The 72,089-nt window shown below is 30.6% G+C and overlaps 2 protein-coding genes across 13 annotated transcripts; one reads left to right on the top strand and one right to left on the bottom strand.

The window, feature by feature from the left end:
• Nucleotides 1–340: 340 nt before the first annotated feature.
• LOC139523683 (brefeldin A-inhibited guanine nucleotide-exchange protein 1-like) lies at nucleotides 341–42,461 on the bottom strand. Of its 12 annotated transcripts, none has more exons than XM_071317902.1 (41): nucleotides 42,211–42,461; nucleotides 41,029–41,059; nucleotides 40,345–40,483; nucleotides 38,629–38,775; nucleotides 37,935–38,114; nucleotides 37,446–37,526; nucleotides 36,741–36,813; nucleotides 36,205–36,285; nucleotides 34,457–34,711; nucleotides 33,276–33,441; nucleotides 31,178–31,412; nucleotides 30,617–30,716; nucleotides 27,262–27,384; nucleotides 26,665–26,790; nucleotides 25,879–26,068; nucleotides 25,484–25,595; nucleotides 24,792–24,826; nucleotides 23,753–23,923; nucleotides 22,952–23,036; nucleotides 22,439–22,604; nucleotides 19,831–19,985; nucleotides 19,360–19,488; nucleotides 18,796–18,954; nucleotides 18,296–18,422; nucleotides 17,998–18,135; nucleotides 17,600–17,769; nucleotides 16,628–16,779; nucleotides 16,167–16,339; nucleotides 15,637–15,687; nucleotides 14,705–14,865; nucleotides 14,135–14,265; nucleotides 13,600–13,729; nucleotides 8,801–8,824; nucleotides 7,405–7,679; nucleotides 6,778–6,859; nucleotides 6,370–6,487; nucleotides 5,870–6,012; nucleotides 3,457–3,631; nucleotides 2,792–2,930; nucleotides 2,236–2,353; nucleotides 803–1,071 (listed from the first exon to the last, which is right to left on the bottom strand). In XM_071317902.1, the coding sequence occupies exons 1-41, from the start codon at nucleotides 42,332–42,334 to the stop codon at nucleotides 937–939; spliced, it is 5,505 nt and encodes a 1,834-aa protein (XP_071174003.1). In that variant the 5' UTR covers nucleotides 42,335–42,461; the 3' UTR covers nucleotides 803–936. The 12 variants fall into 12 exon arrangements, with proteins under 12 accessions (XP_071174046.1, XP_071174076.1, XP_071174006.1 ...); XM_071317892.1 differs by having other exon boundaries at nucleotides 13,585–13,729; XM_071317905.1 differs by lacking the exon at nucleotides 8,801–8,824 and having other exon boundaries at nucleotides 707–1,071; nucleotides 13,585–13,729.
• A 4,080-nt stretch (nucleotides 42,462–46,541) lies between these two features.
• Nucleotides 46,542–55,994, top strand: LOC139523739 (COP9 signalosome complex subunit 5). Its single transcript, XM_071317995.1, has 8 exons — nucleotides 46,542–46,786; nucleotides 50,849–51,083; nucleotides 51,738–51,866; nucleotides 52,573–52,638; nucleotides 53,219–53,304; nucleotides 54,015–54,126; nucleotides 54,537–54,685; nucleotides 55,661–55,994. The coding sequence occupies exons 1-8, from the start codon at nucleotides 46,653–46,655 to the stop codon at nucleotides 55,746–55,748; spliced, it is 999 nt and encodes a 332-aa protein (XP_071174096.1). The 5' UTR covers nucleotides 46,542–46,652; the 3' UTR covers nucleotides 55,749–55,994.
• The last annotated feature ends 16,095 nt before the right edge of the window (nucleotides 55,995–72,089 follow it).

Raw genomic sequence — 72,089 nt, forward strand, 5'->3', positions numbered from 1 at the left:
TTTTTCCTAGGCGATTAAAAGAATTCTTTCAAAAACTGCTATGGTTTATTTATTTGTTAGTCTGTTATTAAAAAAAATGTCACAGGTTTATTAAGAATTGACTTCATTAATTTTCAAAATAAGATTTACTCTCGACTTTCCATACAACTTTTAACAATGAATTTAAAAATTATGTGATACCATTTTCCTACAGAGATTAAAAACTCTTTAATCTTGTGAAATCAGTGGCTTAGTGTTTTTCAGTTAATGCTAAAGATCTTTTTCTATATACAAAACCCTGATAAAAATACCCCTCCTTGTGATGTTAATTGGTGCTGATATTTTTCCTTTCAACCAACAGTTTGTTTATCTTTTAATTTTGCCTAAACAAGTGAGAAAATGTGCAATTTTAGAAGCTATTAAGGAGACAAAAGTTTATATAAGTACTAGGTACTTGCTTCTGAATCCTATTTGTCACTTTGTTTATTTATATTGTATAAGATGTAATTTAAATTGTATACAGTGTAATTTATATTGTATACAATGTAATTTATATTTTATACAATGTAATTTATATTGTATACAATGTAATTTATATTGTATACAATGTAACTTATATTGTTTAAGATGTATTGTTGACATTTCATAATAAATATTGTTTACGCTAAGCCTTTGACTATAAAATGCATTTTATTGGTTCCAAGTTTACAACAGACTTAAACAACAAAAATGCATTTTATTGGTTCCAAGTTTACAACAGACTTAAACAACATTAGTACAATCACATTCACAAACAAGATACTTGTATACGACTCTCTCCTCTCGTCAATTCTTAATCATTTAATGTTTACAGAAATGAATGAAGCGATCACATTGACAGAAATATACATATATCCTCTACACGATAAATATCACATGATTTTAATATCACAACAGGTTGATAAAATTTATGTTTCACTAGCTGGAGACGATACTGAAGGTTGGTCCATAGCGTAAAAAGAATTTCTTCAGTGTTGTTTTCATCTCTAGTTTAAAGTCAAACATAAGTGTTTCACACATAAATGGAAAGTATGCTGAACCATGGATTCGAAACTGAAAACAAAATTACAAATAGTAATAGTTTAAACTTTTAAACAGAAAAATATACAAGGCATAACAATATATATTTTTGGAATTATACACAAAAAGAGCAACTGACATTGCTTTCTGAATCTTTCTGTATAAAAGTTTAAAGGAGTAGGTCCGGTAAGGCCTGATTTCGGCCTCAATTTTCAACTTCATCTAACGAAAGATTTTAGACACTTTTTAAACACTAAAGTGTCTATTTCAATTGATTCAAATAGTTTCTGGGAAAGATTTTAACTGATTATGTCATTAAAAACGCTCCGATTCAAGCTTAAATATGAAAAATCTATCAAATATGCCAAAAATCGTCACTTTTCAGATGATTTTTGTCAAAAATGAAAGTGGCCGCATCCGTGTTCATCCCCAACCTTTATATATATTATGCATTATCATCAAATACAACTTACATTTCAATATTATGGATGAACACGAATGCGGCCACTTTCATTTAAGACGGAAACAGTCTAAAATTAAACTAAAATGATCAAATTGTGAAGATTTCAGTAACTTAACACGACTTAATGATGCTAGTACTCAATATATGTACATTTTATTGTCAAAAACAGCCCATATTTATGTAGCAGAAGCATTCTACTTTTCAATAAACATCTTAACGATTACATATTCACAATTTTCTAAAACTGCTATATTTTGGGGCCAAAAAGGGGTCTTACTGAACCTACTCCTTTGTCAGGTAATTTAATTTCAAGGGTGAACAGTAAAATTGGAACTCATTGTCTCAATGTTTTTTTTGTGTTGTAATTTATGGAATTCCCAGTTGATGTCAGTCTGGTCAGTTACTTCACAATATTTTTTAGACATGTGCCATTTGGAGCGAGACATATTATATATATATACACTTGCCAATTGTTGACTTCAATATGTTGTTTTTTGTGTGATTATTGGTTGCTGTTTCATGCTGTTCCACACATCACTTTTTCACTCATCAAGAAAAACATTAAGTGATCGATCTACACAAAGTATGGCTACTGAACTTTTTTTTTTGTAGGAAAAAGGTTTAACCAAATGCATAAATTGAGTAGCAAAAGAATAATGCTCTAAGAATTAAAAACTATGAGATAAAGGGACATAACTCTAAATTTTAAAGGGTAATAACTCTAAAATACCTACCCTATCATCACTCATCTTTAAAAGACGGTTAAGTAATAACAACAACAAACTATTCCACGCGTCCCTGTGACTGTCTGACTCTAATGACAGGAAATATTCTAAAGACTCTTTACATACACTACAAAGAAATTAATTATGAATATTAAATGACTTAAAAACTTATTCTCTGCACTGTTTAATCAAATTGCTGAAAAACATGTTAACATATATATTACTTCAATTAAGTCTCTCAAACTTCCAATAATCAGTTAGGTAAAAATTATAAAAAATTAGAAGTTCTGTTTATTTCTCTACAACTTACTTTAACCAAGGTAAATTGTTCAGAGTGTAGTCTGACTGGTATTTGAAAAATAAGTCCTTCAACTTTGTCAGTTGAAACTCTCTCCTGTTTGACCTCTGAACTAATTGGCACATCAAGCACTTTTGATGTGTGAGGAGTCAACAATGTTGTCTATAATATTGGTCACAGATATGTAATATCTTATTACATTGTTTGACTATAAATATCTGACATAAAAAATGGTTTTGAACAATTAAAACAATCAATGCACTTTACCTTATAATTTTATTTTCTATCTGACTCCATTCTCCTCTCCTTGCATCATCATTATACATTCTAAATAATATTCTGAACACACACGCTAAACTTTGGGTTTCTTGCTTCAATAAATTGGGTTTTGCTTTACCTCGGAAACCTGAAAACAATAAAAATATGTACTTTTTTCAGGATGCATTGATTGCATAATATTTTTTATTTCAAAATTTTGAAATAATCAGCTAACAAGAATAAACTGATATCTTAAACTGAAACTCAAGGTAAATCTTGCTTTGTTGACTGGAATTACTAAGCTAGTCAGAAAACTTTTTCTATTTTCAAATATAATTAAGAAATAATTTATGCAGCAAAAAATTAGAAGTAACATTTGATTTTTATCCAGTTTAAATTGACCTGTTGATACAATTTTATTGCATTTTTGCTATTTAATCTTTACTTATTTTGAGATATATCTCATTCCACAAAGGGCACATCTTGAAAAACAAGTAAATTATGATTCAAAATATAAGTAAATAGAGTTATTTGATTTAAACATAGCTTATACCCTTGGCGGATAGTATCTGATTTGTGAAAGATGTTCACATGAATGGACGGACAAACTTATTACTTTATACTATCTATGATTAATCAGCGAGATTCTAATAAAAAATTTCACATTATCTTACCAGCCTTCCATAGAACGTTTCTTTGTTCGTGATTAGAATTAAAGTCTTTAGCAAACTTATGTGATTCAAGTAAACAGTCTGCCAACATGAGTAACTGTTGACTACTGAGAAACTGATACATCCCCTGGTCTTCCTGCTGGCTTGTATCCATCTCATAGGGGGCGTCTAAACTATGCTGAAATATTAAACAACAAGAGTGCACACACAGAAATGTCTCGCCTTCTTTACTAATCATTGATATTATGTTGATACTCCTAAATCTAAAGCTTTATTATGACTGTCACATAGACTTAACATGAATCATGAAAATGAGGTCAATGTCAGTTGAACCATATGCCAGGCAGACATGTACAGCTAACAATGCTTCCATACAACAAATATAGTTGACCTATTGCATATAGTTTAAGAAAATAGACCAAAACACAAAAACTTAACACTGAGCAATGAACCTTAAAAAACCAGGTCAAGGTCAAATAAAACCTGCACCACTGACATATAGATCATAAAATATTTCCATACACAAAATATAGTTGACCTATGACATATAGTATTAGATAAAAAGACCAAAACTCAAAAACTTAACTTTGACCACTGAACCATGAAAATGAGGTCAAGGTCAGATGACATCTGCCCGCTAGACATGTACACCTTACAATCATTCCATACAACAAATATAGTAAACCTATTGCATAAAGTATGAGAAAAACAGACCAAAACACAAAAACTTAACTATAACCACTGAACCATGAAAATGAGGCCAAGGTCAGATGACATCTGCCTGCTAGACATGTACATCTTACAATCATTCCATACAACAAATATAGTAGACCTATTGCATAAAGTATGAGAGAAACAGACCAAAACACAAAAACTTAACTATAACCACTGAACCATGAAAATGAGGTCAAGGTCAGATGACACTTGCCAGTTGGACATGTACACCTTACAGTCCTTCCATACACCAAATATACTAGACCTATTGCTTATAGTATCTGAGATTAGGACTTGACCACCAAAACTTAACCTTGTTCACTGATCCATGAAATGAGGTTGAGGTCAAGTGAAAACTGTCTGACGGGCATGAGGACCTTGCAAGGTACGCACATACTAAATATAGTTATCCTATTACTTACAGTAAGAGAGAATTTAACATTGCAAAAAATCTGAACTTTTTTTTCAAGTCGTCACTGAACCATGAAAATGAGGTCAAGGACAATGGACATGTGACTGACGGAAACTTCGTAACATGAGGCATCTATATACAAAATATGAAGCATCCAGGTCTTCCACCTTCTAAAATATATAGCTTTTAAGAAGTGAGCTAACACTGCCGCCGCCGCCGCCGGATCACTATCCCTATGTCGAGCTTTCTGCAACAAAAGTTGCAGGCTCGACAAAAATCTGTGTTAATATATCATGTACTATAATACCAAATGCAGTGCTCTAAAGATGCTAATTATTAAAACATTGTATTTTATACAAATTGAACTACAGAAAATGCTTATTGCGATAGCATGTTTGCATGAAGTTTGATAACAAATTGCAGGAAGCTCTAATAGGTAGTTCCTGGGGATAATGTATAAAAAATGTAATAGATTGGACAAACAGGGGTTATAATTTGTATACTCCCTCCTTTCAAGCAGGGTATAATGCCAGATGAGTATGAAGATATTTAAGTAAATGTTTTTAACATAATTTTACAATCATGGTTTATTTGTGTTTTTTGTTGTGTCTGTACTGATTATTTGTCATTGATGGATACTCCATAATGTCAATATCCTTTCTTTTCTATAATAAGGATAAAATGTAAAATAAGTTTAAATTGCGAGCTACTGCTCACTGATGATAACCCGACGCAAGTGGATAATATTAATTGTGTAAAAATATGCAAGTGTTCGGTAAACAGGAAGTTGTCGAGTGATGAATCTGAAAACGCATCACACGGTATAGCTGACTTATATTAACGAGAAAAATGTGACGAAAAATTTTCAACTTGGCTATCATGAATAAAATCAAACAAGTGTTCGGTAAACAGGAAGTTGTTGAGTGATGAATCTGAAAACGCATCACACGGTATAGCTGACTTATATCAAGCCTGAAACCAAATTTCAGAAATCCTGGTAGTGCAGATCCTGAGAAAAATGTGACGAAAAATATTCATGGGACGGACGGACTGACTGACAGACTGACGGACTGATGGACTGACGGAAGGACAGACAGAGGTAAAACAGTATACCCCCTTTTTTTCAAAGCAGGGGTATAATAAGTTTAAATTGCAAATAACAGATGGATTTGAGTAGGAAAAACAGTACTGTTCAAATGATTTTACTCCCTCAGTAAAACTGTATTTCCGACTGTCAAACTGACAAGGCAACTCTTTAAATACAGTTACTTGTATTCCTTAATTATATACCTGTGCAGCAGCTAGATATTCAGCATCTTCCTTCTTACTGGTTGTTGGGAAGAAAACAATATCATCTATGGTTTGTATCAGTTCTAACTGTACAACACACTTTATTAACAGTCCTTGGAATAACTTCTGATCTGGAGAAACTTCTACAAAATATGAAACAAAAAACTTCTAAAAAGTTGAACTTGGGTATTTCTCACACATGCTATAAGTATTTGGTAAACAGGAAGTTTATTAGAAATGAAAAAAAAAAAAAAAAAAAAGATTCACACAGTATGGCATGCACATATGGAAGTTGATTCCAGATTTAAGAAAGCCTTCATTTGTAGTTACATAGAAATATTTGATGAAAATTTCATACATTGAAATTATGTGTAAGAATGTATATGTTACATTATAAAACATTTGAACCAAACAATCAACCCCATGTGAAATGTTCCTATAAAGAAGGATATATCTCTGATACACCACCTATAATATTGTTGAAAGAGTATCATACTTACTTGACCTTGGGATCTTATGTTCCCTGGATTCCTGAGATACAGTACTATATACACTATGGTTACTATCAGCCCTTTTTAAAGATCTGTTTTCATGGGTATGGTCTGGTGACAATGAGTCCTAAATTAGTAAACATAGCAATTTCAGCTATAGATTGAAAACTCTTTTTATTAACAATCCTCTTTCTTAATTTTTGCCTTTTTCATTCGAACACCAAAAAAAAAAGGTTGATGTCTAATGTCTATTCACTTTTTCTATTTTATAAATGTTCATGCCATGATACATTTTTACGTTACCATACAATTCGATCACCAGTATCAATATTCTACATAAATACTGTTAGGTTATTTTATTTGAAGTTTCAAATAACAGTCAACATGCCAAACTATGAGTACATATTGAAAACTTACATTTAATTCTTCCATAGATTCCATCTTATTGAATGGATGATTTTCTGGAGAGTTATCATGTTCTGGACACCATGCTAACAAACTGAAGTAAATCATTGTAAATGTAATTAAAATAAGTAGCTGAAGTCTGTAAAATATGACAAAGTAACTTCCTTAAAAATTATAGTATTATCAAAATGACTTTTTGTTTTTTTAATTCTGTATTTTAAAGTTTGTTTATTCAATAAAACTCATCAATAGCTGGAATTGTTGTCATACATTGCTAACTCATTGACGACTCCCAGTGTTCATATTAACCACAATAAACCCCAAAACATAAAGCAATTATGATCCATATAGTCATTCTGAATATTACTCCTTTTGACAAGCACTATCTTCTCTACATTTTTAAACAGATTTAAATGTACAAAGAATAATGGCTAATACTGACTTTGTTTGATCCAATGGATTCAAAAGGACCTTCCACTTGTGCAATATAATCATTCATTTCTGCAGTAACTACAACTGTTAAGATGACCAATGCTTTTTTTTTCTTCTATATAATTGTTAAAAGGTTTAGATAAGAATTCAGCAATATTATTTTAAACCAATTTTAACATACAATTATTAAACCTTATGCCATCTTACCTTGTAGGAATAGTATCTTTGAATATATCTAACATAATCACACAGGTTTTATGCCATACATCTGGGGAGAACTTGGTTCCATTAGAAATAACTAGATTTTCTAAACAATTAATTCCAGATCTAGCTAATTGTTCATTATCTTGTTTGACACACCAGTGTAACTGGTTATAGAGTTCATCAAGTAACACGGTGTGTAGCACACTATAATATTGAGTGAATACATCCACAATGGCATATAGAGCATGGTTACAGGTGGTCGTCATCCATTCCGCTTTCTGAAAAACGTAAAAATAACAGAAAATGTACTTTTTATTTGAAATCTTACTTTCATTTTACATTTATTCCTGTAACTGTGTCTACACCTACTTGTGTTACTTCAATAAAAATATTACTGTTCATTACTCATAAATTAATATAACACTAAATTACAAATTGTACTCTATGTACAGGATCACTAAGTCACTAAGTCATTCAGGTTTCCTATAAAAGTATTACCAGGCTTAAGAAAAACATCAGGTTATTTCTTTAATTTTTTTTTATATCTGACAAAACTAGTAAAATCTTCTAAAAAGATTTCACAAATAAACAGTATTTTTTTTGTTTATCTCAAAACAACTGAAATAGTGGCAATTTACTTCAATAAAATCATTTTTTTTTTTACAAATATGCCATCTAAATTCAATGATAGAATTTGTTAACTTAAAAAAAATTAATTGCTTCTTGAAATTAGGTGCATGACCATAGCTTTATGATATCAAACAAGTGAAGGTAACAGCTTGATACCAAGCATATAATATTATGCCAGCCTGTAGAAAATGTGTTATCATTGAACATTTACATGAAATTCCATGAATTATAATGAATCCACAGTTATCCAACTCGAGACAACCTTGGTCTGAGGAATTCTTATCTAAATCCCAATTCTCTTAAGATTTTCTGTCTAACATTTTTTACTGGTGTATAATATTTCCATATATAATTCTGAATATATCAATTACCACTTATGTCAATATTATATATAGAGAATATGATAAGGAATACTGGTTCATCGATAATCAATCAAGATTCTATATTTGGTTAACAAAACTTCTACTGAGACACATTACTCTTTTTCAATTCCATTATTAAAAGTATTCAAATCACACCATATTCTGACAATTATCTTTATTTAGCAAGCTATCTAGATTATATTTATATCATAAGCATGCAACTGCTAAACTGCAATACACTATTTTTAACATGCTCTCATATTAGTTCATATTTACACTTTAAAGTAGCTTTAACAAAGCATAATGTTTCCACACTTAAGCATATAATAAAGTTTCCCTAGCGCAAGTGTATATTTGAAGAAGGAAAGGATTATATATATGTATACTGTATAGTTTGTAGTTCTTACAAATCTTTTGTGAGCCACAGTACACTGAAATACCACGAAAGTTATATTTTAGTCTACAAGCTTGGAACAATGTAAGGACTGGTCCATATAACCCTACATGGCATTCACTTAAAGGTAACCTTATGTAGCATACATGAATAACTGCTTAATGTTTAACTATTTAAGAGTGAAAATTCATGCTAAATAAAACAAAAAAGCATGTGTTGTCATGCTAAGCATACCCCACTTGTAATGAAAGTATTGGTAAACAGGAAATAGGTGTTTGACAGATCAGATTCATCACTGCCAAGCTGCTCACAAGGTATGAAGTTATTCTTATGAAAAATTTCTGAGAAAAGTTTGAAAAGTATAACTTGACGAAATGAAGGATATTGTGATTGCAACATAGCCCCCCTTTTTAGACAAATTGCTTCTTTCACTAAGATCCATATTTTTTCTAACGACACAATTTTAGGATTTAAAAAAAAAAATCTTTAAACTAAAACATTGAAACACATATCATCATAACAAATATTACTATGAATGACTGCATTTCAACTGCATGTTCAATGTATTATAAGGTCAAGGTCTCATTACAAGAAATGCTCAAACAACAAAACATGCAGATGTTGCATAACACAAAGAAGCATGTAAAAATTAGTTTAATTGTCCATTAGTACATGAAAAACCCTGAGAGAAAAAAACAAATTACATAAAAACCATTCCCATGACAACTACTTAAATTACCTCAACTTCCTGGTGATTTAACAAAATACCAATATAAAAATATTACGGGAATGTACCAAAATGTAAAGAGTGAGTAGTGGAATTCTGTTTAGTAATTACATTCCGTTTCTACAGGCAACCATTTCTAGTGAATACATTTATTAACTCACCCAAAACAAAGGCTACATTTTAATTGCAAAAATGAACCAAAATATACTATATTTCAATGTTACATCACACAGTCATGCCTCAGCAGCTCATAATTGAAGTAATTCTAATTCTCATCGGATAACTAATTATTTGTATTTCACATTGTGTTCAACAATTTGAAAACTGTAATTTATTCCTTTTATCCTTAAATATATACAACCACCAATAATTGTCAATATTTATAAAATTGAATTTCTAACGTCTTTGAAAAGAGCATACATTTTCAAAATAACAGCTTCTCTTCATTCTTTTGAATAATTAAGTTGCATGTTTTATTATCAATGCATATTCTTTTCTCTTCTTTAAATTGAGCTACTGAAGTGACACAATTAAAACAGTGTTTACTACATAAGAAAATAACATCTAAAGTACCAATATGAGTATAAGTTATATACTATATAATTAAAAGAATATGAAAGGAAAAATAGTAATTAAAAGCAAAATAGAAATGAAATAAAATAAAATGGCTACAATAATCAGATTTTTCTGAATGGAACATCAAAGAAAATCTAGCAACTGTATCACTGTGTCCTGATTAACATGTTCCTGACATCAATTTTCAACAATGACAAAAGTTATATATAAAATAAATGAAATAGGCCTTTTGATTTTACACATTTAAAGTATTCAAGTCATATATTTTGTCCAGTTTGCTAGATTTTCTGTGTAAAATTTGTCATGCCATCAATGCCTATTAGTATAATTGGGTAAGTATCATATTTGAATAAACTGTATACTAACTGTTATTTAATTTCATCATACAGGTTACAAAATTATGCAAATATAAATTGGGAATATGTCAAAAGTGGATATTCTCATTTATGAAAACTTTAACAAAGTAGGAAATTTGTCGAACTACCACAAAGTTGACTTAAGGTAACACGATACCGAATGATGTTACGACACGAGTTATCGTTCCTGACGTTATTGAATAACACTCACACATACAAGCCACTGCAGCAGAGTCTAGAGTCTGCAATCACAAAGTGATTAAGTAAAAACAATCCTCTTTGTTTGGTAATTATGTGACATTTTGAACGGTAAATTTCCCTAGATGCAGAGTGCCGAGAGTTTTGATGCAATACGTAACGGTTATTTGACATAGATTGTTTTATCGTTCTCCGGCAATTCTTCTACTCATTGTTAATCTTTAAAAAGTATTGCTTTACTTTTTAAATATTCTGTTTCTTTGATATTTAAGCATCTGCACGATTTATCTATATATGTTCTTTTGCATAACAGACTGAGTTTTATCACTTTATTTTATTCTTGGTTTATTTTCAACTGATTCAGTATTATCATTTACTTTAAAGTGACATTCAACTGATTCAATCACTCTTATTAATATGTGACATTTAAATCATTCGATCACTCTGATGTCTTGATCAATATGTAAATATTATTATTGTATAAAATTGTTTAATACATGCAAAATCTTCGATAATTTTACTCATATAAAGAATGCATATATGATCTCATGATTTATTTTGAAAACAATTTTTCACAAACGACAAAATGTTGAACTTTGTGAAATTTTGCATACAGTCTGCAAGGTTTGTCCGACTTGCTGAGAAAACAAGTCACACATTTACACGACGCAGAGTCCACTATACCAATGTATTTACCAAGTCAAGAAATATGACGGCTGTTTATCCTTCTTTTGATATTTTTGAGCTTATTATTTCGTCATTTGATAAGGGACTTCTTCGTTTTGAAGTTTTCTTAGAGTTTTGTTATTTTATTTTTTAGAATGTGTTCAGGATAATTTTTTCCCTCATAATTTTCACAAATAACAGAATGTTTAACCTTTTTTGACTGGTGCATCAAATGTGTCTTTTATAAACAACTATTTTCAAAATTGTATTATATCGTCCCGAAAATACATGAACTATATGCCACTGAACGTTAAACAACCATCAAACCGAGCAATTAAAAAACTGAATCAAATTTCTGAAGTACTCTTTTTCTGCATGCTGCGATGATACCACCATATTTTTGAAGTGCTCTATTTCTGGATTCAGCGATGATACCACCATTGTCTAATACGATGGAGTTAAAAATCAGTACTTCGGATGAATCTCACGTGAAATTTTTCATGTAATTTTCACGTAAACTTTACAAAAATCTGAAGGTATTTTTTATGATTTTAATTAAATTTTAGAATAAAGACATTATTTGAATAATTTTATTTTAAAAAAAAATACGTGAATTTAACGTGTACAAAATTACTTGATTTATGCATGAACTATTATCATATATAATATTCACGTGGAACCAACCAGTTTAAGCAAGTTTCAAGTATATGCTCGTTTGATGTGAAAATGAGACGAGATTAATGTTAATTCATGTGAATGAAATTCCATGTGCAGGACGAAATAAAATTATATCTGTAGAATCTTATATTGCAATACTCGGAAATTTACGACAGGGGTTATAAAAAAATGAAATATACTCATTCAGATACTGACACATATTTTGTTTATCATTTCTCTGAGAAAGGATAACGTTATATTCTGTATACTATAACGTCACACGTTTTTAGTCAAATTCTAGGCCTATTGATCAACTTTGAAGCCATTTATCTTAAAAACAAGGATGGTGACATATGAGTTTCTATACGTTTATGGATTCAGTATGCAATCCTGGATTTTATGTTAGTTTTTTGTTTTTCTCCGTATATAAGTAAATAGCCATCCACTGGAAAATCTTAAAAGGTAAGCCGAAAAAAAGGCATTTTCCCTATATACCTAAGTAAATTGTCGCCAAAATTGACGTTTTCCTATGAAAATTACAAAGAAAACAAAAATGGTGACCCCCATTTTTTATTACATATTCCGATGTAACTCGATTCAAAGAACACGTATGCCAAAAAGTTTGGAAATCGGGAGATATGCCATTCGGTATCGTGTTACCTTAAGGAGGCTCGAGGGTATAAAAATTTCAGAAAAAAATTAAACATTTGTTTTTCATTACAAATTTATTTATTACCTTTTGTAGTTGTTATTTTATCATATGATACAAAAATCATTCAAAACAATCAATTCGTGTTGGCCCAAGATGACTTTTAAAATGTATACATCATTCAAAAAGTTCCAAATTATCTCCCTTTGGTGGGAAAATGCCATTTTTTGGCTTTAAAATTGAAATATCTTTTTTAACTCATCGGTGACCTATATTTTTTAATATAATTTCCATATAAGCTGTACTTAAACTAAATTATTGTAAAATTTGAGCGAGTTCTGTAATAAATTTCCTTTTTTTATTTCGATATTAACTTTATTTCTCCTATTACTTCAACAGAAAAAAACCACCTTTACAAAAATGTATGCTTCTTTCGAAGGCAGATTGTGAGCGAAAATGAACGGTGACCCCACTTTTTTATTTAATTTTTCTATTAACTATAAGATAAAGTTCATTTATAGAAAAATATAGAGAAATCCTATATAAATGATTTAGACCCGTGAACCCCCTTAAAAGAGCTATACATGAAAAAAGTATCAGCTTAAATTATTTAGTTTGCAGTTCTCCAAAATAAATTCTATTCCTGTTCAATTAAAAATATTTGCAGAAATGACAAAAATTTCACATGCTGAACAGACATTTCTTAACAAACATAATACTTGAAAACTATAATTTCAAACACGGTACTGTAGCATCAAATTTGATATATTATCATATATCTTTCCATTCATGACATGACAAAAAGATGAAAATTAAACTTACCCAAAATAATAGAATGGTTAGTACCAATGTCTCTCTACATTGTGAGTATCACACAGATTATTAGTGTGCTGATAATACACAGCATCTATAAAATAGTGTGTAAGTAGAACACAGCACATCTAGAGTCTTACAAATTGCTCACTTACAGTAGTAACACCAACCTCATTTTGTTGTTCGGGTAACTTCATATTGTCAAAGATTCTGAAAACAACTTGGAATAAATCGGCCCACCAATGGCTGAGAAACGTGTCACCATACGTTTTCATTATCTCAAACATCACAGTTAGACCTCTGAAAACCAGGAATTAAAATATACGGTTAAAAACTCAAAATACTAGAATTATTAAGGTTAACAGACTAACTCTTTTTATCTGAGCATGTCTTCAACCAATTCAAAAACATTCCATTAATTTTTTTTCCCCATAAATAAAATGCATTGCTTATTAATAAACATAATTCAATCATTTAAAATTTGTCTGCTTTTACAGGTTATCAGAAATGTTCTTGATCAATTTTGATATAAGAAAACTATATAAACTGAAAATACATCCATATGTAAGCTATCAATCTTTATATTACAATTCATTATTATTCAACAATTAGTTTTTTTTCAACAACTAATGATTTCAAGCAACCTAACAGTCATCTTCTTTTTTTTATCCTTTTTTCATCACTGTTTAAATGATGATTGGTTACCTTGTCCTGACATCCAGTTTACATCTGTTTATTACACAGGACAGCTCAAACAGAACAGGGAACCATCCTCTCACCCAAACACGATCTTCTTCTGGTACGTTAATCTCATCACCACCATGGTCTCTGAACATCTAAAAATATTTAATAATAAAAATAAATTAATTGATTGTTATTTGTAATTTTATTTCTATCAAACTGTATATCTAACATCAAAACTACAAATATTTGTAAGGAAATAATATTGCTTTCCCTCAACAATACATTTGAAAACCTACTCTCTAATCCAAAGGCCAATAACATTTAGAATGGTAAAATGTACTCAATCACTCAAATATCATTTGCATTGTACCGGTTTTAAAAATGAAAATGATAACCTTGTATTTTTGACTCTTTATCTATTTCATAACATTTATAAAATCTAATTTGGAATATTTATATCATGAAACTTTTAGACTTATGAAAAATAGCAACCTTGTGGAGAGGTTTGGTTGCTGAAATCGTGATATTTTAACAACACAAAATTAAAACAGAATAAATATTTTTAATAGTGAATAAGAGTTTATAACTCACTGTTGGTTTCTCTGCTACATATTTAGCACAGTTTCTGATCAGTCTGATAGCCTCCATACTAGTGTCTGGGAAAGCTGCATTACATGCAAACTCAGATAGACACTTTACTGCATCTTGGAATGAATCGATAATGGCTGCAAAATGCTGCTCAAATATATTTACTGAAAAGGAAACATTTCGAACATTTATTAAAATATTCTAAACCAATTATTCCGACAATGAAACTAAACAGAATGAGTAAAATAAATATAAATATGGTATATAATAAAAAATAATGAAATAATAAAAAATAATAAAATTTGCATCCTAAAGCATATAACTTAAAAGCTAGAAATATACATATGGAAATAATAATATATATATATTAATGTAAAGCAAACTACCCACAAACAACTTATATCATAAATAAATTAAGGGTCATGATTAAACATGACATGTTGATGGTATAACTGTGGCATTATGATGGATATATTGTGAAACCACCTTGTCTAAAGACAAACTTATTGAAATTGTTTAGCACATGATAAACTAAAATCTACATTGAACTAGGTATGAAGGAAAATTGTAAAAAAAAATAAAAAAAAATAAATCTATAATATAATATATCAAGTTTAATATGTAAATTTAAACAAAACAAAAACTATAAGAATTCTTGCTCAATAAAGATGAAATGAAACAGTTAGATAAATGAAGTAAGTAAATTAAGACTAGGTATCAGTTATGTAGGATTCAAACACAAAACCACACCAAACTCCATATATACAATTCACACAGTGATACATAACCCGGAGGAGAGAAAGATTTATCTCCCCTTCCTAAATAGAAAATACTAATTACATTGTCTGGTATTAGTTCCAATGTAACCTAAATGAATGAAAGACATTCCTATAGAATATACTACAGCAATGCAAATACTGTGCTGAGCAGCTAACCTTTATCTACAGACCAGCTAAACAGACCTTGTCCGTGAGGTGTTGGAGTCACTGAAAGTGTACCAATTTCATTTATACTTTTTTTTAATTGAAAGACAATTTTGCTTTTCACAAGAGAAAAGGAAAAGTACAACTTAACAAAATTTACTTTTTTAAAGAACTTTTAAAAGTGATAAAGATTGCCTTTGATAATTCAAAAATATTTCTTTTTTCAAAGTATCAGTATGGTTCTTTCTTGTATTTTTCTTGTAACATCACATTCTATGCTGAAGGTACCTTTTTCATTTTAAAATATTCAATGTTGATTTGATATATTCCATATTTAATACTTAAATCATAAAACCTTTTTAATTTTTCAAATTTTTCTATCATGCCAAATATTATTTAAATGAACTTAAAGATCACATTCAAACACTGCTACTTGCTGTGTGAAACTTTTTATCAACAGCAAAAATATAATATTAGTAGCAGTCATCAGCATTGGTGAATCTAAAACATAATCACTTTAAAAATTCATTAGATATACTTACATATGATTTTCCCCGTTGTTTGGAATGCCAGTTCTACAATTGCTTCATCATGATCTGATGCAGCTAAATGAAACACACTGAATATATTCTTCCAACCTGACTTGATGTTAGCTGCCTGGGAATTAACCATCTGGGCTACACATCTCACAACCATGTCTCTTATTGTAGGAGATCTGTAATATAAACAAATGAATTAATTAAAAGTTATATGTGCTAAGGAATTTTTTTATATTTTTATTACAGCAAAATTAATTTGAGAAGCAAAAAAATCATTTCAGATAAATCCACAAGATATTATTCATTAATATATGCCCTACCAAAAAAAAACCTTGATAAACAGGTACCATGGTCTTAGTATATCTAATTTAACAAAAATATCTATCACTAATTTATCTTTTAAGTTACAATTGCTTCTGTAAAGAAAACTTTGTTAGCTTTAACAATAAAAGTAATATTCCTACCTATTTCTTTTCATGATATGTTCAAAGGGTCTAAGGAAATCTTTCTGGAATCTGAAGTTTGAAAATTCTCCTTTCTCCAAAAACTTCATAGACAGCTGTCTCAGAGAATCCACAGCAAAAAATGCAATGTCTTCATTGGGGTTACATCCAACCTTAAATAATATAAAATTCTTACATTCCAGGAATATAGGACAAGAATTGAACATCTATAATGTAAATAAACAGTAATATTCTTGCACAGCAGCAATATATGACAGAAATTAAAGAGCTATATATTTTTCTGTTAGTATTTCTATAACAGTTATAAATATAGAACATAACTTAATTTATGCCCCACCTACGATAGTAGAAGGGCATTATGTTTTCTGGTCTGCGCCTCCGTCTGTCCGTACATCCGTTCGCTTCAGGTTAAAGTTTTTGGTCAAGGTAGTTTTTGATGAAGTTAAAGTTACATCAACTTATAACTTAGTACACATGTTCCCTATGATATGATCTTTCTAATTTTAATTCCAAATTAAAGTTTTGACCCCAATTTCAAGATCCACTGAACATAGAAAATGATAGTGCGAATGGGGCATCCGTGTACTATGGACACATTCTTGTTTTTAACATGTTTGTAAATCATACTTTTTAAAGTATTTTCATACAAAACATGAAATAAATTGAAATAAAAATTTATCTAATGAGAGAGTAAGAGAGAGATTATCAGAGAAAGACAATAAAAGAGAGAAAAAACATTGAATGTACATCTGTGTGTTTGTCTGTGTTGCATTCTTAACAGCAAATATTGTTTTGCCCATCAACCCATACAACATGTACAATACATATAATTTTTTTTTTCACTTTGAAAAGCCATAGCTGTCGGAATATTTTGAGATGGAACATTTTATTACTGTAAATGCAGAACATAAACACCCGTAAGAGTTTGTGTGATAGAGCTTATAAACATGATTAATAAATTATTATTATTACCTTATTAAAGTGGTCACCAAGAATCTGCCATATTCTAGACCACTGCAACCTAATTCTACCCATGTTATAATAGGAAATCTCCACTATCTTGGTCAAACTGAACATTCTAGGATGACTGACATGTGCTAGCTCATCCATGGACACTTGGCATAAAGCTTTCACAAATTCAACTGAAATAAAGTTATGTTATTAGAATAAATATGCTGGATGATGTATTGTGTGAATGGTCACTAATTTCAAGGCTCTGGTTTTCACTTAAACTTAAATTTTGAATTTTCATTTTTATCATATATCATTAAATAATATATTTCTTTTAAACGTTTAATTGCAAATTCTAGTTCCCATTGTGACAAGGCTAACAGTGGGTAATCAAATAGCAATTTTAACAATAGACTAACCAATAGCTCCTCCATCTAATTTGACAGATCCTGTGAATATCCTGTCTACAGCTACAACCACACTTTGTGAACTGGTTTCCCCCATCTGTTCCTGTAGGTTAGCTAAACGTTTGGAATCTAATCCACCTCTCGCAATAACTGGAAGAGAGATAAAATCATTTTATATTGATGTGATAATCTTTTGAAAAATTGTGTGAGTTTTAAAAACACACTTTTTACTTATTTGTAGAAGTCAAGTATTTGATGACTCTCAGTTATTTCAACAAAAGCTATATACATATAAAAATATACGACATACCTTCAGGATCAAAGGCCTCTATTGGGTGTCCACCATGCATATCTCCTTTACCTGGAGACTGTCTGCTAGGTTTTACACCTGTACCTATCAACTGGGCTAACTCTAGCTGGGATATGCATCTCAAGATCTGAAATAGATGTGTCCTTCTAATTATTTCTGCTCTTTGTGAGGTTTTTTGATTAATTAATGAAAATGTCAGTACAAATCAATGTGTGAGTGTTCAAATTTTAATTATAACTGGAATTGATAATAAAAAAAAAATTATAACTGTTCCACAAGCAGAGAATATGTATGTACTTTCCTAGTTACCTTGACAGTCAGGGCATGATTATACATTTTTAAACTGAACAACAATTTATAAAGCCATAAAAGTGTATAAAAATATAATTGAACGAAAAAATACTCTCAGGCAATTTTAATCCAGTGAATAGTCCAATATCAACGTCAAAATAACTTGATTACAAAAATATTTAAGATAAATAATTAGGTTTGTTAATTACCTCCAGCCAAGATTTTCCCAGATAATTTCCGTCAGTATGAGCAACCGAGATAAGTGTTTTGATTGTATCTATGTTTTTACTCTTCATCTCTGTCAAGGGTGACGCTGCTGTCAACAGTGTAAATCTAGCTAAAGCCTGAACATAGGCATCTCTCTCAAGCTGGTAAAAGAAAAATTATATTTTATTTTCATGCATTGAAACAGAAACTGAAAGCTTAATAAAAATTTCATTGTTTTTCATTTGTACTAGAAGCTTGTACAAAACAAAACTCTATTGTAATTTTGGAAATTTATTTGAAAATTGTGACAGAATAGGTTTTCAAAATTCCTTTTACTCGCATTTCAAACTTTTATTGCATCATTTATATGAAGCCTGTTCTCGATTTGTAACAGATTATCTCACATTTTAGTCCATTGTTAAAAAATTGTGATAACCAATGCATGCACAGATTTCTGACTTTACAGTACATGCATAATTTTCTATTTAAACAGAAAGTTTGATAAAAAAAAATCATTTGTTTTAAACATCTGATATTGAAATTGAAAAGGCAATGTTTGCACTCACCTCCATACGAAAAATACATGAAATGCGTATGGCACATCTGATGCCATCCAAACAAAGTAAAGCAATGTTAGCATCATCACAATCCTGTAGACCTACACTGAAAGCAGCCAGGAATGGGGTCCAAGCCATCTACAACATAAATATTTTGCATTATTAAATGATATTGTATTCTGTAGTTTTGAATCCTTATAAAGGTGTTTCATTAAAACAAATTAATTCCTAGATTTAAAACTTATAATCTCTCAATACAGTAGGTATGAATTTTTACATATTCTATTTTATTTTTTCTACTGGCTAAAACAAAGAAATCAAGAAATGAAGCATATTCTATAAAAGAAGTACTTCTTTGCAAAATGTTCCATTTTACTTGAATTTTAATGCTTATAACTTACAAAACCAATATTCGATTTATTTTTTTATGAAATGCAATTCTAATTCTATTCATTCACTATGTAGCATACAATTAGTTACCTTAAACATTGGCCTGACATGTTCAAAATGTGTAGCACTTGTGAAAAAAGAATCAACATGACTAACAGACTCCATCAGTGCCTTAGCTGTGGCAGCCATGTTGTCCATTTCTACATTGTACAACATTCTTCTCTGCTTATCACTGGTTATGTCCTCTGAAAATACAAATTAAACATTCATTGATCCAATCATATTCTTTTGCATTTCATTGTAATTGATATTGTTGATTTGAGTTTTTTATGCCCCATTTCGGGGCATTATATTTTTGGTCTGTGCATCTGTTTGTCCATCCATCCATCTGTCTGTCCCGCTTCAGGTTTAAGTTTTTGGTCAAGGTTCAGGTAAAAGTTTATGATTAAGTTAGTTTTTGATAAAGTTGAAGTCCAATCAACTTGAAACTTAGTACATATTTTCCCTATGATATGATCTACATAATTTTAATGCCAAATTAGAGTTGTTTTTTTGTTCAATTTCAGGGTCCACTGAACATAGAAAATGATAGTGTGAGTGGGGCATCCGTGTACTATGGACACATTCTTGTTTACTCTGATTTGAACATACTTAGGATGGAATTCTCACATTATTAATTATCAAAGTTACTAAAATTCACTTTGCAATTAACGTTTTCTTGAGTCCAATTTTTTAATCAAAGTGCTGAAGAGCTCTGAGGGAAAAGACGGCCATTGTTTCAATTTTTAGGGGGGTACCTTTGATAGTCTACATACAAAGAATGAGCAAAAGAACAGCTAGAACATATAGAAAGGCTAACAATAATGAAACTAATTGTTGTTTATTGTTATTTCATTTCCTTAGTCAAAAATTCATCATAGAGACAATTTGGACCAATGAGATCTGCGCCTTCTAAATCAAAACATTTGATTAAAGTTGGGAGTTAATTATCTAAAATTCAATTAAATTTAACAACTACTACAATATATTTTAGAATTTTAATTATGTACTACTGAACGGCAGGCTAAGACCATTCTCAATTTTTTGTGACAGTATTCTCAAGAAAGTGAGGACTGAAAAATCTATTCAGTTTTAATTTTCCATTGATAAAGTTCCCAGTTACAACTCTCATCACAGGGATACATGTACTTATAAAATCAAATATGATTGATATAAGCTGTGTGAAGTTTGTTTCCTTCCAGATCCCACATTTTGATATATCTGTAAAATTCATAAATAAATAGCTTTAAACTACAAAAAGCAATATTTAAAAAAAAAAAAAAAAAAAAAAAAATGACCACTACAATAATTATGTTGGTACGCAAAATTATTTTTTAATTGATGACTACTTATCATATATACTTAATGTGACATTTTTAGTGTTCAGATACATTAACTTTCATTTTAGTGGGTAATTACTCATCAATTGAGGTGCTCCTTGATTGGAGAAAGATCTAAAAACATAACTTTACAGAAAAAATGAAAACTGCAGTTGCTCTCCCCAATCTCTATAGGTATAAACTACAAAAAGCAACATTTAATTTTTTTTTTATTTTTTTTAACCATTTCAATAATTATGTTGGTACACAAATTTTTTTTTATATAAAAGACTACTTATCATATACTAAATGTCACATTTTAAGTATTCAGAAACATTTACTTTGATTTTAGTGTATAATTACTCATCAATGGAGGTGCTCCTGAATTGGAGGAATATTCTAAAAACAGAACTTTACAGAAACAATGAAAACTGTCGTTTCTCTCCCCAATCTCATGTATCCCCATTGACATTGTTTACCGCGAAAGTTGACCTACAAATTATCTGATTATAGCCTCAGAATAAAGCATTGCATGTTGGTGTGTGAATGATCTACACTACAGCAAACATCATTAGGTTTACATTTAACAAATACGGATTTTAAATTAGTATACAAATACTGTGAATGATTTTTATAATAAATAAAGGATATCCCTGTGTGGCATTCCAACAATGACGTCACTAGGTTAGATATATTTAGAATATTTCGTAATACTGATTTTTCCTGACTGTAAAAGAAACGTATATAGTGTAAGGGAAAGCTCAAAATACGATAATTTCACGAGAAACAGAAGGGAAATGTGTAAAAAATGTATTTAAAATCAATCTGTTCTCCTTTTCATCAATTTCAGTATGACATTTTGAGGGGGTTTCCAAACTATCAAAACAAAATGATTGACGTGAGGGAATGATACTCTGGCCAACCCCATTAGGGAATTGACGGCTTGAAGCCGTCTTTCCCCCAAAACTACTGATGAAATTACCAGCAATATTACATAAAAAAATTCTATGGAATAGAAATGTTGAAGTTTCTTAATTAAGTATATATTTTTCAAACAAGTTAATTGCAACTTTATGATCAATTCTTATATATAAGACCAATACACATCATATATGGTGCTAGAAAATGATAAACAATAACTGCAAATTCAAAAATTATAGCCTGCTTTTATTATTGCGATTTTGAAGAATGAAAAAAATGTGATTTTTGGAAAACCTACATACCAATACATGTTTTAGATATAAGAATGCAAGTTCTTGTTATTGTGATACTCAAGGAGTCACATTATTTGTATTAATAAAAACCTGAATTTACAATTATTAATTTGGTATCTAACTTACTTCCTTGTTTATTTGGTTGTTTTACGACAGCTCCTACTTTCATTTTGATTTCATTTCCTGCAATCTCATCATAAATGGCAGACAAATATTCCTCTGGTAAATCTTTACTATCATTTATCCCACGATTCATTTTTATATACTGCTCTTTTGTCATTTTGTTTCGAACCTTCAGAAAAAACAATTAAATAATTGACCTTAAATATATCCACAGAACTTGTTTATTGATTGTATGGTATATCTTTTAGCATAAAGCTGCTGATATATAAGGAAATAGGTTATTATTGTCAGGTTCAAAAACAATTCTGCCCATACGAAAGAGCTTCAGGATGACTTCACCATTCCATATTAGCTATTTTGTTTTCAATTCGTGATATATTATTTACATAAATCTTCATAAAATCAAAATTTAATGTACTACTTCAAAGAAAATGATTAAATATGTACTCAGTTTTAAATTCAAAATTTAGGTAAAAAACTGAAGTTTCCAATATCAAACTGACAAGTAAGTTTTACCTGAGAACTGTGTAGATCAGTAGTCAACATGATGATGGAATAAGCCAATACATAAGCTGTGTCTGCACTAGCAAATACTTCATTACTGAAAATATAGAAAAATATCTCTTGAGTATTGGGGTAATTCAGTATCCTTTTTACTAAATCTTTTTAAAATACATTTGCTAATTGTGCAGATAAAAATTTATTAATACTAATTTTTTTAAGCCTGCTTGACTGCAAAAGTAAAATTTTAGAATGAGCTTACTCATATAATTTTCATGCCTATCATAACATCAATTCAGGTTGATTCAATTTTTTTCATTTGTACAAATTTTAGCAAATTTGAGAAAAAAAAATAATGTTGGTGGGTACTTGATTTTTGGTGGTTCGAAAATTCTGTAAAAAAGCTTAAAGAAATTTTTATTTTGATGAACACTTGAATTTGTGGGTTATCTTTACCCACAAAATTATTATATACTCTACCAATAATTATGAATCCACAAAAGGTTATAAACTGTAAGAGGAATTCAAACCAATAAACCATATACCCAATTATTTAGGAAAATTCCCCAAGATGGACTGATTTCAACAAATGGTACTTCTGTGAAAATAGATCTTCAACTGTTTTATAAACAAAAAAGATTCAATCTTTTGAACTGTAAGAGAAGCTTGTCAAACAATTATATATCCTTTGAAAGGACGGGCAGACTAATTGACAGGGGCAAATTAATATGCCCTCCTCCTCTGTGTTGTGGGTGGGGAAAAAAAGAAGCTAAAAAAATGTTTGAAGGTCAATTACAAATTTTCAAATATACTTACTTAATATTACAAGAGAAATATCTAGAAGCAAATTTTTCCATGAGCCTGTCTATTTTCTGAGATTCACCAGGCAGTCTGAACCCCTCTAGAAATCTTCGTAGAGCTGGGATGAACTCCATTTCTGTTAGGTCAAGCTTATCTACATATGCATACATTACTTCTTTGTTTATCCTAAGAATAACAAACATGGTAAATGGAAAGTATTCTAGGTGTGAGACCTATCAATCAATAATAACTATTATATATTTACAGCTTAAATCTGTTACAAAATGTCAATAAAGTAACTTAAAGTGGCACCAACAAGACTAAAACCAGGCCATATAGATTTCTTACAAATCTGCTGGTTTATTTTTAATATATTGCCTAGTAACAGACCATATGGGACTGATAATCAAAAAGGATATAATTGTTTAATGTTTTGGAATACTTGGCCTTTATCAAAATCATATTACAGCAATACTTAATAATATTTAACATTGCTACAAATGTCGTTGTTTGAAGAAAAATTATATTCAGGTAACAATGACACAAAATATTTGTTCTAACATTTATTAAATGTCAATCTTTTTATCTGACAGCATTAAGGATGTTGTTTCTTTTTGGTGCATTTTAGATTCTAAATTTTCTCCAATTATTTTTGTATGTAGAATATCTTTATGTTCCTGATTAATGACAACAGTTATGATATTGTTTCCAATAACAAGGATTCCCTATCCATATCCTGTGGATTCATTTATTTTCGTAGGTACCAATTTTTGTGGAATGAGGAAAACTATTCGTGGATATTTAATTTTGTGGTTTTGGCAATGTCTGTATACATTCCTTGAGAACATTTGTAATTATTTGAATATTTAAATTTGTGGTTCCCCTGTACCCACGAAATCCACTAAAATTAGTATCCAACGAATATTAATGAATCCACAGTATTAAGAACTTTCCACTATTTATCTATATCTTTAAATGATAATCATTTTGTGGAATAGAAGTCAGTTGTTCAATTCACTTATAATGATGTATTCTATACTTATGAAAGACTTACTTCTCATTCTCACCAAGAAAATCTCCAACAACTGCCTGTAAATAAACGAATATGATTTACTTAAGAACTTGTGACCTTGTTTACAGTTTTCTACCAATTTAAACAGAAGATCCATTAATAAATACATTGACAATCAGTCACACATTATCTAATTATCTTTCTCAACATTTTCATTTTTAGGTTAATACAATTTTCTAAATTCTTATACATATTTTTTAAAGTAATTTACCATTGCAGTTATGCACAAACTGACAAAAAGGTCTTATTGATCTTGCTCCAGATAAGTTGTATAACTCTATGATGTGTATTCAATGTACACATCATCCATAATATTTGTAAAGAACTTTGTGACATGTACATATGAGCTGGGTCGGATAGAAATCGACCTTATGCAAACGAAAATCAATACCTCTATTAACCTATTTTGGGTTGAAATAATTTCTACAGAAAGTCTGTAATTGTTCCAAAAGTAGGTTTTCATAAGAAGACAACACTTTAAAATGGACCAAAATGTATCTTTTATATCTTAATTATTCCAAAATCGATTAAAGTCTTATATATGTATCTGTGTACATACACTTGCATAAAATCGATTTCTATCTGATGCAGATTTCTTCCATATTCGCCTTATTATATAGAAACATAACTATATCTATAGCTTTTCCAATCATCAACAAAATAGTTTTTTTTACCGTGTCCATTCTGTCATCACTATGGAACCATTCAGCTAGATCATCTGGTGTATTACCCAGAAGTCCTTGTTCCTGTAAGTAGGCTATACCTTTCTTTGGTTTCTTATTGAATCTGTTAGAAAAAAAATCAATTGTGCTAAGAGAATTCTAAGTATGATTTCTCACAGAAAACCTTGCTGTAACTTTTAGAATTAAGAAACCCTTTCTGTTAGTTAATGTCTAGAGTATATTATCTTTAAATTCATGTTGAGTGTAGCCCTTTATCTTTCTCTTCACTAATTAGTATTTCTATGCTCTATTTTTGTATCAGTTTAAGCTATACTGCTGGTTCAAAAAAATCATGACTGATACAGATAATGGATTTTTTTCTTTTAACTATGTTTCTGTAAACTTACAATTCAATGCCATGTTCCCAAATTTCCTTTTGTTGTTTCAATGTCTCAAACTGCTCTGGATTATCTAAAGGCTGACTGCTAGTGAGTTGTGAGCTATTGTTAGAGCTGAGTGAGTTAACACTACCATAACTTGTCATTGTACCCTTCCCAGAGTCACTATCAGTTTCTGTAGACGGCTTATTCTCTTGACCTACAATGCATACATAGAATCGATTGATTGATTGTTTGTGTTTTAACGTTACTTTTAAGTGCCACTTTTGGGCTATTTCGTGGCGGTCAGTTTTTATGGGTAGAGGAAGTCAGAATGCCCGGATTAAACCACCGACCTTCGATAGGAAAACTGACAATCCTAGTCAATTAAGATTGAAGTCGAGTGCACCTGCACGAGCGGGGTTCGAACTCACAACCTACATTAGAAGAGAACTTTCTGTTTGAAAAACACCCCAATAAATTGATTTTCAAAAATAAGACAACATGGCAACTTTAAGACTCATTATTTCCATCAATTCAACACATTTTTTCAATGTTGTATGGTTTAAATATCAGTTTAAGTTTTGGTAAATAACATATCAGATGTGAAAATCAATGGTATACAATCTGTTATAAATTAATTGAACTGTTTCTTATAAACTAAAGCATAAACATGAAGTACTTCTAAGAAATGTATGCGATGTAAAATTACAAATTTTGTTAAAATAATTTAAAGGTTATCCAGCAATCAATGTTTTTTTTCACCTGAAGATACAATGCATTATCTGCAAAGTTTTATTTCATAAAAGAACATACCTAGATTAGACTGTGAATGAGGATTAACATACAAATCTTTACTCCATTCTACCAAGCATTTCATTATAGAAACTAAGCATTCTAATCCCTTTATTCTCATACTTCTTTCCTGGTTGGGAGTAGCACCTGAAACAGAAAACGTATCATGATCCAACCGTAAACAAAAATATCTGTCACTTTTTAACAACATTTACAAAATTCTTCATTCTACATTAATTTTCGCCAAAGTATCCAACTGTGCCTGATAATTACCAATTTATGAAAATTAGGCAGTCAGGTATTCATAACCAATTCTACAACTTTACAGACATGCTCAGGAGTTCCAAATATCTTTTATTTTTATCTGGTTTTTAAAGCTGGTTCTACAGTTCTCAACAGACATGTTCTTCAAAGTCTCTTTTGCCTTTAATTTTTATTTTTGTTTACTCTAATTATAATTTCTTTTGAAGATCTTGTGCAACAACAAATTAACAGAAAATCTTGGGATGTATCTTTCAGTCAAGATCAATCATATGGGTTATACAATTACAGGAAACTAAAATGAAGCATGACAACAATGTGCAAGTATCCAGATTATTCATAGGTTTGTATACTTACCAAGAGCTAAAGCATGACGACCTTGTGCAAGTTTAGAAAGGTCATTTACAAGTCTTTCAAATATATTTGCTAATGCTAAATCACAGTCGTAATTCAAATAGATGTCAACCACACACTGTGCATCTACAAAACAAAATAAAACGTCATAAAATTTGATCCTATCCATATGGGCTATTTAAAAAAAAATGATGCCAAAGTGTGACAAACATGGTAAAAAATTAAGTCATTGCTAATCTTTTTTCTATCATTTTTCTTTAATGCAGAGACATTCAAGTTTACAAAACTACCAAGGGTTAATGCAAAATAATAAAAACAAAAATTTTAACAACATTTTACTCATAAGAATTCATCCACTTTTCAAAAGAAACAACAAAATAATAATATTAACGTACAAACATAAATAAGAATATAAATATCAATGTAATTTTTTTGTTTGTTGCAATAAAGGTACTAAATGATTTTCCTGCAATTTTTTTTTTACTTATAAACAGTTTTTTTTTTTAAATATGTAAATTTCACCAATTTTTAGTGTATTCTTTAATATCTTATTTCAAAAGTTTGTATATCTCTTTGCAAAAGCTTTAATTTTATATAAAAAGTACAAGGAAGCAAACATATATGATCTAATTACATCCTCTGAAAATTTCAGAACAATTGCTTCAGTCAATTCTAAGTTTTCTTCATTTAAAAAATACAAACATGTGTTTTTTATCCTTTTGTTACACTCCTGACATATTTTTTCAGTAACTCTAAGACTGATTTTTAATGGAATGTTTAGAAAATCAGTAATGATATCTATTTTAAATTTACAATCTCACAAATAAATAAATCTATTAGATATTTGATTACATATTTTTTTAATTTCTGAGCGAAGAGCAAGCTTTTAACATGTTTAATGAGAATTACACTTTAATTTTTAAGAATCTTTGGTGAATAGTGTGCAGAAAAATCACTTTTACAAGACAGATCGGCTTTCTCATTACATTGTAAAGATGTTACAATTATTTTAATAAAGAATCATGTTGAATTTTGTTATAGATAAGCTACATCAGAAACTTGTCAGGAGTGTAACAAATGTTACACTCCTGACCATAATTTATTGCTACCATATTTTAACCTGAAATCATGTAGAGTCTTTATATTTCACATATTATTTTAGTGCAAATTAAGAACAGGTTAAAAAAAATTATATACTTCTTACATATTTACAAATTTTGCTAATAGTCTATTTAAAAAAAAAGATGGCTTTCCTTTAAACCTTGTTCAGTCTCTTGTTTGATACAATATATATGCTGTTTTTATGTCAGATAATGTATTATGATAAGTTTGTTCGTACTACCAAAGATGGTAGCAGTATGTGCTCTGTATATTAAAAATAGTCCAAAAATGTACCCAAAAATGTCAGGAGTGTAACGCTTTAAAATGTTTAAGTGTAACATTCATGTTATTTTTTATAGAAACAATGTTGTTATTATTGGTTTTCTTTTCTTGAATTTGAGTGTGAACACCATCTGTTGCATATTTTCAGTAACAAACATGCCATTATTATGGCCTTTATTGCTTTTTTATGCACAATACTTGTATGTCAGGACTGTAACACATTTAAACAAGCTAGTTCAATTGCAATTCTAATGCAATTATTTTGTAACAGTTGTTCTGATTGGATGACATCAAGCGTAAAATTCTCTATCTCCTTGTCTGTAACTAAGGAAGCCGACATTTTGAATTTCGGAATGTATTGACATGTTATTTCTACAATAATAAACAAAAAAACTCACTTGTTGCGCCTAAAAATCTTCTTTTATAAAATTTTAGTACATTCTGAAGCGGCACAGAAGCCAGAAAACGTCCGGTGTTTATGTTTGACGCCGGAAGCATACCTATGACGTCACCTAGTGTAGGGACCAAAGAAGATAACATCTTTTCGCGGAATTTTCTTCAATGAAGCTTTTACATTGAAATAAGGATTGAAATGTAATTATGAACTTGTTTTGCATTAGAATAGAGATAACTGTATTGTATTTGAAGCTTTTCGGACGTGCATCGGTAGTTTTACTGTCGCAAATACCCGTTTACCTGTCTCCGCTCCGCGTCGCCAGGTAAACTAAATTTGCGACAGTAAAACTACCGATGGACGTCCTCAAAGCTTCAAATACAATACAGTTATCTCTTAATTTTAGTTCAAAAATTTCAAAAGTAATGATGTAGACTTGTATTCTGTGTTTAGCTGAGGTGTAGTAATGTCATTTTATAATAATTGTCAGCTTGTTTTCCTTCCAATAACTTACCTTTGCTAATAAGATTGAAATAAGGCATTTTTTTGTGTTACACTCCTGACATTGAAGTATTGAGCATACAAAAGCAATGAAGGCCATAATAAAGGCATGTTTGTTACTGATAAACTGTAACAGGTAATGTTCACTGAAATTCAAGAAAAAACAACAACTATAACAACATTGTCTCTAAAATAAAATACATCTTAACCCAGTTGTTACACTCCTGACAGACCTGGGTAGTCCTCTTATTGTAACCATAATATTCCAGTAGTAGAATTTCAGGGTCAACTGGATGCACCTGTGCCAAGCTATGATACTAAACAAAAAAAATAAACCGTGCAAGATGTACAGAAACATGTTATTTCACCTACAAAGACATTTTCTGGCAGCATATTGACTTTTACTAACATTTTTTTTTTACACAAACTTATTTGACTTACCTTATGAGGCTCATAAAAATGTAAATATATGGAAGAATTGAACAGGAAATCATAGTCAAGATATAATAGTTGGATGAAAGATATTGTTTGGTATTGTATCTGCCCTTATTTATTCTATATCATCAATGAATGCACATGCTTTCTTCTAAATGTCACACTAAAAGCGTTACACTCCTGACATTTTGAGGTACAATTTTGGACAATATTTTTTAAACAGAGCACATACTGCTATTATCTTTGGTAGTTAGGACCAACTAATCATAATACATTATCTGACCTAAAAACATTACAGATATAGTATCATACAAGAGACTGACAAAGGTTTAAAGGAAAGGCATCATTTTTTTTGAAATAGCCCATATCTGAAAAATAACACACATTTTTAAGAAATGGTTATTTTTATTGTGTAAATATCCAATGATTCTAAAAAACCATTTCAATGACAGCAGCACAGCAGGAAAAAACACAAAAGGAAATTTGTTCATTGTTTTCTTAGATTTCAATACATGCACTTTCTTTGAACAAGAACTAACACAAACCTTCCAAAGATCAAACACAAAATGTCAAAAATGACAATTAACATTGAAATATTCCATGATTAATAAAAAATCAAAACTCAAAACATTTTGTTGTCATTACCTGCACAGATTCTGGTTAACACTTGTATGACCATCCATTTATGTTCAAAAGAACTACTAGGAGTCTCCAGTATATACAGGAATATTTCTTTGAAGAACACCTGCAACAGACAAAGATTATTTATAATTTGGTAAAAAAAAATTATTTATAGATGAGTAGTAAAACAATTATAATATTTTTGATTTTTTTTTACCTGAACATTTTAACAACATATTTGAAATGCTTTTAATGTTATTGTATTGACTTTAGTTTGCAGTAAATTTAGAGTACATATTGATCTAAGTAATTTTTCGATATTTTTTTTACAGGGAACTAAAGTTTTGTGAGTTTTATAGGTTTCTTTGTCTTTTTTTAAATTTTAGGTTTCTTTGTCAACAGAAAAAAATAACCATTTCAAAGTAGTGCTTTAAAACATATTCTAATACTTTTATGGCATTATTATGAAGAAAAAAATGAATAATAAGAAACAGATATTAACATTGTATATCCAGATTTCCCTTTACATGTAAGAAATTCATATCAATTTATTCCTTTTATCAAGGTTAAAAACTATATTCTTACCTCAATCTGCATTTTGAGATGTTGTTTAAAGTTTGATAACAATGTTAGAAAGATGGCTAAAGACAGCTCAAACACATCAGGAACAGAACTAACTCCATTCTTAGACAAAGCTACACATAAATATTGTTTAATGGCATTGATAAACATCTCATTTGTCTTAAACACTGGTCCTGCATTCTGAAGTATTGACAGTAACAACTGTAAGGACAGAATCTTGGAGCGTAATTCATGTGATCTGAAATAGAAAAAAGATATTTTTACTTTCCTGTTACCAAACAACTATTTTACCGCCAAGTAAATTATCATATGTTGAGCTTTCACAGCATAAACTGTTAACAAAGATATGCGTTGTCTGTGAATTAATCAGAACATAATAGCTATTGAGACTTGTGACAGGCAAGATAAAAATCAAAATTTGAAACTGTATTTCAGTTTCATAAATAAATTCAAATTCACTTTGCAAATGGACAATGTACCAGATGCCTTTCCTCCTTAAATATACACTTTTAATTGAATTTTCAAGGTTAAATTAACTTAAATTGTACATCTTTTATCTAATGAAAATAATATTCCCTCAATTTGCCAATATAAAGGTAATGAACATTTCACTTTTTTAATATATTGAAAGAAAACAGAGAATACTGGTGTTATAATAGCAGAGGATAAAGCAGTTGTCAGTTGTTGATAGTGTCTGCAACTGTGGTATATGGATGAGAAGGCCCTTTAGAGAGAGGGAGAGAGAGAGAAATATAAGGTGAGTAAATAGTTAATTGTGTCTACACATATGCAGGGCTCACACTACTTCAGAATTATAGGGAGAAGTGACTTCTCTTTTTGAAACTGATAGGGAGAAGTGGTGAGATTTGAAAGAGAAGTGCTCATTCGCGCGGTGCGCTACAATGTTTGGATTTTACAATAGTATAAAGGGCCATATGTAAATAATGTTCTTTTTATGTTGTTCAATTCATATGAGTAAAAAATTACAATTAAAGTAACATTTGAAACTTAAGGTTCTTGTGAGAAACTACCAACTAGATATCTAGCACTAAAAAAAAAAATTATTTTAAAAAATGTAAAGAAATTATAATATATCAATTAATGATGATTACAATTTAATTAAAAATTATCTTGTGTATGAAATTCAGTGTTTCTCATAAAAAAATATAAAAGTTATTAAGCTGGGCCATAATATATTGATATTAGTATAATAGTCTCAGAGTTAAGCAACTTTAATCAATAGTTTGAAACAATCCATAAAAAATATAGGGAATTATATACACCAATCAATTAGATGTAACCAAAAGTCTCTTAATGCGTGTGGAATGCGTAATTTTCCCCTTTGGGATCAATATTCTTCTGTCAGCTGTTCCATCCGTGCGTCCGTAGTAAATATTGTAAAAGTACGGATTTCGGTCATAGCTGGTCCGGTTCAGATCCGTATTTTAGAAATCGGTCAATGGCGGACGAATGCAAGAAAATTTACAAAAATAAACGATGTTTGACAAGTTATTTGGAAAGGAACATGACGGTTTTAATGCAATAAATGGATTAAACATTTAAATGTACTGGAGGCAACTTTTGTCACGTTTAAATGAAGTAACAAACTTATTTTGCCGCCGAAATTTAGGTTGATGTACGTTTTCGTGTAACAAGCACCGAAACTTGCGGGAATGCAGGGAGTGATAAAAAGTTGTATTTTTATCAAATAACCTACTACACACTGCGAAGACAATGCTTCAACCTCTTTTCTAAAGATAATGAATCGTTTATGTCTGAATTTCTTTAATTATCAGTAAAAAATTGATGTTTCATCAACTTGGTAAAAATTGAAAATGTCCGATGACGGAAGCGACTGAAAGCGACTATCGTCAAGAACAGGGCGACTTGATTTCGCTTTTGGGGGTCGGGGAAAGCGAAGTGACGGTCGGGAAGGCGACTTCTTCGCCCAAGTCGCCTGGTAGCGTGAGCCCTGATATGATATACATACTTTGGATCAAGAGGGAGCCAATGGTTTCATGGATAATTTACACAGACTTGTAAAGACAAGGAGAGAGAGAGAGAGAGAGAGAGAGAGAGAGAGAGAGAGAGAGAGACATACTTTGGATCAGGAGGCCCGTCAGCCAATGGTTTCATGGATAATTTACACAGACTTCTGAAGACAAGGAATGCATCTTTCTGTAGGATATGACTAAATACACCTTGGGCCATGTCTGGGGATTCTGCATTCTCCAGGCCTTCAGGTTCATCATCTAACTTGTTCAACGCTAGAAAAAGAAAATTAAAAACTTGAATATTTGTGATAAAAAGTTACAACAGTTTAAAACTTGAATTAATAATAATAAAAAAAAAATGAAAACTAAAAAGTTTTGAATTTTCCTAGTTAAATAAAAAGAAAGAAATGAAATTTAAAAAGATGTAAAATCTATCTTTTCTAAATTACTACTATCCCTCTAATGTCTTGTTAGCATAAAATATTCCACAATATACACATAATAAAATATCTATAGTTTTCCTGTTTTAAATCTACATATGTACTGGAAATAAATAAATACCAATCTACTTATTTTACCACATTAGTTTTTTTTCTTAAAATATGTGGTATTAATTAATAATTCAAGTTTTAGCATTCATATAACGAGTAAGAAAGATATAAATATGGGTTTTCATGCTCAGTGATAATATTAATCTCTGTATGCTTCATTTGTTTTTGAAAACTATCCTTGACATTCTACAGGTAGCTGGATTGACCAGATACCAATGTTGCATTAAACTTTATTGAAATATTTTCTTAAAACAACCAGAATTTATATATAGCCTTTCTTGTGATTTTTAAAAACTAATGGTCTCTTTTGGTTGTAGCCTTGATTTTGACAAACAAACTTTTGAAATTATCAAATCAAATTACTATTTGAAAATTTTACAGTTTACTGAATGAATCTATTGAAATAGTTAGTGCTGACCCCTAAAATGCATGAAACAGCAATTATGAGATAAATATGGGTTGTCATGCTAAGTAATAATATCCCTATACAAACTAACATATTCTTAAAACTATGCTCTGATTGCTTCAGAAAACCAGTATTTCCATTTTATATAAAGCTGGATTAACCAGTTTCTATTTATTTACCATATTTCAACAAAATGTGACCTAAACCAAAACAGAACGCTGAATATTACAATAGGAATTGTGGATAGCTTTTTAGGAGTTCACACACCCAGATTTTGTGTGAATTCAGAAACAAATCTGTCACAACACATGTACACACAACATCTATTTACCATAACCACTTCCACTTCTGCTATGTGAAGACTGAGAAGTTACTTCCCCTTGTTGTGAAGATGCCTTAGAGGTTGTCTCCCCCTGGTTTGAAGATTGGGAAGTTGTCTCCCCTTGCTGTGTAGTTTGGGAAGTTGTCTCCCCTAGCTGTGTAGTTTGAGAAGTTGTTTCCCCATCCCTAGTTCCTACTTGGGGAGAGGAAGAAGCATGAGTAATGGGCAGAGAACCAGCACCTTCCATGCTTGTATTAGGTTGCTCTAAAAATTCAACAAAATACTGTAAGTATCAAAAGCACAAAAAAGTTAAAAAAGTTATAAATGATGTAAGCAATTAAAATAAAATTAATACAACTGAAGTGTCAAGTCTAATTAAACAGGCAATACTACAATAAAACTTTGACAAACAGTAAAACTTTTACTTAAAATATATAATTTATTATTAATCTAGGAAACTGAAGTTTTCTAAGATTTATACATGCTTTTCAATGTACATTTAATAGAAAATTACTATATTCAACGAATCATTAGCAATCTGTAGAAAATTTCAATAAATAACAGAACTTACAAATATAAAATATCTATTACTTTACTCAGAACTAAAATAACATTGAAACTACATAGCTAACCTAGTGGTGTTGACCACTTTTGATTTAAATTATTTTTGTAGTGCCTGCTTCCTACACTTGCACTATCTAGAGTGGTATTAACCAAATGTTCATACAAAGGGCATGAATTTAAAATGCAGTAAAAACATGTAAACAATGCATGTGAATATATAATAATATACATATACTGCGGTTATATCATCAAATCAAAAGATTAAGCTTTCTGTAAATACATATAAAGATCTAGGAAGAATTACATGGTGAAAATAATTCTGGTATGATATTTTGGTTACATGTATTAGAAAGAAAAATTTTGGCATATATACATCATGATGCACTGTTTGGTAAATAATCAAAAACAAAGTACCAATGTATGGTTTAGATATTTCTACAATTACTTCTAGCCTATAATTATAAGATTCACAATATATATAAATCCTTTTTTTCACTTACAATATTAATTTTTACTTCTACTCTAATAGCTAGATAGTTTTTGTTCTTGAATTTATTTATGGATGACAACTATAATGGTGCAATAAGATGCACATCCTTTTCCAAGATTCATTTCATACACAAAATGTCATCTTTTATACACATACTTCATATCTTTATTTTTGTTTGTTGTATATAATGATTTTTTAAACAATTTATATTTAATTGAACATATTAATATGAGAGCAAAACTAAAACCAATTTATTAATATTTCAGCTAAAAAAAAACTGCAGCGAAAGAAATATTATTATTGTAACCCAATTTTCAGAGTTTCTGAAGAAATTTGGAAAATACCATGATGTGAGAATTTTTCTTTATATTTTTTTTGTTAATCAAGCAATTAAAATAATTTGGAAAAAACAACCATGTAATTTGTTTTAAAAAGATCAGAATCATGTTGAAGAAAGTGAATATAACACCTTGTGAACAGGTTTGAACCAAGATATAAACAAATTCAAGCTCTCCAAAAATAAAATATTTTACAGTACATGGTTTCACACTTGGCATAGAATAAACTAAACTGAAATTATGAATTTTTAGCACTTATCAAATTCTGTGATTTTTATGATCCATGAAACTATGAAGACTGGTATCTAACAAATATTACAACTTTTCAGCATCTCCTGTAGAGCATTAAATACTGTTGACAGTACCTGTACAAACTTGATCAATTAAATCATCTATAACACCATTTACTACAACTTCTGTAGTCTCCTCTCCATCTATAGCTTCATCTGTCAAATAAACAAAATATATTTATTCAGCATTTAATCAAGTGGTTTTTTTATTGTGTAGCACCGGATGGAATTGTCTCCCTTTAACTTGTTTATATCAACTGAGATTGTGAAAATGAAATTAAGTATCTCTTGCGGCAAGTTATTCCTATTAAAGAAAGGTAAAAAGCTAGAGTATTTAATCATAAAATTTTACTACTGATAATTCAGCAATTGAAATGATTAAAATTGTTAAACAACTTTTTTTCTTCTTCAATTACATGTACACTGCATTTATGTCAATTTTCAATCTTGAGAACTTTATGAAATCCAATATATTGTGATGAAGATTGATTGCAAAAACCATATTTACCAAAATTTTGTCAACCACCTATGGTAAACATTAAAGACATTAACTTTTTGATACATTCTAGCATAATAACTTATTTCCCTTTAATAATTGTGTTTTATTTTACCTGCAGTAGCCTGACCATTATTCTGGTTATTGTCTGTCTGTCCTTCAGTTTGTTCTACATCTCCATTCATTTGCTGAAATTATAGATAACAAAATAATAGGTATTTGTCCTTCAACTTTCAGAAAGGTATTTGCATAGTATAAAAGTTGCTTGACTTATTAATGAGATCGATGTGAAATATGAATAATGCTTACTTTGCTTTTATGCATGTATTACTGCAAGTAAATTTTTAAGATGAAGTATTTATATAATTTCAGTATAGATTTTTCAACTCTGTAAGCATTATCAACTTCCTAAGGCTTTCTCCTCATTTTGTTCTTCAGTTTAATGGTTTACACTTACATTTTCTGGTACATCTTCTGACTCGTTTACACTTACATTTTCTGGTACATCTTCTGACTCGTTTACACTTACATTTTCTGGTACATCTTCTGACTCGTTTACACTTACATTTTCTGGTACATCTTCTGACTCATTTACACTTACATTTTCTGGTACATCTTCTGACTCATTTACACTTACATTTTCTGGTACATCTTCTGACTCGTTTACACTTACACTTTTCTCTGGTACATCTTCTGACTCATTTACACTTACATTTTCTGGTACATCTTCTGACTCATTTACACTTACATTTTCTGGTACATCTTCTGACTCATTTACACTTACATTTTCTGGTACATCTTCTGACTCATTTACACTTACATTTTCTGGTACATCTTCTGACTCATCTGATTTTTTGGACAATTTGCTTGAGCTTCTGTCTCTTTGTTTTAAATCCTGTGCCTAAATTGTTAATATAAACAACCAAATCAATCTAACACCTATTCATAACTACTGTATACTGAAACATTTCTGTATCATTTTGTTGTCAGGATTTTCTTTTTATACATTTATTTAAATTAATTTTAAATTTGTGTTTTCCAATATGCTACATATATATGTAAAATGTTTTATGAGTTTTTGCAAATTTAAATTTTCAGAGATAAGCTATCACAACAGAATAAAACTGTAATAATTATTGTCCATTTATTGTAGATTCATAAGTAACAAGAACCAATCTGACGAAAGAACTATTCAAGTTTATTGTCTTTATAAGTAAAATCTGGTATAATGAAGCTTTTTTCTAAGATTATAACATACACAAATTAACGGCATTGTTTCTAGTTTCCTTGTAATTCTTTTATTACTTACAGCCTGCAGTTCCATTCTTGAGAATATGACGTTTAACATCTGCGTGAGGGTAGCTTTAGCTGTTGTTTGGTTAACTAGGTTTTTACTAGCTAGATAGATATTATAACAAGTCCTGACAGTTTGTAGAACTGTACCCTCATGTATTTCTACTGTATTTGATGTAACCACTGTCAATAGAGCCTGTTAAAAAAGAAAAATACTGCAAATTGACAAGTTTACTCTTTAAGAAATCTTAAATCCTCATTTTAAATCATGTACATCTGTATATTTTTTCAGAACCCCTTATAAAACTACAAGTTACAGTATAGTCAACAATAAAGTATTATTTTGTTAATCCAAATGGATTTTAGTAGCTAAGTAAATGCTTACAATATATTATTTCCTAAGTATATACAACAAACACAAATGCAATGTGAGAGTATTGAGAACTAGATTTGATTATTTTACTTTAAAAGTATTTTTATTAACACAATATTTTTAAAATTGATAAATTTCCGTGATGTTTTAAAAGTTGGTCAACATCTGTCTAAATGAGAATTCCTTAATACAAACAGTAAATCAAATGGTTGGATAATTAGAAGTGGCAATTTCAAAAAAATGAACAAGATCTCATTGGTCTCCAGGTCAGTTCATCTAAACCTGTTTGCACACTGGCTCTCAGGGGTCAAGTTTAGAACTTTGTATTGAAACAAACCTTTATAATCTGTAACTGTACACCTTCATCTGTCTGTGGTCCATGGAAACATCCACAAATCGTCTCTACAATGCGATCTATCAACCTTTTACCAGGAGAAGTAGTATCTACGGCATTTCCAGTCAGATGACCATAGGCAATTAGTTTCTGTAATCATTAACAGTAATACAATTCAATTTCAAATGCCTGGCTCAAAAGGAAACCAAGAAATAGTGTATAATTATGTCTATCATCAGTTGAACAAAATGCTTATTATTAGTAGAACCTTTGTTACAAAATATAGTTCATTTTCATCTCAGAAAAATATTTACATAAGTGAAAAGTTACTTCTTTCCAAGGCTTCCAAAACGGTCATATATTCCGGTCATTTGTATAATGTCCGGTAAAAGTCCGGTTGGGCAAAGCATGAAACGGTCATATACTTTTTAGTTTTCAAGGCTTTTTCGGTCATTTTATACATGATCTTTTTGACCCAAACTTTTTGCCATTAACATAAACACATTTCCGGTCATAAATGTGACATGATGATTAATTACTATCAAAACAACACCTAATCCAATACTTTCTAATTTTAATCAAGGCTAATTAGTAGTTGGACAGCTGAAATCTACCTGTTCAGGTGACAGGTGAACTATGTTCAGTACCAGACATCGTATAAATTGATCGGTCTATTCACAATTTTTTTCTTACTTTTCAGCGGTTTGTTTCTTATTGATTTAGTCCAAAAGATTAAAATTATTAGAAATTAGTTTATCAACATGATTTGATGAAAAATTTAAAAAGGTTTTAAATGAAAAATCGTCAGAACTACGTCGTATGAACTAGAACATGTGTGCGCATGTGCACAGGTGGGAAATTTAATTATGCATCCTACATTTCTTCAAAAATGCTAAAATTATCATCGATACCTGTATCTAACGTTCATTTCAAGTATTTTGTTGAAGAAATAACATGGAAAGAGCTTCTTCACTTAGTCGTGCTTTGTAAACATTCAGGGATTTTACGTATCCGTTTATGGTCCATGTTTTACCATTGTCAAGTCAACATCCGGTTAGAACAATGTGAAAACGAAACTAAAGATTTGACAATGTCATTTTGCACAAATAAAAAGTCTAAGGCAGATATGAGCAAGCTGATGTGCACACTTTGAATGATGCACTGCCAATTTAACAGTTACATCCGAACATCAAATTCATATCATATCAAAGTAAAGTTTAAAATCGTTTTTTTTTATGCAATGTCAATCATTGGAATGGCCATCTGATTACCATAATTGCCTTTGTGACCAAGTCTTAAGGAATTAAAATCGGAATCAGATATGAAATGTCCGGCTGGCTCAAATATTTTTTGGAAGCCCTGCTTCTTTCCTCCATTAAATTTCTTAGAATTATGTCACTTTTGCATAGTAACAACTGAAACATTTGACTTTGGGATAAAATTTCAAATGACTGGAACAAGTGCCAAAACCCCTGTTATACTAACGCAGTCAACTTCTGAAGGATTTAAAAAATAATCATGAGAGCTTTACATCTCACAATCCTAAAAGGATTTGGCAGAAAATATCAAATTCAAAGTATATTGGTGTGTCACATGGCAATGAAGAAAAAATAAAACAAGAGAGAACTTCTCTGTGTGCTTTTTTCATGAAACAAAACTTTTTGTCAGCAATAAAAATGGTGAATAATTCTCACAATATTGTACAGAATGCTAGCTTACCTGTAAGCAGTCTAGTGCTACATTTACAATCCTGAAGCATTTGGATTGACATGCTAGTTCAAATGGTAAGAAGTATTTATCTGCTTCCACAAAACCAGCTTGTTTAGGTGTAGGTAACGCTGATGATGACTGGTCTTCACTAAAATATAAACAACAACTTATATTTTTGAACAATGTTTCAAGTTTCTCTTTGTTTTTTTAATCATACTTATTATACATACATCTATATGAATTTTATGGTAATAAAAACTTTTGTCACTGAATTCTAAACTATAAGTGATTTTTTTTATGATTTATTAATTTTGTAGATTTCTTGAGGAAAATTTCGCAACAATATACAATGAATATGTTTAGTGTGAATATCAAAACTGCATAATTATTATTTTGCAAACAACAAAAACTTGTACTGTCCTTTTCCATTGTTTTCCGCATATCTAGCAAACCATTTCTTGATTCCTGATATCTTCACCCCACTCCCCATGGAAAAACAACCTTTCAAAACCCAGCAATATCTGTTCTATGTGTTTAAATGCAGAATATAATATGTATGATGCAGTCAAAGACCATTTTAGTCTTTAAATGGTAATATACAAATAAATAAAACTTGCAAGTCTTTGAGGCACAAGATATTGGCAAATGGCAATAAAAGTAATTACAATAACATAAAAACTTAATTAATGTTACCTTTGAACACTGCTTTCTTTCTTTAGTTGATCTGAAACATAAATAGAACATTAAAAGTAATTGTCATCACATTCTTATATAGATTAATATTCTGAAAATCAGAATGTTTTAATGTATGCTCTTGAGTAGCAAGAACTGCAAGTGAAAGAAAAGTACTTCAAAAAAACTTGTTTTTCTTAGAAATAACATGGGACCAATTTCTAATGTCAATGCTTTGCCTCTTTTTTATAGAAATAAATTGTCCGCCTTTAAATTTCTTTATTTATAATCATCGACTATGTAAATATGGAATATTGCTGATAAGAAAAGAGACTGTTGTGAACACTCAGGCAACAAAATATTGCTTTTGACAGTAGGAAAAGTGAATGTAGTGACAGACGGGAAAGCGATTTCCATCTCCAAGTTGCGAGGTAGCACCAGCCTTGAGCCACAACCAGACAAGCCAAATTTGCATACAAGTGTAAATACGTCTATAGGCCAGTTCCGGGATACGGTTTTCAGACGAATCTGTCATGTGACTTCCATCACCACTTGACAAAAATGTATGCATAGAAATTTCAAACATGTTGAGCAAACGGGTAAAAAAAAATTATTTTATTCTGCACAAAATATTTTGGAAATTAAAAATCCTCCCTCATTCATACAGCAATCACGATTATGTACTTACGGAACATTAATTATTTCTATACTACCCTACAGACTGACGTTTATGAAAGTGCTGGAAACTTTTAATAGAACAGGGATACAGGCGCGCCTTCTATCTGGTAAATGACGTCATTAAGGTGTTCGAAATTGACGATCTTTTCCGGTGAAAGACATGATTCCAGATATGACCTATTGATCAACATGATCAGAAGTACATGATGATGTCACAGACAAGTAAAATCCTATGACTTATTAGGTAGCACCTGCCTCAAATAAAAAATAAATGGTATTTATGGGATATCATTTTGGTAAATTTTCTTCAATTGGTCAGAAATACTGGGTTCAAAACAAAATTTGCCTGTAGTGTATACATTTTTTTTGTACACTCACATCTGTCATCAGACATCACTCATCAGACAGACTATAAAACCTTTGCTATGCATAAAATTACGGATAATTTTTTTTCAACCATCATAACAAATAAGCATCGTAGACGTTAAATGACCCGAAATAGAATTCATGATGTGATTCACTTACCTAGTGCCACCTCACAGGCTTTTTTCAGTTGGGAGTGATGAGCTTTTTTTATTTCTTTGTCGCTCAAGATTTTCTCGAGAGCTCTTGTAAGGAACATTTCGTTTGGCCTGTTGCCTTTACGCATTATGCCAATCAATCGACATATCAAATAGAAAGGTTAAGTTATTTCTGTTGATGAACAAATGTTTCGTTGGAATACGGAACACCTGTAACAGTTGTCCACCATTCAAATCACGTGACCAAATGCCGACGATATATTCTGGTACCCTTTTCAGTCCAAAATAGATTAAGTTATTTACAGAATATGTCCGTACAGAACTATATAAGGAATGTCTAATAACATAAAACACATATAAAGGACAACATACAACAACTAATGTTATTTTTTTTAAATGAAAATCCCACCGGATACGTTTCAAACTATTTGTAAAAACGGCACGAGAGAGAGAATATAAAGATTCTATCACTGCATCAAAATTATTCATAAAACAGAAGGTGTACTAAAACTTAAACAAAAACTTAAATCCAAGGATTTGTATAGTAAGACTTACTATACAAATCCTTGTTAAATCAAAGTAGCAGGACCAGATCATAAATAATTTAAACCAGAGACATATATACACATGTATATATGTCTCTGTTTAAACCAAGACTTAAAAAAGAACTTTCACATAATTTGCACCGATACTTACCATCATGATGTGTGAAGTCAGTTAAAACAAAATTTGTTCCAGGCAGAGACATAGTCGAGTCACAGGGGTCAGATCTTGGACACGGTCTTTTCCTGCACTACATAAACGATATCCCAACTGGTCTTACAGTGCGGTTATTTGCAGATGACACCATAGTTAAATTGGAAATGAAATTCTGATGCATCTCTATTACAAAAAGATCTTGACAAATTGACATCATGGGAAACTACGTGGAAAATGGCATTCCACCCAGACAAATGTAATGTTATTTCAGTAACCAGAAATTAAAAAAAACCGTGACAAAAAAACAGTCATTATTCTACAGTCATTCTTTAGAACATGTAACAACAACAAAATATCTAGGGGTAACCACCTGCCTGCATTTCATGTAAATAACTTGAACTAATACTAGCTAGTAACATGATGAAACACCGTCTTGAAACAAATAAAATACTAAATGAACTACAACACGGACCCAGAGCAAAAAGATCATGTGAATCATAATTAATATCTCTTATACACCAAACTAGCTCAAAACAATGATAGAAATATACAAACTAATCTAGTAATTGTGGATTTTTTCAAAGCATTTGATAAAGTGCCACACACACACTTACTTTACAGATTAAACACTATAATACGACATTTCAGATCAACCAACTCAATGGATTAAATCATTTCTCAAACAGTCACTAAATATGCTTCTAATATTGCCAGTATGGCAGAACTTGGTCGTTATCCAATCTCTATATTTGTTATTTTGCAGTCTCTTAAATACTGGCTATATTTGTATAAAGACCCTCTTTTGAATTTTTCAAAATTAGCATATAAGTCAATCGAAGATGTTGATTGTACCTTTCCATGTACCTTAAATAAACACATTTTTCAGTTTCTAAAATTCATTCGTTTTGACCATGTTTGGAATAATAAAGGAACTATGTCAGAAGGAAAACTCATATCTGCAGTGAAAACGATATTACAAGAAAGATATGGCAATTATTTTTTCTCATGTTTGTCAGGTGAAAAGCAAAACAAACTACGCACATATTACAAGTTAAAAAGGAATATAAACCTGAGACTTATACAAAGTTAAATATCTCGAAACTATATATTAGACAATTATGTAAAATTAAGAATTTCTAACCACAATTTACACATTGAAAAAGGCAGATATAATGATACACCTTTGGATCAAAGAATATGTAAACATTGTATTGATAACAAAATTGAAGATGAGTTTCATTTTATATGTGAATGCAACCTCTATCAAGACGAGAGAGAAAGGTTTTATGATGACATTGTCAATATCATACCATGTTTTTGTAATTTAGATAATTTTGATAAATTTAAATATTTAATGAACTGTTCGGAGACTGGTGTTCTCAACAGATTTCTTATATATATAGACTAAAATTGAGAATGGAAATGGGGAATGTATTTTGATTAGATATTCTTCAGTGGGAATAATTTCATAATATTGAAGTGTGAGTTTTGTCTCTTGCTTATTATAAGTGTCAAAATTGTTGGCTGTTATGTTTTATTGTTGTTTTGTTTTGTATATGTTTTTATATGTGTTCATGTGTTTCAGCCGATGATCCTTTTGTACTGGATTTTATACTGAATAAAATTAGTTAGTTAGTTAGTTAGTTACTCAAAAACTCAACATCTGAAAAAAAATCCAATACATTATTCTCATTTGTATTAACGACTTACCTGACTACATAAAACACAGCCAGATAAGACTCTAAGCAGATGACAGGATTATTTACCGGCCTATTACTTGCCAAAACGATTGAATAAAGCTTCAGGAAGACCGTGAAAGTAACAGCTATAAAATGGGAGAAAGACTGGCTCATGTCATTTCACATGGACAAATGTTAATGGTCAGAGTATGTTTGACTGAAATAAAAACTCATCAAAGATATTTGTTGTAACATGTGTAATAAAGTATTGATTTGCTTAAGTTGGGTTTCCTAGTTATCCGGAGAAATCCGGAGTAAATTTTTTATAAAGATATATATAAGGGTCTAGATGAGGTTCTTCTTCTTCTTCCAGGTAAGGAACCGGATAATTCTGGCTTTTATTCAACAGACAAGAGAGACCTATTGACCATGTTGACGGTGTTTGAGAGCTGCCGCCGTGAATCTCTCAACCGTATTTGGGCCTCGATTTGCGCATACAATATTGTCTTTCAGTTGGTTCCAATGTATTATGCTCTTGACAAAACTCGAAAACTAATTAAAGTTTAAGTTTATAATTTGTACAAATCAGATATTATTTAATGAATGGCTATTATCCATTTTGAATTTATTGAACCATAAAACTAATTTTTGACTCTTCACATTGAATAATCCGCGAAGCGGATTATGTAAAATGTGAAGAGTCAAAAATTAGTTTTATGGTTCAATAAAATCAAAATAAATTATTGCCATTCATTATAAATAAATTTCTATAAAAAAAAATTAGGCTCAAAGAACTCTTTATATTAACAATAACAACGTACACACATGGCGTATGAATACACAATGTCAGAGTGGGCGTGTCACCATGAAAATTGACAACATTGAAAATAAAACTAATAATTTTAACCAATCAGAAGACAGTAAAAACACCAAATTTATTTATATACAGACTCTATTAGCAATAACTTTATATATACTAACTCTCACGTGCCTAGGAAATTACATTATTAAAGGTTTAGAAATAAGATCCAGATGTAAACAAAATATATGAAATAATATAATATTTTATTGTTATAACATTTAATATAATAGTTATATAAGACACATGTTGTGTCAGGCTCTGATCCTGTCAATAACGTTATAGTATGGTATTAGTTTTCTGTTTTGCTTTTTCCAATCATATTGTGTTGTAAAATGATGCCCTTTATGGGTTCTTGATTAGATTAATAAAATTCTTATCTTATCTTATCTTATATACAATGTAGGCAACTGACACTCCTCATAAAAAAAATAAAAATACATTTGTGTCTGTATTTTTATCTGTATTTTATTTTTCATTTACATGTTGTACTGTTAAATCAATCATCCTTAATCAGAACGATAGTTAGACATACGACATAAAGCTTTATTTAGAGTCGGTATAAGCAAGCAATTACAATAAAGATCTGAAGAGCTTTTAAAACCGACATAACAACAAGTAAAACAAAACATACATATCGAGTCATGCACACAAACATTAAACATATAAAGCAAGAGTTCATATCAGTATATAAACATGCAGCACAAAAGTTTGTTAAGCATCTTATAAGTTAAACACATACTGATACATGCAATTATGAGATAAAAACACAAAAGCACAAATAAAATGGTTGTATGTGTGAGTGTAACACTATGCGAGTGGGAGAGAAAGGCTTTTTATTTTTACTGTATATGATTACATGCTTGTTATGAGCCCTATGATTAGGAAATAAAATATCTTTATCTTTTATACCCATGTGATGTGATTGTCCAAACTTTACGAAGGGATTAACTGTCAAATTAATTCAGAATGACACATTCTTTTGTTATATTTCGTTGTGGCGATTTGTTGTTTGAAATAATGGTAGTTTAACTTTATCTTAAATGGTATCATAAGAAAACAATCTCAATAGACATTAATTCACATACCGTATAACGTACGGAAATCAGAAATATACAATTTTGAACCAGTATGTTGTGACTTTTGTATGGTTCCTTGTTTCTGAATTGACATCAGAATCCAGAATCAAGAATCTTAAAAAAAATAATCATGGATGCGAAAAATGCATTTAAAACTTGGGAAATGTCAAACAATGTTGAGAACGTTAACAGTATGGACGAAATATACAGATACGACAAGAGACAACAACAAGATATTCTTACAGCAAAGCCATGGGATAAAGAGTAATTGTCAATAGTCTGTTAAAAATTCTTCAAGTCAGCCAGTAATAGTTTATTAAACTGTGGAAATTTTAGTGATGAACAATGCAGATTTAATCATAAACATGCTGATATTCATCTCTTTTTCAATTTCAGAATAATTTGATTTTAGATATATATAAACATGATAAAACCATACTTTGAATGAAAATCATAAAGCTTCCTAAAAACTTGCTAGTGTCTTATTTTCCTTACACTCTATATATATCATGTATATATAGACTGCATAACAGAATGGACCTTATGGGTTTTTTTTCGGGAATCTGCGACACTTGACCTGAGAATATTGGTGACACTTAAACTATTATCAGGATTAAACGCCTTTTTAAAGGAATTTATTGGTGTATAAACTTGACCAATTCACTCACAAACAATGATATGTTTGTATTAAGGTGTATTATAGTGTTAAGCAGTCATTCCCAAAAAATGGGTACAATTACAAAATTTCAGTGTCGCCGGCAAATAACCACAAAATGCAAGCTTAACATATGTCACAGATAATCTTTTTCGTGTTCTAAGTGATTAATATGTATACTAAAATAAAATCATATTCTTTTGTGATGTATATCAGAAATATATTTGTGTGATTTTCTATTCAATATACGGAAATCACACGAATTCCGAATGTCGCCAAGAAAAACTCCAAATATCGGTGTGAATTAAAATACTTTATTTCATCTAAATCATGATTAGATTTGCTTTTTTTATTTGACACTATATTGATTTTTATCCACAAAAATATTTTAGAATCAAAAGTTATAATATACACTTTGATTTACCCATTAAACCAATGTCGCCGATAAACGTATAACCTACCGTAACGAATCTTTAGGTACAGTCAAAACATATTTATATGATTGGAAATCATGCCCAAAGTGACTTTAAGCAAAGTTGATACATCAAATTTTAAAATCCTGCCTTTAACTTTTAGTGCAATGAAACGAAAAATTAAAAAAAATCTTCTCTTTCTCTTTTTTTCGATTGTCGCATATAAGAATCCAACCTACGTAACGCGTATTTTGGAACGCACTTACCAAGAACAAATCAAAATGATGATTATTTCATTGAAAGCACCCATAAAGCTTCTCAATAATCAGTTTTGAGAAAGCAACTCAACAATATTGTTACATATTTCCATGTATAATGTAAATAAAACTAACCTCCGTTTAAATAACCTCCGTGACGCAGTTATTTACAGTTAAGTTGTCAGACTTTTTTATCAGTATCAGCGGCTGCCGACACTGCCGAAAGTCATTTTTGTAGCAGACATCATTTATTATAAAGAAAACAGACAAACAAAATACAGATTTTGAGAAAAAAAATGTTGTTTTGAGAAAGGTAGGTTAACTTGTTTTTTCCCTATTATGTGAACAACATTATAACGTTTAATAAACGTTATATCAGCCATTTTCTTAGATTTAAAATAGTCTACAACACAATTTGTGTAATTACGACGACAATCATAACTTTAACAGCGGTTTATGGCAAACATTTTCAAGATTATTTAGGACTCATCAATGTAACGGAGGTTATGCAAATAAAAAAATCTAAAGATGCATGTAAACACGATCATACCAATTGAAATTCTTCTACATTGTTATAGATACCAAATCAGTTCATCAATTATCACTAATAAATATCAAAAGGTGATGTCAATCATATCTACGACATCATTGATTTACGTTACGGAGGATAGAAATTTAAGGAAAAAAAGTTTTTTTTCTCTAACAGGACTTTTCTCTTTTTAGATAACGATTTACTAAGAAAAATGTTTAATTCTGTTGTCTTGTTTGTCATTTAATTCCAATATTTACATTCATTTATATGTTTGCTGTTGGTAAGAACTGGAATTGTCCGTTATGGAGGTTTTAAATGTCGTTACGGAGGATAGAAATTTTCGAAATGAAACTATTTTGACTCCAAAACTTCATAGTTGAGTATAATACATACATTATGGTGTGAAGGAAGATGACATTATCTGTATAGAGCTAATAAATTAAGTTGAAAAATATTCGGTTTAGGTAAAACATATTTTTGAGTGAAAGTTCATGAATCGTTACGGAGATTTTGACAAGAACAAGTTCATTTGACTAAAAGAAACATATAACTTGATAGAAAACAGTTTTTTTAGTTTGAAATGTCAATAAATTGTTTAGAAAAGCTAGCATTAAAGAGTTAAGTGTTACTATGTATCAGCATTCAGATACTGGTTTGATATCAACCTCCGTAACAAAGATGGGGGTGTGGATTAATACAAGCATAAAAAATACATACAAGTGATTCAAAACATAAATAATAGGGTTTTTCCTGGAAAGCTGTATTATGAAACTAAAATATTATACAGCATAACATTTCATTAGTTTAAATTTATTACTAAATAAGTTGTGAAAACTACTTATTTGAATTATTTTTTAAACACTATATTAATTCAGACCTTAAAATTGGTATATATATACAGAATAATACGTATAAATCAGTTTGCTATGGTGGTAAACGTAACCCATTTCACATGAGCCTGGATTTAAATCTTGTGTTTTTCTCTAATACAATTTTTAAGATGACTTTATACAACACTAACCTCCGATACGTTCATACTTACCTTGTCTTACAAAAAATGCTAAAACTAGAAAACAACTAAAATGGTGTAAGTAAAAATTAAAAAAATGACAGACTAGATATAGACACAGAAGAAAACAACACTCTCTCTCTGCTCAGTTGAAATTTATTTTTTAACAGTGTCTACATTCGAATTGTACCCATTTTTTGGGAATGACTGTAAGGTGTATTATAAACATTTGGAATGTTTTTGTTGACATTTTTGTGTGAGACCTTATAACTCTTGTGTTAACCTGATTACATAATATTGTTCAGGATTTAACCAAGAAGACAATAATGTAGAGTATTTTCCATTAAATGTATAACTAAATGTAACAATGTCATTATGATTGGTTTTGTAATGTCATTACATCAATGACCAAGTAAAATACTGAATTTGTCATTGTTTGTGGAATTAGGAATAAAATTCATAGTTATTTTATATATTTAAATAAAAAAATAGAATATTATTTTAAAGAGATACATTGTTCAAAATACAGACTTTGTTCTCTTTCACATGAAGCACACACATTGTTCAAAATACAGACTTCGTTCACTTTCACATGAAGCATGCTGCACCTCACTCATATTGCTTGCTAACAATAAGCTATTTAAAACTTTTAATTACATTTTAAAAAGCAATTGACTACTGATAACTGACAAAAAGGAGCATATTTGGAGTTCTTGCTTATAATGTGTAAAGAAATGAAAGTCATATTTTTTATTTATTTTGACAAGAAATGCCACGAATGAAAAATTTTGTTTGATTTCCTATTTTCATATGTGCATATGAGTAAGCTTTTGATTCAGGTTGCAAATGTTTCAAATGCTATAGGAATATATTTTTATCAGATGCAGAATTGTCAAGTGTAGACTAGAAAATGTGAGACAGATAAAATTTGAAATTGGCAACATAGCCCTGGCAGTGACAGTGTGGCCTCTGAAAATAATTTGTAGTGTTTCAGTCAGAGATATCCACCTCAGTGCATAGTGTTTTTTTCATATTTTTAATTCAACCAATTCACTGTGTACTGTTTCTGGTGTCGGCAGTGTCAACAATTGTTTGTGATATTTGGTATACAGTTTTATTAGTTTCAGCATATTTCATTTCCATAGATATTATTTGACCCTGCCTTCCCAGTTATTGTTCATCATGTTCATTGACTTTAAATAAATTTCAGAATTTCCAATATACATTTGTACTATCAAAATTACACACAGGCAAGACATATCTCTGTGTCAACATTATACTGAAATAAATCAGCAGATCAAAAGCCCTATATACTAGGGTAATCCTCAAGGTACCAGTCATTCAAACAATTATACTGCATCTTATTTTATAATGTAAATGGTCCAACACAAGTCCTCAACATGTTTATAAAAGAATACAAGTTAACATTATAAATGTCTACCTACCTTTTTTATTTTCAGTCCACACTACTTCAAACACATCAAAGTTTCAGCCCTAGCTTTACTTAAAATGGTGATGCATGCCCGGTCAGGAGGTAATCTTGAAATCATGGGCCTCCTGCTGGGGAAAGTAGATGGCAGCACAATGATTGTAATGGACAGTTTTGCACTGCCTGTAGAAGGGACAGAAACCAGAGTTAATGCCCAGTCACAAGCCTATGAATACATGGCTGCTTACACAGAATCTGCTAAACAGGTAACCAATAATAAGGATGTTGCTTTTATTTGACCATGTGACAATATGAACTCTTTGGGATATTTGCTTTGATCTTGATCATTAACCCAAAAAACTTCCACATTGGGACTAGCACATGATATTATACAATATAAATATATGAGAAAAGCTATAATAGTTACCTACCTGTGTTCTGTAAATGAGGTTATTGTACATTGTTTGGTGATGGTCTGTCAGTCTTTTATGTTGATCTCCAATTCTATTCCATGTTGCTCTATATAGTTTTATTGCTTATGTTAATTTGTGATAAGGTTTTTTGAATTTTAACTTTTAATTCAGGAATCAAATTATTAATTGGACAAAAGTAAAAATAACATTTGGACCTTGGTTCTCTAATTTGTATAGATAAAATCCATATATATATATATATATAATCTTTGATTTTAAACTGCTTTTAACGGTCTAATTTTAATATTGCATCTTTGGAAATTTATTGAACAACCCTAAGAGATCTAGAGTTGCAGATAGTTTTAATAACAGGCAATAAATGAACAATATTTTGATATTTCAATGTGTATAAAGTTGCAACTCAGTTAAGGGTGTTTCAAAATATTCTGTAAGATCCTTAAAGTAGTCATGGTAGTTATGTTATATATTTGATTGTATACATTACAGGTTGGGAGATTAGAGAATGCTGTAGGATGGTATCACAGCCATCCAGGATATGGTTGTTGGTTATCTGGTATAGACGTCAGTACACAGATGTTGAATCAACAGTTTCAGGAACCTTTTGTTGCTATTGTGGTAACATCATTATTTTAATTACCTTCATCCTATAAAAAAAACCTTTGGGACTTGCATCCTGACTGTGATGATAGTTACCATTGATGTGCTACATTTTTCTTTTTGGCAGGATTGTTATATATTTTATTCTGTGCAAGTACCTTTGTATAAAATATTATTGTGCCAACTTTTATGTGAAAACTGAATAGTATCATATATATTCAGTATTCATGATCTATATTTGTTAATATATTGAATATCATATAAAACATATAGTTTTCCTAAAGTTTTGATTGTATTTCTTAAAATCCGATTTTCATAAAATCAGCTTTGAAAATAATCAATATATAGCTAGATGATTAGTGGTTTGCTCTTTTGAAGATTTTAAACATATAAAAGAAAGGTTCCAAAACATCTCCATCTCATTAAATAAATGCATCAATCCCTAAAGTGTTGTTGTAACTGCTTTCACATAAGATAAACCATATAGGCTGTAATACACACCAACACATGCTATTGCACACACTTATAGCTGTAATACACACAAACACATACTATTGCACACAATTATATCTGTAATACACACAAACACATACTATTGCACACACTTCAAACTACAAAACACCTATGGTTTTGTGACAAAGGTAACCAATTATAATTACAATGAGTTTACAAATTATGAGAAAGCAAACTTGTGACTGATTCTCATCTTTATTTATTTCAACAGATAGATCCAGTTAGAACTATTTCAGCAGGAAAAGTCAACATTGGTGCATTCAGGACATACCCAAAGGTAATACTTAATTGTCATAAACAAATATTTTATCGTTATTGAAAATAAATACATACTCAGTATAATGATCATATTCCTAAAAAAGACTATTTTCAGGTTGAATGTACTGTAGACAATGTGAGATGATATGAAATAAAGACGCAAAGTGTAGATTTTCATTTAACCTGCAATTGTGCTAAAACAAAAAGAAATATTTTGAAAATATATATTCATAATAAGACACTAAAAGATAGGTACATATGTATATTTTTTTAATATCATAAGAATTGTTAGTCTAACTATGCTTTGTGATGTTTGAATGACAAATGCAACCTAGGAAAAAAAATCAGTAACAAAACAAAACTATTGAAAAAAGTGTTAACAAGAATGCAATGCTCTTTTGTATCAAGAATTAATGAATAGAAAATAGAAAATTTAAACAGATTCAAATGATTTGAAATAAAATTTTGTTATTTTACATGTTCAAAGAGGTAATAATGTTGTTCGTGAAATTTCATATTGTCAATATTTTATAAAACGTTTTTGATTTTGTGTTCCCCTTACAAATTTTTCACTTATTAATTGATTTGTCTTTTTTCAGGGTTATAAGCCACCAGATGAAGGTCCATCTGAATACCAGTCTATACCGCTCAGTAAAATAGAAGATTTTGGTGTACACTGTAAACAGTAAGTTGCTACTATGTATCTTAAAATTTTTGAAAAGTATTTTTTCAATCTGCTCAAAAGAAAAGGTATATTGGTTGACCTCTGTTTATCCTTTTGTTAGATATACATTTCTGTCACATTTTCTCAGCAAACATATGTCATAGGTTCTTGATATATGACACCAATCTTAATCTGTTTATGCCATGCCATGTGATACATTTTCAGTTACTTCAATATGCCGCTTCCTTTTTGCCTGAAACTTGTATCTTTAAAATGTCATGCACATACATGAAATTTAGTTCACACTTTTCTCAGCAATAACAAGTTATACATTCTTTATATATGCAGGGGTATAATTTTATTATCTTACAGTACATCTTGTTTGAAAAAAAAGATGTAGTTACAAGAATAGGAGAAAATTGGAATTAAGCTCTTTTTGTATATCTGACAAAGTTTTCTTTGATGACAAATTTTCAAAAGCATGTTTAATCCATTATATTTTATCAAACTGTCTTCATCAGCAATGTGAAGAGAGGAATAACAATTTTATGATTATATGAAAAGTTGTTCTAAAATCTTGAAAGGTTATAATTTAGAACTTCTCTTAAGTTCAAATTCTAGTGTGTCACAATTATCTAAAAAAAAAAAATCGTTTTATAAGGAAGTACACAGATATCTTTGTCACAATATGTTTTAAATTATCTTTATACAAAGTTTATTTTTAATTTCAGGTATTTTTCATTAGATATTTCCTACTTCAAATCATCATTAGATAGAAAGTTATTAGAGTCACTGTGGAATAAATACTGGGTTAATACACTCAGTTCTTCAAGTCTTCTCACAGTAAGTTGCATTTAAATGTTATCATAAACTGAGTGTGTCCTTAATTGCAATGTCACTTTTATTATTCAAGTGTGTTGTTATTTTCCTGCTAAAGAGGAGAGTTATATTGTTTTACCTCTGTCTTATCGTCTTTCCGTACTGACCTTCCATTTGTACTTCTGACCCACGAAATTGTCACATTTTTCTCAGGAACCAAAAATTAGAGCTTCCTTTAATTTGCTATCAATTTTGAAAATTTGTCAGTTCAAAATACATTATCATTAGTCCAATTTTCGTTTGTGTGAGACATTCGGACTGACTAGGTTACAACATAACAAATTTTTACCTGTCTAATTTCATTTTTTAAAAATCATGATTAATATCAAAATTACCATTATCACATGATAACAGTTAATATCTATTTTAAATAGAATAGTGAATATACCACAGGACAGGTGTTTGACTTGGCTGATAAATTAGAGCAATCAGAGGCACAGTTAGGGAGAGGAGGGTTCATGTTAGGGATGGAGAATCATGAAAGGAAATCTGAAGATAAACTGGCAAAGGCAACAAAGGATGGGTATGTAATATTATAAAGCATTACTTTTATGTTTACTTCTATTAATGTTAAAGATTCACCATCCTATAAAAGAAACCCTTTGGGACTCTCATCCTGACTGTGATGATAGTTATCCATTGATGTGCCATATTTTTTGGCTAGATTGTAAAATAATTTATTCTGTTTTAGTATCTTTATATAAAATATTATTGTGCAAACTTTTATGACCACACTGTAGTTGAAGGGGCATTCAGTTTTACCCTTGTCCATCTGTACTTCTGTTTTTACATCAGTTTGTCCATTTGTTCTGAAATTTGTTAACACTCTCTTACTTTTGTTACCCTCTATCAATTGTTGTGAATCTTATACACAATGCTTAATACCACAGAACACAGATCAAGTTTGAATTTGGGTGACCTCACTTTTACCTTTCTAGAATTATGCCCCTTTAGTCTTTACAAAAGGAAAAATTGCAGAATTTTTTGTTTCTGTAATTTAAGTTTGATTCAATGGAATGTTATGAAACTTATACACAATGCTTATTACAACAAAACTCAGATCAAGAATGAATTTTTTACTGTTCTTGAGTTATGTCCGTTTATTATGTTATATGCTAGGGGGAACATCATCTGTGTCCAATTCTTCATTTATTTTTTTAAATCAGATTGGCAGAGCCAGATTATAGTATTTAGAATAACTTGTTATTCATGATCAAAAATGTCATATTTGACAATTCCTGTATGTAGTCCTAACATTATGATGTCCCTTTTAACAATTGGGATATTTAATCCTATGCTTGAATGGTCTAGAGGATTATGTAATTTTAAATGATATCAGTTGAATAAATTGTGGTTTACTGCAACTTAAAATTAAATATTAATTTGAAAAAAAGAAGGAATGGATTTTTATTTTGTCATGGCATAAAAGGAATAATCTGAGTTATAATTAAAATTTTGTTTAAACATTATTTAATATTATTTGTTTATTATTTTTCAGGTGCAAAACAACTATGGAATCTCTTCATGGACTTATGTCTCAGGTGATCAAAGACAAACTATTCAACCAAGTTCATTTAGCCAAATAATGCTGTAGTTTTAATATTAAACTTTCAAATTTGTTCATGTGTCAAAAGAAATGTTCCAACAGGTCAACATTGTAAGATAATATTTGTATGGTAAGAAAATACACTGGATATCAATTATCTTTCAAAAACAATGTTGAATAAATAAGTGACTAATTGACATACATCATCAAAATATTGTACGTATGTCATGTGATTCTAAGTTTTTATTTGTTATCATGAATATATACATAAATGATTAGAAATGTGGATTATTTGTTTTTCTGTTTATAACTGACAAAGGAGAGATTCTAAGATGGTGGTTCTTTTTTAGTTCAACTGACCAATGGATTGGAGTGACTGCCTTCACTTCATATGGTCTCTAAATAACTAGTTCAACTGACCAATGGATTGGAGTGACTGCCTTCACTTCATATGGTCTCTCAATAACTAGTTCAAATATTTATTCTCTTATTTTGGGCTTCAACTACATGTGATGATCAGGATAGCTAAATGCTTTGAAGGATTAATTATACCAATATTCAAAGATCAAATTACAGTGTTGAATTAGTAACCTTTTATAATTAGAACAAGGATTGATAGTTTACCTGGATGGCTGGATCGTGTATAATTTTCTGAGCTTGGTACACTCCCATAAAAATTAAGATGTGCTATTCCTTTTGAAACAAGTATTCTACAGCTATAGCCAAATTTGGAAACCCAATTTTTGTATCTCTGGAAGAATTTAGTAACGGTTAAGTAATATGTGGTGACGAAAACTCTGACTTGATAATTTACCAGTCATACCGGTACATAGATTATGCTTATTGAAATCCAAAAGGTCAATACAGATTACAAACACAAGCATATCCTGCTCCACATGTGAACCCCCTTCTGTTACTCCTATAAAATATGTTGGCAAGCTATATCAAGTAATTTTGAAAGGATGTTTACAGGTCAAGGGTAAAAAAGTCCAACTTTTTATTTATATGGTAGATGTTATAGGGGTTACGACCCTGCTATTGTAGGCATTCTGCCATGAATGTCTAGTTTGACTTACGGTAATGTGTTGATTTTCTTGACTGTACTGGTAACAAAGCTGCATTTGTATTGTTATCCTGTGTAACCAAGTCTGATGAAATGTTCTGGATGAGATTCTTTAGTGCCTTGTTGCTTACATGATGTACTCTGATATCGGTAATGCTATGTTTTCATGAAAAGCTTGGAGAAAAAAAGTGAACTGAATGTTGTTCGCCGTTGGTAAAGTGGTAATAATTTGAACATTTCTAGAGCTACTATAGGGATAAATTTAGTAGGTCTATGTTGGACCATTTTCAATTGGTATGTGTTTCTGTTTGCAATGGGTTCACAATCTGACAAGTGAAATGTATATTTTTTTTTTATTTGCCAAACTAGGGTTTGGGTCCTCGGTAAACGATTTGATATGTTAATCCAAAGAAAGTGTTAAAGCGATCTCCATCCAAAGAAATGGGTTGTCTTGTTATCAGCCATGAACTCTACAAATAAATGCTGTTATCATTTATGCCATACTGATATTATTTCTTTATCAGTATTGATATTATCAAGATGTTAAATGCTATACAAAAATCTAATTTCTGCTGGTTGTTTGTTGTAAAGACAAGACTGCAGTAACTTCCTATACAGCTATTATGTTCTTTGAAAGTCAAGCCATCATTTTTTTTATTAAATCTTTTGATCTGATTGCTTGCTAAAAAATGATATTATATGAATCTTTAACTAAAAAAACAAAAATATTTTTTAATGGCTTTAATTCATTTCAATAGTCTTTCTATACAAATCCTTGTTTGCTTGAAAAAAATGTTAATGTCTATGCATAAAAATAGATATAAGAATGACATCATTGCAAGGAGAACGATTCACGCTATTATGAAGTTCATGCTTTACTATTTCAAAGAAACAGAAGCAGTCATTCCACGACTTTTGCTGCGTCAAAATACCCTAAGGTAAAAAAAATCTTGGCATATGTCACATTTCTAGAGATCATTGTTCCCTATAATTGTTAACTTGAAGACAGAATGAAATGGTTTATGTGTATATATGCCTCTGGTTTAAACCATCTTTTTTCAATAAGTAGTTAAACATATTTTGTTTAAGGAAGGGATACATAATGCACGAAATATCACTGATTCAAACAAAATTCTCTGAAAATGGCATCCTCTTTTTATTTTTATTTACAACAAGTTAGTTTGGTTTGGAGGATGTGTTTTTCAACAAACCAAATGAGCTCCTCTTCTTGCCCACTTGTTCCTTCATTCATATGAGAGAGACTTCATAAAGGAGCTTTTCCAGTAGAAAGAAAAACAGACAAATTCAGTGGTAGTCGTTTGTTTATCTGTTACATATTTGTTTTTTGTTCATTTTTTTATATAAATAAGGCTGTTAGTTTTCTCGTTTGAATTGTTTTACATGGTCTTATCGGGGCCTTTTATAGCTGACTATGTGGTATGGGCTTTGCTCATTGTTGAAGGCCGTATAGTGACCTATAGTTGTTAATGTCTGTGTCATTTTGGTCTCTTGTGGACAGTTGTCTCATTGGCAATCATACCACATCTTCTTTTTTATATAAACATGTGTCTTTAACTTCACGTTCCGCTACATGTATATAGATGATATGTTGTCCGACAAAATAATTCAAAGTTTGGTGACTTAGTTAATTGAATGCATCGATCCCATTATTTTAAAATAAAGGATACTGCATATACAGTTAATTTTGCCTCATTTCTTGAATTGCATCTCGAATTTAACAGTAAGGTCGATTGAGAAGATTTTGTACTTTCTGTGCCTAACACATGAGTAATATGACGGGTGTCGCATGTTGATTAGCATCTGCTTATATCATCATTTGTTTAGGTTGGACTCCCATTGATTAATCGTTAGTTTTCTATGTATTGGTTTGTGGATTTGCCTGCCTTTTCATCGCTTTTTGTATTTTGCCAATGCATTGTCAGTTTCTATTTTATTTATGAGTAATGAATGCCTCTGTTGATGTGAAGTTCTCACTTATTATGAGTAATAGGATAACTATATTTGGTACATATGTGTTTCTTGCAACGTCCATGTCCGTCAGAGAGGATTCATAGTTATCAAAGGTACCAGGCTTATAATGTTATACGCAAGACGCGCGTGTCTACATAAGACTCATCAGTGACGCTCAGATCAAAATATTTAGAAAGCCAAACAAGTACAAAGTTGAAGACTTAGAGTATTGATGACCCAAAATTCACCCGACGTCGACCTCATTTCATGGATCAGTTATACGCAAGACGCGCGTGTCTACATAAGACTCATCAGTGACGCTCAGATCAAAATATTTAGAAAGCCAAACAAGTACAAAGTTGAAGACTTAGAGTATTGATGACCCAAAATTCACCCGACGTCGACCTTATTTCATGGATCAGTGATCAAGGTTAAACTTACGTGATAAGCCAACGGTTACGTTTGTCAAATACTATAAGCAGTAGAATACTTGAACTGTATATGGTGTATGGAATAACTGTAATGGGTACATGTCAGTCTGGCTTGTTTCATCTTACCTTCACCTAATTTTCATGGCTCATCGGTCATTGTTAAGTTTTTGTGTTCTGGTTTGTTTTTCAAGTACTTTAAGCAACTATATTTAGTATATGGATTGATTGAAAGGTGTACATGTCTGTCTGGCAGGTATAATCTGACCTTGACCTCATTGTCATGATTCATTGGTCAATATTAAGTTTTCGTGTTTGTCTGTTTTTCAAGTAATATAAGTAATTGGTCGACTATATTTAGTGGATAAATGATTGCAAGGTATGCACTTCATTCTAGCCAGTATCTTATGAACTTGACCTCATTTTTATGGTTCATTGGTCAATGTTAAGTTTGTATGTTTCGGTCTGTTGTTCAAATACTGAAAGTCATAGGTCGTCTATATTTGGTGAATGAAATAATTGTAAAGTATACATGTCTGTCGGGTATGAATTATCTTACCTTGACCTCCTTTTCATGGTCAACGATACATGAGGGTCTGGATAGGGGGGGGGTCTGTTATTCTGTAAACATTTAATTTTCACGCCTTTTTTCTCTAATCTTTGAAAAAATAACCCCTTTTTTCTCTAATCTTCAAAAAAATAACCCCTTTTTTCTCTGATCTTCATTTTTTTTGCCCGTTATTCTCATTCTTCATTTTTTAAGGGCATTATTCTTTAATCATTTAACCCCATCCAAACCCTCATACATTTTCGTAATTCTGTCAGACTAGATACTATAATTAGTTATCAAAAGTACCAGGATTATAATTTAATACGCCAGACGCGCGTTTCGTCTACATAAGACTCATCAGTGACGCTCATATCAAAATAGTTATAAAGCCAAACAAGTACAAGCAACAGGTCAACCATATTTGGTGTATTGAATGATTATAAGGTGTACATGTCTGGTTTATCTGACCATGACCTCATTATCATAGAACATTGATAAAGTCAAGTTTATGTGATACTTGTGGTTAACACTTCATGTTACAGACTTTCAATATAAATTCAATGATAAGTAAAACAGGCGAGACATTTCAGCAGCGTGTGCACTCTTGTTTAAACATATGTCTCTACAACATGTTTTGATAAAATAAAAGTAGATAAACAACAGAATTATGACAAGGATCTTAGAATGCCCTTAGGTCCAGAAACTCTACTAAAAAGTCATTTATCTGTTGACACAGAACTCATGTTTTCCTTTTCTCTTCAGCATTGTTGTCCAGATATTAGTGTACAGTTATATTTTCGAGGCAAAAGCAATGTCATTTTGTACACAAAATTGGTTAAGATAATATACTATACACATTAAGTACATCATCAAATATTGTCATACCAGAAAGATAATTACCATCTTTGATTATATATTTACTGGTCATCGTTTGAACAACATATATTGAGATATAGTAGAAACTAACTACTATAAAAGTTTGAACCCATGAATTTATACAAAAGAGACGAATTTCTTTGGAAAAGAATAGATATTTAATGTTTTCTAAAACTAGTCATGACTGTTGTCCTGTATTCTTTAAAATTTCAGCCATACTTGATGTCAAACACAAAAATAGAAGTGCTGTTAGGCCAGATATTATACTTAAGAAACTTCTTTGTAGAGTTGCATATATCCAAATCAACATTCATATACTCTCTTTGGTTACACCTTGAGTATGGCAAATACTCGCACCATTCATCTTGATCGTGATATGATATGAGCTCTTTACAATTGTTTCCCTTAACACCCACAATATAGTCACAGAATAAGCAAGCTGCAAATACAATACCATGTTCGTCCACTGTTATTGCTGCCATATAATGATGTGTATCTTGATATGTCCAAATAACAGATCCATTGAAGTCACAACAGTGAATATTTTTCAATGAATCGATGTAAAAGATTCGATAATCATTTAAAGCTGCCCTCACACAAGTATCAATTGGCACTTTTATTTGTTTTAACAACTTGCCATTTTTACTATACAAATATACATATTCTGAACCTATTATATATAGAAGAATTTTGTCTTTGAAGAATTTAATACCATGACAGTGGTCCTTCACTTTGAATTTTTTAATGGTATTTCCTTCTCTCATTTCTATAAAAGCTACAGTTTTGCTTTCAAAGAATGTAACTGCTACAACACTGTCATTTACATGTACTACATCCCAAGCCTTATCGGTAAGTTCAATTTCACGACGATTTGATCCATCAACGTCAGAGATGTGTAGAGACTTTTGCCCTTCTGCGATATGAACAATCTGTGCATTTGGTAATAATGCACAACTTTCGGTAAAACAACATGTAAAGGACGATTTTCTTTCAATGAACACATTATCTACATTATTTACTGATCTATGAAATAGTTGGGCTTCCATCTGATCTCCTGATTTTAAGACGATAGTTTGAAAATCTGCGATTACTGAAACAGTTCCGAATGAATTAAAATGTTCTGTAAGAGAAGAAATAAATGGAGAACTAGCAAATGTCAGATTAACGTTCTGTAATTGTTCATTTTCTTGTAGTGACTTTAGAAATTCATGTAGCCTGTTTATTAGGTCTTTCAACCTTTCTGTTGAAAGACCTATTGAATTCGTTCTGATTATTAGGTCTTTCAACCTTTCAGTTGAAAGACCTATAGGGTTTGTTCTGATTATTATTATTATTATTTTTTTTTTTTTTTTTCTTCCGCCAACTTTTTTTTCCTTCGCTGTTTTTTTGTTTCACAAGATATCGCTTAGATATAAGGTAAATGATATCGAACAGTTAATACGCTTCTGAAACTGACACCGCGTAACAAAAAACTGTACCTTGTAAGAGTTATCTCCCCGAACACTGTTTTTCTTGTGGCCACTACTCCTTTGCAACCGTATAAGAAACCGACAAATTTATTTTTCCAAATTGCTCGTTATATCCTTAGGATGTTCTGTTTCATTTCAACCGAAGCTATCCGGAGACTCCATATGAGAGTAATCCCCCTTTTATATATGATATCAGTGATGTGCATTTCTAACTGGTAAACTATAAGTGATAGAGACCTATGGTCTTTTGATTTAAGATCCTTGGTCCAAAAAAATGAAAATTAGGTCAAGGTCAAAGGTCAAGGTCAAATTCTAAATTTTGATTTTGGCTTATTTTCACCTTTTTTCATTAACCTCATAAGATATCGACATTTTTTTTTTAATTAATTGTTAGTTGCGACATGTCATAACTTATAAATTTTGGTTGCAAGGGTGCGTAAACCAAAAAAGGGAGTTTTCGCCCCTCTTATTTTAAGAATTATGCGTAAAGTGATTTTACTCATGAACCATACATATTAAGGAACTAGTGTCTTTTTATTTGAGATGTTTAGTCTATGACCTTGAAATTGAGGTCAAGGTCATAGGTTAATTGGACGTTCTAGATTTTGACCTTTGCTTAAAATTCATAGTTATACATCATTAAGCCATAGGAACTGACATTTTCAACTGAATTTTAATATTTTCATATCTAAATAGATCCTTATTGGTTGAAAGACCTTCAATTGTTCTTTGAACAATTGGTTTTTAATTATTATTATTATTTTTTTTTTTTTTTTTTTTCTTCCGCCAACTTTTTTTTCCTTCGCTGTTTTTTTGTTTCACAAGATGTCGCTTAGATATTTGGTATATGATATCGAACAGTTAATGCGCTTCTGAAACTGACACCGCGTAACAAAAACCTTTACCTTGTAAGAGTTATCTCCCCAAACACTGTTTTTCTTGTGGCCACTACTACTTCGCAACCGTATAAGAAACCGACAAATTTATTTTTCCAAATTGCTCGTTATATCCTTAGGATGTTCTGTTTCATTTCAACGGAAGCTATCCGGAGACTCCATATGAGAGTTATCCCCCCTTTTATATATGATATCAGTGATATGCATTTCTAACTGGTAAACTATAAGTGATAGAGACCTAGGGTCTTTTGATTTAAGATCCTTGGTCCAAAAAAATGAAAATTAGGTCAAGGTCAAAGGTCAAGGTCAAATTCTTAATTTTGATTTTGGCTTATTTTCACCTTTTTTCATTAACTTTATAAGATATCGACAATTTTTTTTTACTAAATTGTTAGTTGCGACATGTCGTAACTTATAAATTTTGGTTGCGAGGGTGCGTAAACAATAAAAGGGAGTTTTCGCCCCTCTTATATGAAGAATTATGCGTAAAGTGATTTTACTCATGAACCATACATATTAAGGAACTAGTGTCTTTTTATTTGAGATGTTTAGTCTATGACCTTGAAATTGAGGTCAAGGTCAAAGGTTAATTGGACGTTCTAGATTTTGACCTTTGCTTTAAATTCATATTTATTCATCATAAAGCCATAGGAACTGACATTTTCAACTGAATTTTAATATTTTCATATCAAAATAGATCTTTATTAGTTGAAAGACCTTCAATTGTTCTTTGAACAATTGGTTTTTAATTATTATTATTATTATTATTTTTTTTTTTTTTTTTTTTCTTCCGCCAACTTTTTTTTCCTTCGCTGTTTTTTTGTTTCACAAGATGTCGCTTAGATATATGGTATATGATATCGAACAGTTAATACGCTTCTGAAACTGACACCGCGTAACAAAAAATGTCACCTTGTAAGAGTTATCTCCCCGAACACTGTTTTTCTTGTGTCCTCTAAGGCTTTGCAACCGTATAAAAAACCGACAAATTCATTTTTCCAAATTGCTCGTTAAGTCCTCAGGATGATCTGTTTTTTTTTGACCGAAGCTATACGGAGACTCCATATGAGAGTTATCCCCCCTTTTTATATGATTTAAGTGATATGCATATCTAACTGGTAAACCATAAGTGATAGAGACCTAGGGTCTTTAGATTTAAGATCCTTGGTCCAAAAAAAATGAAAATTAGGTCAAGGTCAAAGGTCAAGGTCAAATTCTAAATTTTGATTTTGGCTTATTTTCACTTATTTTCATTAACCTTATAAGATATCGACAATTTTTTTTTACTAAATTGTTAGTTGCGACATGTCGTAACTTATAAATTTTGGTTGCGAGGGTGCGTAAACAATAAAAGGGAGTTTTCGCCCCTCTTATATTAAGAATTATGCGTAAAGTGATTTTACTCATGAACCATACATATTAAGGAACTAGTGTCTTTTTATTTGAGATGTTTAGTCTATGACCTTGAAATTGAGGTCAAGGTCATAGGTTAATTGGACGTTCTAGATTTTGACCTTTGCTTAAAATTCATATTTATACATCATTAAGCCATACGAACTGACATTTTCAACTGAATTTTAATATTTTCATATCTAAATAGATCCTTATTGGTTGAAAGACCTTCAATTGTTCTTTGAACAATTGGTTTTTAATTTCTTTCTTAAGTGTTTGTGCGTGCAAAAATGTTTGTAGTTCAGTGGCGTGAAGTGTCAATGAATTCATGTTTTCTTCAAGTCCCTGGACCTTTTCGTACTGTATGCTGCATTCCGTAAAGACCGTTTCAATTTTAAGTCTTTCCGTATTATATTCGTCAGTTAATTTATCGATAGCAGTTTTCTCTAGCTTGTCTAAACGATCGTTGATCAATTTACGTATGTTGCAGATTTCTTGCACTATTTCTACTTTTTGACGTTGCAGCTGAGTCAAATTTTCTTTTCTGTCGTTAAAAATTGTGAGAAAGTCGTCCGATAATTCATGAATCTTCTTTTGTAGGTTGCTATAAACGAAAGACTCTTTTATGTTTTCTACATAAGCCTGAAGCGGTTGTATACCGGAGCATATGTGATGATCTTCCTTCATACACAGATTACAACACGGAGTATCGTGAGCGGAACAATATAATTCTAGTTTCTCTTCGTGATCTTTGCAGTTGGTATTAATTTCCCGGATAAAGAGGGGCACCTTTTGATAATCTATCATCGGAATAATGCTATGGCATTTTAATGACCTTATTTTAAAGTGATTTGTTGTACATTCAACACACAACGTTTGCTCACAATCCCAACACCAACTGGAACAATGCCTGTCCTCATGTATGGCACAGGTTTCTATATCTGTTGCTGACATACCTTATCTGCAAAACAAAAGAAATCATGAATTATCGAAAGAAAAACAATTTTCATATCTTGAAATCATTTGCGAACATGATCACGATTACATGTGTTGATGCAGGAGGGGCCTCGGTGGGAAAGAAATCACCGTAAAATGATAGTGATTCATATTCAGTGATCACACGCATGCCAACACTAATACTATTATGAGATCAATTTCAGATTACAAAACAACAAACAGCAACACTGGGGTGTCAAAGCGTTGACCGAAGTACATTTTGTGAACGCTTTTACAACCCTATAAAATTAATAAATGAAACATTCAATACTTATAATTACATTTTTTGCTATGATCATGAACTAACGATTATGAGCTTCTTTTATTTACCAGGGGTGCGTTCAATATCATAGCTCCTATATAGATCTACGTAGATTTCGACTACTGAACGCGTAGCTAGCCTAGCTGCTAAATAGATCTAGATAGCATAAAAAGTCATGCTATCTAAAGAATCCAAAATGGCGTCGGATAGGTTATTATTAATGACGTCAATTGGATAGCCTAGCTAAGTAGCATATCGTTCAACATAGATATATATCTAAGACATAGCGGCTATACTAGCTGCTACGATATTGAACGCAATCCTGAGTTAATTGCGTTCAATATCGTAGCGGATATATTTGAACGCAACCCAGTGCACTCTTTTTAGGAAACTTGTCATCATGTATGTTACAATTCATTTTGAAATGAAAAATGACGCGAACTTGCTGTTAGCCAATCAAAATAACGTATAATAATGAAACATACATCTAATGTTATTATAATAAAATGATTTTAGGTTCTGACGAATGCTAATAGATTTGAAGTATGATATAATGACGTCACCGTAAAAATTTAAGCAACATACATTAGTTAGTTGATTAGTTAAAAGCTCAAATATACTTAGTTTTGTTGTGGTTAATAACCCACATAAGCTACTGATTTCAAATTGTAAACGTACCAGTTTTTTGCCTATTTTTATAATCCAATGGTAATGCCCTGCACTACGTTAATAAGTATTGTAACAAGATGAGTGGCTGACACAAAAGAAGTAGTAAAATAAGCCGGGGTGTTTGGAAAAGTACTTGCTAAGCAAAGTGATAATTCAGACATAGTCTTGATATAAATAGAACATTAGACCAAATTGGAACATCTTGAACGTGAACTATTTGATCCTTGGTACATATCGTCTAATGTTCAAAACCACCATTACTAATGGCGCCCATCGTCTCTATGTATGGCCCCGAATCTTTAATTTACCAAACAAATCAATTATTAAACCTTGGCTGTTTCCGGAGAATTGACTCAGACACGAAGTCCAGTGTGTACACTCCAAATTGCTACTTGACATTACCTTTTCTTTGTGCAAAAAAAAATCCCTCAATCGTAATTGTACAATTAAATGAGACTTACCTTAAGTCGAAATTTGATTGTAATTTTGTTGAACCTATTTATGCTGAGAGTTAACATGAGAGTGCGCATGCCGGTCATAGAGGTCACTTTTCAGAGAATGTAACAGAGCACATAGTACATAATGATACACCAGAAAATAAAATAAAATTGGGAGGGAATACGAGTTATCGGGTGGGCATGTTAACTCTTAGCATAAATAGGTTCAACAAAATTACAATCAAATTTCGACTTAAGGTAAGTCTCATTTAATTGTACAATTTTATTGAACCTATATGCTGAGAGTACCATGAGATTTCAGAGATATGTGATCTGTTACACATAACCAGTCTTTTATGTCGATATAATCAGGCATAAATAAATACAAAGTAGTAGTTAACTTGTATTCTTCCAAAGTATAACTAAACAATATATACATACATGTACACATAATTACATGATATATGCAACTTTATAGTAAACTGTCCATAGATATTCTAATCAATCAGTTTGACAATTTTTGACTTCTCAAAACTTTGACACTAAAATTATCATTATAATTTTGTTTTGAAACTGGTCTGTTATAAAATTTTCTAAATGTTGAATCATTTGACCATCCTGCAGCTTTTAATATTGTGTCAATAGAAGTAGCACATTGAAAAGCTGCTGAGGTACTAGCTGATCTAGTACTATGTGATTTATAAATTGTAATATCTATACCAGCCAACTGCAGAACAGTTTTCACCCAACGTGCAATAGTGGCTTTAGACACATGTTGATACGGTTTGACACAGCTTAATATTAGCTTTTGAGTTTTTCTGAAGGAAGATGTTCTAAGTAAATATTCCTTAAAAACAGTAACTATACAAAGTCTATCATCATCTATAAAAACTGGCAACTCTATTGGTTGTAAATGTGATCCAGGCTTTGAACATTTTAATAAAGTTCTTACATCTATATATATGCTACTATCTGTAACATTTATGTCATCCAAATCAAAACAATGAATAGTTTGTAACCTTTGACCTGTTAATAATAATAGTAATGTAACTAAATTATACGATAAAACACGCAAAGTCAACATGTGAACTGGTGTTAATGTCATAAGATATTGTAACACTATATTAACATCCCATGTCTTTTGATATCTAGGTAATGATGGTTTAAGATTAAAAATACCTTTTAAAAATCGCTTCACTAGTGGCCATTGACCAACCGTTATTTCTCTATTTACTGACAAAAAAGAAGATAACATACTTCTTGCAGTGTTAATAGCACTATAACCTAAACCTTGTTTATAAAGTAATGTTAAAAATTCTAAAACATTTAACTCAGTGGCTTTAAATATATCGATTTCCCTTTCACTGCAAAACTATCAGGAAAATATGAATAGTAACGTGGTAACTGATGATTAATCTTGGATGCAAACAAATCCAAATCATGTGGTCCAAATAAACTATTTATAATATGAAAAACATTTTCATTTAATTTCCACTCAATGTCAACATTTATTGATCGTGAGAGGCGATCTGCCTCTATATTTGCAACTCCAGGCAAATAAAACGCAGTTACCCAGATTTTTCTATTAATACACCAATTCCATAATTCTTTTGTTAACGTGTTTAACTTCAGAATGCGACCACCCATTTTGTTAATGTAATTCAATGCCACCATGTTATCTACATAAACTTGTATATGAATTTTTTCCCTAGAAGAACAAAACCATTTTAATGCTAGTAATACAGCTTTAAGTTCTAGAAAATTGATATGATTTTTCTGTTCTTCGTACGACCAAAAACCTTTGGTTTCTAACAGTGTATCTTGCACAACTGCACCCCAACCCTTGCTTGAACTATCCGTCTTAAGAATAAAGTCAGGATCCTTTTGATTTATCGGGTTGAAACTGGATTTAACATTATTAACCCACCAGTTTAAGTCAGAAATATTATCCTCTGACAAAATCATTTTTGCATCAAAATTTCCATAGTGACATTTTAACAATATATCTTTGGTAATTTCTAATGACTTGATATATAGTGGTGCAAACTGTACACCAGGTTGTGTTGCTACTAACTTTCCAATTACTTGGGCAAACTCACGTATTGTAATCTCTTTCTTTAAAATTAATCGAGAACATAATTTTGCAATGTTATCTGCCTTTTCTTCGGTTAATGTTATACGCATTGTAAGTGAATTAATCACAAATCCCAAAAAACACAATAATTTGGGTAGGCTGAAGAACAGATTTATCTGGATGTATTGTAAATCCGAGATAATCCAACAATTTTACTGTGTCAGTTATATTCTTTTGACATTCAGCATAAGTTTTGCTGACAAGTAAACTGTCATCAATGTATGGTGTATTACAATGCCCTTTACTCCTTAATTTTGAAAAAACAACTTTCAAAATTTTGGTAAAAATTCTCGGAGCTGTTGTTAAACCATTTGGCAAACAAGTATATTCATACAAAACATGTTTCCAATAAAATCTTAAGTATTTTCTGTCATTTTTGTCAACTTTCACAGAATAATAGGCATCTTTCAAATCAACAGATCCAAACCAGCAATTTTTAGAAATGCTTGTCACAGCAGTTTTAAAAGTTTCCATTTTGAAATGAATATGTTCAATATCAAGATTTAACTGTTTTAGATTTAAAATAACTCTATAAGTACCATCTTTCTTAGGTCTCACAAAAATATTTGAGACATATTGATCCTCAGTTTGAGTTACAGGTTGAATTATTCTTTTTGTTATAAACTTGTCTATTTCTTGCTGCACATATTGATTTTCTATAGCATTAAAAACAAGTGGGTGTGGTTTATTAATCTGTGTAGGTATGTTTTCAAATTCTAGCTTATAACCTTTGATTATGTCTAAAATCCAATAATCAGATGTCAATTCTTTCCAACGATCAAAAAACAATGATATTTTCCCTCCAATAAAATTGTTTGGAAAATTTTGTAATTGTTCACAAGATATATCAAGTAATTGATCATTTGTACTTACATCACTTGCAGATACAACATGATCTACTTTTGATCTTTCTTTTTCTTCTTGTATTGAGTCTTGTTGTAGTCTTAAAAAACTCCCATCATTGTATTTTGGTTTTTTGTTCGGTACATGTGCCTTGGGCTTGCCACCATCAATTTTGCGCTTTTTCTTCCCAAATTTGTGAGACGACCCACCTCGCCCTCTGGCAGATTGATGAAATCCAGTTGACTTCTCATGGCCAACTTTCTTGAAGACACTGTTCTCGGCATCCATTTCTTTTATTTTTTCTTTAATGTCGTCTCCAAATAACATGTCTGTAACAGGTGTTGTATCATCACACAACGCTTTATATTGTGGCTGTATGTCACCTTTTATAAAACTTCTACGTCTGAAAGTTATTTCGCTGAAAGATGCTTGCAGCATTTGGTAAGTATCCTTACATGTAACAGTGTAAGATTGCACCTCTTGTATTGTTATAGGTTGTTGGTTTGATGATTTTTGTAGGAACATGTCCATCATGTACATCATGGGGCAGGCTGGCTTTGAAAGCAAATTCTGTAAGTGTTGCAACTTGAGATCAACATCTTTATTTCTTGTTGTCATTTGTCTCCAAATGCCTACAATTATTATTAATTTAATTTATTAATTATTGATAGTTTCATAATCTTGACCTAGAAATAGTACATGTATAATATATTTATATATTTATTTTGGATTGTGTTGAACCAATACTAAATAATAGTATTTTATAAACAGTTTTATAAACCTATAATCAGAGACATGAAAACCTCCACTGTTGATATCGAGGTTGATATGTTTTAATGAAAATTTCCGTTATGTGAATACATTATAGATCATTATACAGGTAATTTATTTTCTGAATCTTATTAGTGTATGTTTATTCAATCAGCTGGTGTATCACTGATCAATAAATACAGAATATTTGTATAGGGCTTTAAGGACAAATCTTCAAGATGTAATTTATCAACGAGCCACGGCCCGATAAAATGATTGGATTGGTAAAGAGTATTAAATAAGTTTTTAGAATGACTTTGTGAGGATTGTATATAGAGGATTATATATAAGACATCGGTGGATCATGTGATGAATTATCTATTATGCTTTATTTCAGCACACGGTGTCAATCATTATTTGTCTACCTTTGGTCCCTTTATTTTTTTTTTGTATATCCTCGTTTAAACTGCAAGATCTTGTTTTCTTGTTTGTACTGCACGAAATGCCTGACATAATGCTATATTTTTGTTTATAAGTTGAGAAATAACTAGCATAATATAACCCTTTTCCGGATTGTACTGCATTTGAAGCCTATCATAGTTTGTACTGTAAGATAGATGTCAATTCATGTTAAAAAAAACCTGCTGAAAACATCAGAACACCCTTTTAAAACTTGCCCGGTGATGTAGCTGAGATAGCTCTGTTTTCTAAAAATTTTATGAGTTGTTATGCAGTGGAAGTTAGACTACATAATGGTCGGTTCTGAAAAATACAGACTTTACATTTCTACGTAATATAATGTTATTTGAGTCAAACAGAAAACAATGATAAAATCACAAAGCTATTCATGCAGAATAAATAATGCATTTGTTACATTTAGTTCTTACAAAATTCGTGACTAGGTCAACAATGCCCCACTTCTGTATGAATATGTAATTAAATAATAACATGTATGAACCATTTTTATTTTGATACAAAAATGTTTGATAATGAAATGATTGAATTATCCATTTCAAAACATTTGATAATTACACCAGCCTTCTCAATGTTACTTCGTTAAATCAAAATCAGCAAACATAAACTTCGAAGATCCATATAATTTTTTGATATGTAACTCGATACAAGTATGGATCAACAGACTAAATAGATGATTAACGCAACTAAACTTTTTAATGCACAGAACTTAAATTTTGATAGCATTTTTATATCAGAAATTAATAAAGGTCAGTACATGTGTTATAGACATGAACTTGTATATGTTAAATATTTTGTATTCAAACATCAATCAATGGTATTGAAGTTTTGTTTCAATTTCAAAAGGAACTACTATTTTGCAAAATCAGTGGTATTGAAGTTTTGTTTCAATTTCAAAAGGAACTACTATTTTGCAACGGTTTGGTTGTTTTCTTGCTATCTATTACATTTCGTTAAAATTAGAGATAGGATAATATATTAACAAATAAAAAAAAGTAAGTTGAAAAAGAAAATCATTAAAGATACCAGGTTTATAATTTTGTTCGCCAGACGAAAAAAAATCAACAGACCAGTAACACTAGAAAACAAGATGTCAAAAGACCAAATAAAATACTATAAACATTTAATGCCAAATATTTCTATAGATTTTGTCAAAGTTTCCCCCAGTTTG

The sequence above is a fragment of the Mytilus edulis genome, chromosome 1 (genome assembly GCF_963676685.1).
Source record: "Mytilus edulis chromosome 1, xbMytEdul2.2, whole genome shotgun sequence".
NCBI lineage: Eukaryota > Metazoa > Mollusca > Bivalvia > Mytilida > Mytilidae > Mytilus > Mytilus edulis.

What these genes read in the sequence shown, in the direction of transcription:
- LOC139523683 (XM_071317892.1), bottom strand. Translation starts at nt 42,334, where the DNA reads ATGCGTAAAGGCAACAGGCCAAACGAAATGTTCCTTACAAGAGCTCTC. An exon ending in GTTAACCAGAATCTGTGCAG is followed by an intron (nt 27,385 to 30,616) that starts GTAATGACAACA and finishes TTTGTTTTGTAG; the next exon opens with ATGCACAGTGTGTGGTTGAC. An exon ending in TTTCTTGGTGAGAATGAGAA is followed by an intron (nt 23,924 to 24,791) that starts GTAAGTCTTTCA and finishes TGTTATTCTTAG; the next exon opens with GATAAACAAAGAAGTAATGT.
- LOC139523739 (XM_071317995.1), top strand. Translation starts at nt 46,653, where the DNA reads ATGGATGCGAAAAATGCATTTAAAACTTGGGAAATGTCAAACAATGTT. An exon ending in ACACAGAATCTGCTAAACAG is followed by an intron (nt 51,084 to 51,737) that starts GTAACCAATAAT and finishes TATACATTACAG; the next exon opens with GTTGGGAGATTAGAGAATGC. An exon ending in AACCTTTTGTTGCTATTGTG is followed by an intron (nt 51,867 to 52,572) that starts GTAACATCATTA and finishes TTATTTCAACAG; the next exon opens with ATAGATCCAGTTAGAACTAT.